A 72,089-nucleotide genomic window follows, 5' to 3' on the forward strand; every position below is an offset into this window, starting at 1 on the left:
CAACGTATTTTTCCTTTAAAATTATACATTTACTCGGATTAAACGTTTGATCTGTCATCTACGTTCTATTACAAATAAAATATTGACATTTGCCATCTCCACATCATTGCATTCAGTTTTTATTCACAATTTGTTTAGTGTCCCAACTTTTTGGGAATCCGGTTTGTATTTATTAATGATCTTGTAGAAGGCTTGCACAGTAAAATATAAATTTTCGCAGATGACACTAAACTGTGTAAAGTAATTAACACTGAAGAGGACAGTATACTACTACAGAGGAATCTGGATAGATTAGAGGCTTGGGCAGAAAAGTGGCAGATGAGGTTTAACACTGACAAATGTAAAGTTATGCACATGGAAAGGAATAATGCAAGTCATCCGTACATACTAAATGGTAAAACACTCGGTAACACTGACATGGAAAAGGATCTAGGAATTTTTATAAACAGCAACCTAAGCAGCAAAAAGTTGTGTTAGGCAGCTGCTGCCAAGGCCAATAAGATAATGGGTTGCATCAAATGGGGCATAGATGCCCGTGATGAGAACATAGTCCTACCACTTTACAAATCGCTAGTCAGACCACTTATGAAGTACTGTATACAGTTCTGGGCTCCTGTGAACAAGGCAGACATAGCAGAGCTGGAGAGGGTCCAGAGGAGGGCAACTAAAGTAACAACTGGAATAGCACAACTACAGTACCCTGAAAGATTATCAAAATTAGGGTTATTCACTTTAGAAAAAAGACGACTGAGGGAAGATCTAATTACTATGTATAAATATATCAGGGGTCAGTACAGAGATCTATCCCATCATCTATTCATTCCCAGGACTGTGACTGTGACGAGGGGACATCCTCTGCGTCTGGAGGAAAGAAGGTTTGTACACAAACATAGAAGAGGATTCTTTACGGTAAGAGCAGTGAGACTATGGAACTCTCTGCCTGAGGAGGTGGTGATGGTGAGTACAATAAAGGAATTCAAGAGGGGCCTGGATGTATTTCTGGAGCGCAATAATATAACAGGCTGTAGCTACTAGAGAGGGGTCGTTGATCCAGGGAGTTATTCTGATTGGAGTCGGGAAGGAATTTTTTATCTAAAGTGAGGAAAATTGGCTTCTACCTCACAGTTTTTTTGTTTTTTTGCCTTCCTCTGGATCAACTTGCAGGATGACAGGCCGAACCGGATGGACAAGTGTCTTTTTTCGGCCTTGTGTACTATGTTACTGTATGAGGGTTTTGTTATAAGAAACTAGCATTACAAGTATGTCCATATGTATTCTTGTTAACCTCATTTCATAAATTCCTGCATACTGGTTACACTTAAATGGACTCAATTTTTTAGCGACAACTGCAAATAAGCCAACAGTGCTGGATTTCCAGTTACAGGTTGCAAGCCACCAAAGAGCACAATCCAAGTGACTGTGACTTTTCTAGATTTGGCTGTGTTTTTACAGCCAACTCACAGCTCTGAAATACAGTAGGTTCATATTTCAAATTGCAGTCAAGTTGCACAAATATTTAGGTCGAGCAACTTTCCTGAGGCCTGGTGTCATAATAGTTATCATTTTCATAAACTGCCAGTAGGTGGCACTGCTTTTTATAGTTTTAGAAGAAAGATAATACATTGCTTTATGCATATGTGAATTGACACCTTAACTTTTTTATTCTTGAATATTATTATCATGAGATAGTAAACACTTTAATTTAGCACCTTTAGTACTGGGCCCATTTTTGTTTTTGCATTTTTATTTTTTTCCACTTTAGAATAGCCATAACTTTTAAAATCTTCGGTTCATATAGTCATATCAGGGCTTATTTTTTTCAAGATAAGTTGCATTTTTTTAAGGGCACCACTTAATTTACCATGTCTGCTAAAATTATTTGTGGATTAAAATTAAAAAACCCCACAATTCAGCCGCATGCACATGACCATGGTGTGTTTTGCAGTTGCGGTCCGCAAATCACTTATCCGCAAAACACGGATGGCGTCTGTGCGCGTTCCGCAATTTGCGGAACGGCACGGACAGCTTTCAATATAAATGCCTATTCTTGTCCGCTTAGCGCGGACAAGAATAGAACATATAATATTTTTTTAGCTGGGTCACGGAACGGAGAAACGGATGCGGACAGCACACGGAGTGCTGTCCGCATCTTTTGCGACCCCATTGAAGTGAATGGGTCCGCTCGGATGCGGACCAAAACAACGGCCGTGTGCATGAGGCCTTCCGCAAAGGTTTTTGAGGTTTGGACATCACGGCGTTCACTTGACATCTTGACTTCTGCGGCTCAATAAGAATATGGTGATAGCAAACTTGTATAGTTTTTTTTACTACTTTATTAAAATAAAAACCTTTAAGAATTTTTTTATTTTATTTGCATCACCATTTTCTGACAGCCATAACTTTTAGATTTCCGTCCTCAGAGCTGTATGAGGGCTTGTTTTTTCTAGGACAAACTGTAGTTTTTATTGGTACCATTTTTTGTTGGTACGTATACTTTTAGATAATTTTTGTTTAATTTTTTGGGGGGGAAAGTTAACAAAAAAACCCCGCAAATTATGCGTTTTTCATTTTTATATGTAAAATTGCGAAAGAGGGTGATTTAAACTTTTAATATTTTTATGTTTAGAAATTTTTTTACTTTTTTTTAACCCACTTTAGGGGGCTAGAACCTGGGATCTTTAGATCCCTTGTCCCATTCATCTTAACCGGGTCCAAAAAAGGCCTGAATGTCCAGGCAACTTTTTGTGATTTTGTGCACGTGGTGGTTTAGTGATTGTAGCTTTTTTAGGCTACTTTCACACTTGCGTTTTTTGCGGATCCGTCTTGTATCTGCACAGACGGATCCGCACGAATAATGCAAACGCTTGTATCCGCACAGACGGATCCGCACGAATAATGCAAACGCTTGTATCCGTTAATAACGGATCCGTTTGAATTATTCCTAAAAAAAAGTCTAAGTCAAAACGGATCCGTCTTGACTTACATTGAAAGTCAAAGGGGGACGGATCCGTTTTCAATTGCACCATATTGTGTCAGTGAAAAACGGATCCGTCCCCATTGACTTACATTGTAAGTCTAGACAGAGCTGCAAGCTGCGTTTTAGTGACCGTCTAAAAAACGAAACGGAGACCGAACGCAGCCAAGGTGATGCATTCTAAATGGATCCTTATCCATTTAGAATGCATTGGGGCTGAACTTATCCGTTTTGGGGCCACTTGTGAGAGCCCTGAAAGAGATCTCACAAGCGGACCCAGAAACGCCAGTGTGAAAGTGGCCTTATTTGTTTGACTACCAAAATAATTTTTTAAAATTTTTTTTACTTGACACTTTTATTAGAATGTTTTTTTTTTTTTTTTTTTAGGTTTCATTTGGAGGAAAACCGCTACTTAAAAAATTATTAAATATAGCTTTTTATTTTTTAAATATAAAAAAATGACACAAAAATGTATTATTGCAATGGGCCCCCTATTTTGTGATGATCGTTTCATATATAACATGTTTGAGAGAACGGGGCGACTATGGTGACGGTTTCTGTTAGTGACTGCATCCACAGGAGCCCCAGTTACAGGGGAAAACAGCCCCCTGTGGGGCCATCACACACAGGCAGAGCTGATCAGGGTCTCCTTAGACCCTGCAGCTCTGCTCCTGCCCCTGCTCCAGACAATGACCGCCAGGACTAAAAGAGCCGCTTCCCGTTCTCCTCCATCATGCGCTTGTACAGCATTCTCCTGCCGGCACAGGAGAAGGTAGAGCAGGCCTGGCACTATAATAAGGCAGACCAAGCGGCTGCCTTAGGGCGCATAGACCCAAGGGGGGCATAAAAGTGAATTTATTTTTAAAATAAATCGCTTTCCCGCTGAGCCAATCACTGGCCTGACACGTGACACAGCTGCGGCCGCTGAGTGGGAAAGGTCCTCAAACTTGTCAGGAGCCCAGAGAGAAGATACCAGGACCACACAGAGGAGAAGGAGCTGCATCAGACGGGACCAGGGCCAGGTGAGAAATGTGACATTGAGGGGTGAAATGTGACATGGAGGGGGTGAAATGTGACATTTCTCCCCCTCCATGTCACATTTCTCCCCCTCCATGTCACATTTCTCCCCCTCACTGTCACATTTCTCCCCCTCCTTTTTACATCACCCCCTTTGTGTCACATTTCTTTCCACCCATGGCACATCATCCCCCCCATGGCACATTTCTCCCCCTCCATGTCACATTTCTCCCCCCTCCATGTCACATCACCCCCTCTGTGTCACATTTCTCATCCCACCCCATGTCACTTTTCTCCCCCTCCATGTCACATCACCCCCATCATGTCACATCACCCCCTTCATGTCACATCACCCCCTTCATGTCACATCACCCCCACCGAGTTCTGGTGTGTGTGTGCGTGGGGGGGTCGCCAAAATGTAGCTTCGCTTGTGTTGGCAAAAATCCTTTCACCGGCCCTGGGCAGAAGCCATTCCTGTCTTCTCCTCAGGGTCTCTGCTGTGTCTGTCATCTGGGACCCGACCTGCTCCTGCTGATCAGCTGGGATTAAAGCGCTGCCTGAACGTGTATATATGTGCTATCTGCACAGGGTATGTACAGATAGGATGTATATACCCAGTGGGCAGTTGTGAAGGTTAATAAATATTCTATTAGGGTAAATGGGATTTTGACACACTCCCTGACATGCAGTTTTCTTAGCTGAGCGGAGCAGGCAGAAGCAGGACCCCGCTCCGCACAACTAATCCTGGCATAGTAGATTGGTACAGGGTACCCATGTGCTATGCCAGCGTTTAGTAATAGTCCAGGGAGCACGGGCAGGAGCAGCAATATGCGCTCCTGCCCGTTACTCCCTGCACTGCTGCAGCCCCATTCATAAAGTGAGTATTCTGTACACCTCTGACAGCTCAGCGGTGTAGGGAGAACAGAGTTTTAGTGCACCAGTGAATGGTGCGCTTTAAGGATGAAAAAGTACGGTAAAATTAGAAAATTAATAAATAAAGTATACTAAAAAAAGATTTGTTTAGGTGGTTAGGGACAACATATTAAAAGTTAGTATAAAAGTTTAGTTACTCTTTAAATGACTGGGTTGGTGTGAACACCGTTCCCCATCATTTGCAGCTGGGTACCTGCTGTATTATACAGCTGGGACCTACCACGTGTGGAGAGGGCTCACCGCAGCAGCCAGTTCCGTAGATTACCTCAGCTGCCGTGATATACTGGAATGTCACAGTGGCTGAAGGGGTTAATAAAGATCATCCAAAATCTGGGATGCAGTAACATATATCTAAATGTGGTATTATGTTTCAGCAAATGAAGATGAAAAATTATAGAATTTCCCAACATACTTATAACATGCTCCGACAACTGTACTGTATCTGTAATGAGTGTAATGTGCAAAGTGTAAAAATTAGGGGAGGGTACTTGCAGGTACAGTAATCCTTAGTGTATAACCTTTACATGTCTTCACTGCAAAGGAGGGTGCCCACACTTGAAATGTTGCATATCCCCTATTTACAATACTCTCAAGGTGAACGTACAGAACAGTCACGTAGAGGATAGTCTCCTAAAGGGACTCCACTTGTGGTTACTGGAGTTGTCACCCAGATGGTATTTTTATCAGAAAGCCAATGCTGGTAAAAGGTTTTCACAGTATTGATTTCCGGTATTGTGCAGCGGAAACCTAATTTTTACTGTGTCCACATCCTCTGGACGCAAATAAACTTAAATACAGCTAAATATATACAATACAGTGGTGAAGCAGAGAGCTGTCAACTCTCTGCTTCATCATTCACCTATAGACCGGTGGTTTGGCATAGACAGGCACGATGGAGTTGCAGTGTCCTGAAACACACTGCTTAAAGGGAGTCTGTCACCAGCATTTCACTTTTTTAACCCTTCCCACAGCTCCCTAGCATGCTTACAGTTAATAAAAACCTTACCTCTGGCATCAATCCTGGGCTTATAGAACCATCAAAAACGATCTTTATAAGATATGCAAATGAGGGCTCGCAAGTGCCCAGGGGCGGCGTTACTCTCTTAGGTGCCCTGCTTGCTCAGCCTTTTCATTGCGCCCCCCCGCCCCTTCCTACCCTCCGCCCGCCCATCCTTTCCCTCTGACCGCCTTTCTACTAACTGGTTATTCTGCCGATATCCCGCGCCTGCGCACTCATTCCTTTGGCCGGCGCATGCGCACTGCGATGCCCATTCCTTTCTACGGCATCACAGTAACTATTGCGCATGCGCCGGCTAACGACGCGAAAGGAGGCGGTCCATCGGCGCATGCGCAATAGTTACTGTGATGCCGTACAAGGAAATGGGCATCGCAGTGCGCATGCGCTGGCCAAAGGAATGAGTGCGCAGGCGCGGGATATCGGCAGATGGAGAGTTATCCAAACTCCATACTTAGTTCCATGTACCAGCCCATAGAAGGGAAAATATTACAGAAGAACCAGGCAACTCTGAGAGGGAATGAGAATATTGACAAAGGAAGGTAATTGTTATTTATCAGACTCCAGACTCCTTTGCATCAGGTGGAGAGATCTCAAGCTACAAGCTGCCCACCATAATTAAAGACAAAAAGGCCATATGTCAGAGTATAGTATTCCTAGAAGAGGATACCGAAGTATAGGATCATACAGTACAGCAGAGATAGTTCATCTCTCCAGCCTGGAGAAATTAGAGAGAGAATGACTGATTGTCATAGAGGACTGTTCCTTATGCAACTTCTGGGAACTAATGTAAATCCCTGTAAAAGCTGCCTTGATGTAAATGACTTTTGCATTCATAGATGACCTGTGGATCTGCTTCAGTAAAGTACTGGAAGTTTGTTAAAAGCTCTATATCATCATCATCATTACTACTACTCTCAACATTTTCACCTAGCGGTGCTGGCGTCACAAACCAGGGGCCCAGCCACCAAAGCACCCATTACCATCCAGGGCACCTCAACCAACATCTGGCTGGTGTTCCCTGCAATAGAGAGTGCCCGGAGGATTTTGTGCTGTCTTCCCATCCACTGCACGCCGGCCCCAAGGGACAAATTAAGAGACAAATTAAGCATGAGTACTACTATGCTTGGCACCTTATCACTAGTAAGTTCACGCACATCACCCCTAGGGTGTCCGGTCGTTGCAGAATGAAATCTTTGCGCCTGCTGCACTGAGCCAAAGACAGACTTACACTGCTCTATTTGTTGTGGGACTATGGGCTAGGTGAGCATTTATATTAGGGGTACAACACCTAGAGAAGCTGCAGTCCACCTGCTGGCAGAATGAATAGATGCTGTGTATCAAGAGGGAGGTGGAACCAAAGTTCAGGAGACATTTGGTGGAGTGTGCAGGAGATTTAGGGGTGGGCAATATAGCCTAAAATCTATATTGCGATATATTCTATATTTCGGGAAGGTTAAACTTTATTTATTTTTTTACTTTTTATTTAATAACTATTAGCCTCCTTAGGGGCTAGAACCCTTGTCCTATTCACCCTAATAGAGCTCTATTAGGGTGAATAGGACTTCACACTCTCCCTGCAGCCCTGTGCATAGTGCACACAGCAGCAGGGAGCCGACTATGGCAGCCAGGGCTTCGGTATCGTCCTGGCTGCCATGGTAACCGATCGGAGCCCCGCGATTACACTGTTGGGGCTCCGATCAGAAGCTGCCACCCTAAAGCCACTGCCAATGATTTAATCTTGGGGGGGCGCAATTAATATAATACTTCGAAGAGGGTCAGTAAAAGGGAGGGGCTGTGGCCACTGCGCCACCAATGACTATAGTTAATATGCCTGAATACAAACGTAGCCTGCATGTGCCGGCCATATGCCATACCCGGCCTCTATTACTGCGCGCCGTGATACGCCGCAATTAACCCCTCAGGGCCTGAGGGGTTAATTGCGGAAGATCACGGTGCGCAGTAATAGAGGCCGGGTATGGGATATGGCCGGCATATGCAGACTACGTTTGTATTCAGTCCCTCCCCTCCTCTCTGTATTCATTGGTGGCGCAGTGGCCACAGTCCCGCCCCTCCTCCTCCTACTCTGTTCTCATTGGTGGTCTCATTGGTGGTCAGCGGCAGCCGCACACAGTGGGGAGGGAGGGACTCCCTCCTTCTTCACTGTGCTGGCTCAGGAGAACATGGTGACTGCCGAGAGCTGCACATGCCATGTTCTACTGCGATCTGCGATATGGTGATATAAACGAAATCTCTATCGTTGGCCAGATTTATATAATTTATATCGCATATCGTCTATATCGCCCACCCCTTCAGGAGAGTTCCTGGTTTGCAGCAGGATGTAGTGTGGTCTGGGCCGAGAGATGGCAGAAACATAGATGTTTGCAGACCTAATTGTGAAAAGCTGTCCCCAAGCATGAACTGTTGAATTCCAACAGAAAGAGCTGTGTTACAGGCTGCAAGATAAAGACACACTGCTGAGCAGAGCATAAGCTGTATGCCAGCCGCAGAACCTGGGATGGCGTTATCTCAGCGCATGCACTGGATTTCAACTCTGAGTGTAAGGCTAATTTCACACTAGCGTTAAAGACATCCGGCAGGCTGTTCCGGAAAGGAATAGCCTGCCGAAAATCTCTAGATCCGGCATTGCCAGATGCTGCTCAATGCCTGCCGGCCCCATTAACTATAATTGGGGCCTGTGGGGATCTGGCCGCAACCCGAGAAATATGACAAGAGTTGCAGCCAGATCTCTGCCATTCCACTTTATATGGGCTGGCGGGCATTCAGGCACCATCCCGTAATGCGAGATCCAGAGACCTCTTTAACACTAGGGTGAAACTATCTTAACTCATCAAGTATAAAGGGCACCTGATATAAGAACTGTTGATCTGTCCACTAAAAATAATTTTTACTGATTTGCATTGCTGTGGTTGGCCTTGATAATGGAATAGTGTTTTTAGAAACTGTTCACAATAGACACATTCTGGTCTCATCTGTCACATTATTTGTTGAATCATAACATTATCATACCATTATCTTTTGTAAAGAACTGTTTGCACCACCCCTGTTTTTGCTGTCATTCCCCTACAGGCTACACGGGGGCATCATACTGTGTTGGAGACACATAAGGGGGCACTATACTATGTTGGAGGCACATAAGGGGGCAATATACTGTGTGACGAGCACATAAATAGGTATTATACTGTGTGTGGGGGCACTAAATGGGTCATTGTACTGTGTGGGAGGCACATAAAGGGGCATAATACTGTGCAACAACAAATAAGGGGCATTATGCTGTATGGGCACATCAAGAGTGGCATCATATTGTTTTTATTTGGCACCTAGAGCAGTATACTGTATAGGGGCACGAAAGAGGGCATCATTCTTGGTTGTCTGGGCACAAAGCGTCATTAAACTGTGTGGAGAAGCACTAAAGGGCATCACACTGTGTGGAGAAGCACTAAAGGGCATCACACAGTGTGGGAGCACTAATGGGGCATCACTTGAACCTTGGCACCTAGGGCCCACCAGTAAAATTTATTTTGGGGGGCCACTATACGGATACATTTAAATATAATAAATAATCTAACAAGTTTTTTATATGAGCACAGGCTGGTTGAGGTGCTGTACATTGAATATATGTATTTAGTGCAGTAAATCTACTGTGTTATGTGCCACTTGTGCCGGGGGTGCGAGACTAGGGGCCCACCTTGCTCAGGGGCCCACCGGGGGATTCCCCTGTACCCCTGTGGGCCAGTCCAAGCCTGCTTGAAGCCACTATTTATGTATGAGGGGGAAGTCTCTTTTAGGCCTCGTGCACACGGCCGTGTTCCACGGCCGAGAGCGGTCCGTGGTATCCCGGCCTGGCATCCTGCTGACAGCAGGAGCGCACGGCGTCATAGATCATACGAGTGTATTACTGTAGTGCAGCGGCGGCATGAAGCGCGCAGCGTCATAGCAACCAATGACGCCGTGCACTCTTGCTCTCAGCAGGATGCCAGGCCGGGATACCACGGACCGCTCTCGGCCGTGAAACACGCCCGTGTACATGAGGCCTTAAAGAGAGGATTGTATAGTTTCTACTGTAGATATTGATGACCTATCCCCAGGATAGATAGGAAAAAAGAAAGTTAACTCTAATAAGAGATTACATCACCTGTGAGTCCAAACCTCCCCAGTAATGTGTCTGAAAATTGCTTCTAAACAGATATAGAAGTGTTCTATTATTTCACATCACTAATTCTGTGTGAAGACAGACCCCAAACCTACACTCCTTTTTGCTCTAACTGGCATCCCTAGTGGCTACTCAATACGGGGTACGTGACTTGAAATTACAGTATCTCTAGTTCTATGGGATACCTGCAATGGGAGGTCTAGCTTTTATTTTGCAGTGATGAGGGTTTTAAAAACACAGTGAACATGTCATGGAAGCTAAGTGAAGACCTGTTCTATTTCATTATGCCTTCATTTCCCATAGCATTGCTTGTTTTGGATGTTTGGGCTGTGATAATTGCTGTAATATGCATTATGTGTACATCTGTGGTAACTGTATTCATACAATATAGGTTAACTAGACCCAGAGAAAATGTAATAAACATGCTTTTGAAGTATTGATAGGCATAATTTTATGGATTTTGTTTGATTGAAATAAGCTTCAAACATCAGTTACTTCTAATGTAAAGAATATACCCATGTCAAAAAAGCGTGTCAATTTTATGAGAAAAATATATTAAGGCCTCTATGCCTCAAAGTTTCTAGTGTACAAAAGATGCAAATTTTGATACGAGCCCCGAATTATGCAAAATATGTGACTTTTTTGCAGTTTACGCCACGCCGATTTTGGTAAATGTCCCTCTCAGAGGCGGCTCTAGACTTTGTGAGGCCTTAGGCGAAACTCAAACATGAGGCCCCCACGAAGATCGTTGGGATGCCCGTGATATCCCGTATGGCACCCCGGCTCAGTCCTCAAGAAATAAGCGGTGTCAACCACCGCACGGAGCAGTGGTGTGGTCAGCACTCCCCCTCCATGTATGTCTATGGAAGACTTGGAGATAGGCAAGTGCTGTATCTGCGGCTCTCCCATAGATACATGGAGGGGGAGTGTTGACCACCGCTCCGGGCACAAGGAGATCCAGAGTACCATAGAGGAGATCGTGGGGGATCCCAACGGCCAGACCCCCCCGATCAGACACTTATCTCCTATTCTTTGAATAGGGGATTTCTTTTCCTATCCCGGAGTACCCCTTTAATATGCAGTGACATCTCAGTAAAGGGTTAATATGCACAGTGACAACACAGTACAGGGCTTCTATTCACAGTGCATATTAACACTTTGCATTAACCCTGGCCCAGTTCTCTAAATTGACCCTCCCCCCACACACCGCATTTTGCTGTACTCGCTATACAGCAGCACATACCTGTCACATCCAGGGCCTCCCAGGTGACGTCTCCTCTGATGTAGATCTTCTCTGTCATTGTCTTCTCTATTCAGTCGGACACTTCTCTCAGCGGCCTCGTCTCTGCAGAGTGTGACACACAGACATCTTAGTTTCCTCACATTTCTATCATCATGCCCCAACCTGGAGTCCCCACAGTGTTATCCTGCTGCTCGCTGTGCCCCCCAATACCCCCAAATACTATCCTGAAGAAATATTAGTGCTCCCATAGTAACGGTACTCCTCATAGTCCCACCAATAGCAATTCCCTTCTAGAATGCCCTCATTAGTAACACTGCCCCCTACAGTGGCCCCATTAAGTAATTTGCCCCCCACACTGCCCCCATTAAGTAAGTTGCCCGCCACACTGCCCCATTAAGTAATTTGCCCCCCACACTGCCCCCATTAAGTAATTTGCCCCCACACTGCCCCCATTAAGTAATTTGCCCCCCACTGCCCCATCATGTAATTTGCCTCCAACACTGCCCCATCATGTAATTTGCCTCCAACACTGCCCCCATAAGTAATTTGCCCCCCACACTGTCTGCCCTCATCATGTAATTTGTCCCCCACACTGTCCCCATTAAGTAATTTGTCCGCCACACTGCCCCATTAAGTAATTTGTCCGCCACACTGCCCCCATTAAGTAATTTGCCTGCCACATTGCCATCATCATGCAATCTGCCCCCCACCCTGCCTCACAAATTTGCCAACACACTAATGCCTCATATAATGTAATTTGCCGCCCACCTTGTACTTGGCAAGGACATCCAGGAACATGGCAGAGATACATCTGGACCTGCTGGATGTTTTAAGTCATCCGGTGGTCTGCAAGTAGTTAAAGTGAAACTTCAGAGCGCAACCGCGTCCTGCTGCGCATAATCCTGCGAGACCTGTGACCTCCCGCAGCGGGTCTCGCGAGATTATGCGCTGCAGGACGGAGGGTTGCGCAGCGCTCTGAAGTGGCCGATCAGTGGACAAGTACCGGGGGGTGGAGAATAGCATTCGGGGCACTGGAGCTCAAGCCCCGAATGTTTTGACTTAAGGATGCTCCCACCCGACACCGCCGCAAGTACAATTTGTACTTGCGGCGGTGTCGGGTGGGAGCCAGAGCGAGGCCCCCACCAGCGCGAGGCCTTAGGCGGCAGCCTAAGTGGCCTAATGGAAGAGCCGCCTCTGGTCCCTCTATGTGATTGCTAACCTACGCAAGAAGAGTGTGTTAGTCATAGATCAGCTTTCTCACGACTCTTGTGGAGCTGAAATCTTTTGATAAATGGCTCCTGGATTGCTTATTGGACACTAAGGCCCCTTTCACACGGGCGAGAATTCCGCGCAGGTGCAATGCGTGAGGTGAGCGCATTGCATCCGTACTGAATCCGGACCCATTAACTTCAATAGGGCTGTGCAGATGAGCGGTGATTTTTTACGCATCACTTGTGCATTGCGTGAAAATCGCAGCATGCTCTATATTCAGCATTTTTCATGCAACGCAGGCCCCATAGAATTGAATGGGGCTGCGTGAAAATTGCAAACATCCGCAAGCAAGTGCAGATGCGGTGCGATTTTCATGCATGGTTGATAGGAGATGATAGGGATGAACAACCCCAGACCATGTTATAATGGAAAATAATAAAATCTATAGAACACCAAGCCCAAACACAAACTTCAGTGAAGATGTCCAGGTTCGGGTCTGGGTACCACATGCAGTTTTTTCTCACGCGCGGGCAAGACGCATTGCACTCGTGCGGAAAAAAATGAACATTGAAACGCAATCGCAGACAAAACTGACTGCAATTGCGTGCCTACTCGCACGGGTTTCCCTCAATGCACCCTTAACGCATCCGGCCCTCACCCGCGACGCCCGTGTGAAAGAGGCCTAAAGCTACAATGTCACAGTGGCTGTTGCTTTTTGCTACACATGGTACTCCAGTGCCTGTTTCCATTTTACATTTCTGAGCTTTCCTGTCAGACTGCTCAGCCTGACAGCATACTGTATCTCACGCACGATTGATACATTATTACCTATTGTAGAAAAGGAACTCTGTTGTACTATAGATAGTAATTATACACTACTGTGTCAGATATGCGACCATAGCGAAGCAGCCTGACAGGAACAGGAAGGAGGATAGGATCATTACAGTAATCATGCGTTCCTGTCAGGCTGCTTAACCATGAAGGCATATCGCACACAGGGTTGCATCATTACATTATGTTGTACAGCAGAGTTCCTGCTGTACAATAGGTAGTAATGGATATATCATGCATGAGATATGTTGTCAGAGGAGCCTAACAGGAAAGCTCAGCAGTGTAAAGTGAAACCAGGCGGCAGCGCCAGAGTGCAGTGTGTAGCAAGACCCCCCCAGGCAGTTCTGCAAGTGGACACAACTCATCCTATTCACATTCCAGAACTAGTTTCTGCAGGCCATCTGCCACCGATTTATTTTTATTTTTTTCCATTTGTATTTCTTCAAATTCAAAAAGCCATACGTTTTTCATTTCTTTGTCGATGTATTTTTTTTTTTTTATGTATTTTACTCACTATATAGTGCTGACATATTTCATACCACTTTACAGACATTATCATCACTTGCTGTCCCCACTGGAGCTCACAATCTATGTTCTCTGTCAGTGGGAAAGAGTGTGGGAAAAAACTGGAGTACCCGGAGGAAACCGTAGTGCTTGTATTTTGCATGATAAGTTGTATTTTTCAGTGGCAATATTTTGGGGTGCATATACTTGACACGGAGGCGGATTGGGAACCTAAAGTGGCCCTGGGAAAAATACCTAAAAGTGCTCCCATATTGTAGGAAGGTCTAAATTGACAGGAGGCAGGGCAACAAAAGTAGGGGGGTCAGGAATACCATAGTGCAAAATACCACAGTGCCGTACAATATATTGCCCCAAAAGCTGTGGTGGCCCATCAATATCGGCCATTTTCTCTCCTCCTCTTCCAGTTGTCTCTGATTAAGATATGGAGCAGAGGGCTTAGGAGGTGAGATGAGGGACATAGTTGAATTCAGAAGGGCATGTCACTGGCCGGGTACATGAGTACCTGATTCTCACAGAGTTAATTACCACTGATAGCTTATTATGTACCCGGCCAGCTGCAGAGATGAGAGCTTGGGTGTTTCCCTGGGCATCGGTCTACCGGAAAAGTAAGGTCTTTGGCCAATCCGCCCCAGACTTGAATACATTTTATTAACTCTATAGAAAGAATGAAAAATACACAATTTCTGTCATTTTTTTATGTTGTAACTTTTGTGCTGTCCACCATCAGGGGTGCACCACCAATGAGACCAGGTGAGGCAATCGCCTCAGGCAGCACCAGGTAGGGGCAAGAGGGGGCCATGGGCAATGAGCGCTTTCATTGTGGCAAAGGGATTAGGTTAAGAAATTGGCATGGGGGGGGGGTTTAGTTCTCACCTCAGGCAGCAGAAATACTAGGTGCACCCCTGTTCACCATGCAGCATAAATAGCGTTACCTGTATTCTGTGGGTGTCAATGCCAGCACTGGGCAAAAAAATGCAGCTACAACATGGACGGTATCTGTATTTTGTGCATCCGCAGTATGCAGGTGGCAAAATACATACAGTCGTGTGCATGAAGCCTCAGGAGACATCAGAGCAGTCAGATGAGAAAGGTGATACTAGTATATGATATGTATGTACAATGCCAACTAGCAGAGAAGATGTCTCTGCCTGTGTAATCCATAATTCACACACTGAGAACAATGTAGAAAAGCTCCTCAGTATAACAAAAAAACCAAAAAACACCTAACAAGAGTTAGGGCTCATTCAGATAACTGATGTTATTGTGTTCCGGTCTGTGAACATGGACGCATTTTATACGCAGCACTCACAGATGGGGTCCACGTCCTGTCCGGTTTTATTCCAGACCCTCTCTCTTGAGTGAATGCATGGTGCATGCTATCATTTTTCCAGTCATAGCATGCACCATCCATTGATGGAGATGCCTTCGGACTTGTGCATTAGGTTTAGATTTTACTGGCAGCATTGTAAGGGCACATTTAGATGAGATTTTTTTAGCCACAAAGTGGTATTGGAAGTACACTTTTTCTAGGTTAAAAATGTAACATAAATGTATTTCACTTGTATAGAATGCATGGCAATAACCACAGCACTCACGGTAACAACAAGTACATTTTCAACTGCATGGTCAAAATCATTTTATGTAGCTACTTTATACTTTCAAGTCAATAGGCAAATTTAGCCGAACGAATATGGGGTGTGAGCACTAAACGTGCTTAGAACAGCATGAACGCTAAACACAGCCACGTATATATGGTAGTTGTACAGTATAAAATATAATTCTCATATTACATTATGCCTGTAATATCTGTATGAACGCTTCAAGCCTTCAATGCTGCTTTCTTGACAAATGACATATCTAGGTTATTATTGGATTTTAGATGCTATAGTTAACTTCTAACATCACATTATAACCATGCTAAATTAGGCTGTGCAAGACGTGCATGCTAAAAGGTTGTCGTTCATGACTCATCACAGTAAGCCCAGGCATTAACTGACTGTCTGTATCTCTAATACTGGTGCCAACCGCAGTCATGTTCCTCCGATTACGTGAGCGATTCCTATGAATGTTGCTTTGCTGGCTGACTTAACACATTGCACAGAACATTCCGCTGAGGGGTCTTTACTAGATGTAGTCAAGTACACACATAGTCATAGCATAATATAATTACAGTACATTGTGAACTGGTCATCAAAGGGGTTATGTTACAAAAGATATTATACATTTTTCAAACCAGTCCTGGATCTGAATACCTCCCCTTTAATTGCATGTAGCCAGTGAGCTACTAAATAAAATCTACAGTATAAAAAATATGATAACATGGAGTAATACGCAAAGATATAAGAATATGTTAGTAGGGATCAATAAGAGATTGGAAAAATGTAATTTTTTCCAAGTAGTGGAAGCGGGTACTTTGGTGCGACAGGAATGTAATAAGATACCTATATTTGTGCTGATGGCTAAAGTTTGGAAGGTGGCAAGAGAACTGTGGTCCCATACTGGTCTCCATGCTGACACCATACTGTGGGGCAATAATAATCTTGTAGAACTAAAGTCAATCGAACAGAAAATTTGGTGGAAACATGGAATATATAAACTAGGCCAGGTATGGGAAGAGGGGCACATAATTTCCTATGAAGAACTTAGAGAAAAATATCAACTGAAAAATATTGAGTTAAGTTTTTTTTAATCTATAACTAAAATAAGCACTGAATAAGACGTTAGGGAAAGGCACACAAATAACTGCTCTACCGCAGCCTTTAGTTAATATCACTAAATTAATACCAGGTAGGAAACTGGTTTAAAAAATATACCAATGTCTGTTACATCAAAAGACCAAGAGAAGAGCAGTTGATAGCTTAACGCATAAATGGCAGGGGGCCTTAAACTTTCAAAGGGAAGATTTATGGGAATTGGCTATACAGGCAGAAAATAAGGTGTCAAGAAACTTCTCCCATAGAATTATCCAATTTAATATATTGTATCGTCGTCTTTACTACTCTCCCAAGATATTAATGAAGTGTTACAGATCTAAAGTTCAAAAATCTGGAGAGATAGGGGCGGACGATATACATATATTATGGTCATGTGTAAAAAGTCAAGAGTATTGGGTAAAGATTAGTGAAAAAATAGAGGAATACCACCAGATTAAAGTGTCTATGCATTTAGAACAATGCATCCTCGGGGTGATGGATGGAGTGGATGTCCCTCAACATAGAGAGATAGCATCTAAACTTTTATTCCAGGCCATGAGATGTATTGTTGGACACTGGGGGGGGGGGGGGGTTGCCCCCACGGTTAAAGAATGGGAGAATCTCACCAGAGTCTCGCTTGCCAGAGAGGAATTTCATTTGGTAGGGATCAAGAAAAAACATAAGGTTCGGGGAGGATGAGTCGGGATTAGGGGGGCCTAGGGAGGGAGGGGAGTTAAATGAAAAAGAGGAGAAAACTATTTTTTCTCTCTGTCAGAAGGAGCAAGTGGCGGGCAGAGGGAGGGGGGAATGGGATATTGCATACAATGTGGGATAAAATTGATTGTTGAAAATGTTGTAATGGTGTAAAAATGTAATAAAGATTTATTTAAAAAAAACTGTTACCATATTAAGAAAATAAATGAAAGCCCTAGAAATTTTTGGGGTTCACTGTGATGCTTGTTTCTGAACATATTCAGTCACAAAAGTGAAGTGGAACTGAGGAGGGAACAGGCTTGTCACGTGGGAAAGACTTCCCATACACATTTCTGTATGCAATGTAAAATCTCAAAGAGGGACAATATGTGCGGCGCGCATCATGGCAGTTTTTTTTTTTCATACTAGACCACGCCTCTAACTCCGCCCAAAGCATAATTACTGACTCAGCAACGACTGCAGCAGAATGTGGAGCCTCTGGAAAAAAAATCTCTTGTGCTTTAATATCCAAATTAGCACTAGAGTTGAGCAGACACCTGGAAGTTCGGGTTCGGCTGAACTTCGCAAAAAAGTTCGAGTTCGGGACCCGAACCCCACTGAAGTCAATGGGGACCCGAACTTTGGAGCACTAAAATGGTTCTAAAAAAGTCATGGAAAGTGCTAGAGGGCTGCAAAAGGCAGCAAAATGTGCTTAAAGGCATGGCAAATGCTCTGCAAACAAATGTGAATAGGGAAATGACTTGAAATAATATAAAATACATTAAAATATATATATATATATATATATATATATATATTGATTTAGGAGGAGGAGGAGCTTGAGGAGACTGTGTAGGTGGAAGCAGCGGTGGAGGAGGTTTTTGTTTAATTTTTTTATTTTAATTTTTAATTTTTTTATTTTGTTCAAATTTGGCTAGACTCCAAAACATTGGGAAATATAAAAAATACAAAGAGAAAGTGCGCTGGAGTACAACAATGGATGTCTATAGACATGTCTATTCTGCACAAGGAACGGACAAGTCCTGTGGGAACCCTGCCTGGTTCATTTTAATGAACATGAGCTTGTCCACATTGGCTGTGGACAGGTGGCTGCGCTTGTCTGTGATAACCCCCTCCTACACTGGCTGCAGGGCAGGCAAGCACCTCCAAGGCGTAAAGGGCAAGCTCAGGCCATGTGCCCAATTTGGAGACCCAGAAGTTGAAGGGGGAAGACCCATCAGTCAGTACATGTAGGCATGTGCACACATACTGCTCCACCATGTTGCATGTTCTTTTATGCACCTACCATGGTGCATCACGGGTAACTGGGAATCAGGGTTCCATGCCGGAGAGGGAGCCGGAGAAAGGGATACCGCATCCAAGGGAGGTCAATGTTTGGGAGATAGACAGATGAAAGCTTCCATGGGACATTGTGGAGATGCTTGGTGACCGAGGTGGTGGCGTTGCTGGCACATCCTCTGTTTGCAGGGTGGCAGGTGCCACTGTCACTCCAGAGGGGGATGAAGAGGCCGAGACTGCAGCAGAAGAGGAGCAGGAGGAGCCAGAGACCTTTCTTGGTTTTTAAAGGTGTCTCTTCCACTGCAGCTCGTACTTTGCACTTAGATGCTTGGTCATGCAGGTTGTGCTCAGGTTTAGAACGTTTATGCCTCGCTTCAGGCTCTGATTGCATAGCGTGCAAACCACTCGTGTCTTGTCGTCAGCACATTGTCTGAAGAACTGCCACGCCAGGGAACTCTTTGGAGTTGGCTTTGGTGTGCTCGGTCCCTTGGTGCAGTGGGCAGTAGCAGGCGTACTGTCTAGGGGACAGCTGCTCCGCTTTTGTACCCTGCTCCCTCTTTTGCTGTGCTGGTGGCTCTGTGTGACCACCGCTACACCAACTACACAGGTCACTCGCATGATCTTGATTCCATGTGGGGTCGAGGACCTCATTGTCCTCCACATCATCTTCCACCCAGTCTTCACCCCTGCCCTCCTTGTCGGTCTGCACACTGCAGAAAGCCACAGCAGTTGGCACCTGTGTTTTGTCATCATCCGAGACGTGCTGCGGTGGTCCTCCCATGTACTCATCCTGAAACATAAGTGGTTGGGCATCGGTGCACTCAATCTCTTCCACTTCTGGGGTAGGGCTATGTGGATGGCCCTGGGAAACCCTGCTAACAGAGTCATCAAAAAGCAGAAGAGACTGCTGCATGACTTGGGGCTCAGACTGCTTGGCTGATTTGCAAGGAGGTGAGGTGAAAGACTGATGGCCATGGGCTGCAGGTGGCAACTCTGATCTTTCAGCAGGAGACTGGGTGGGAGACAATGTGAAGGAACTGGAGGCACTGTCAGCAACCCAATTTACTATCGCCTGTACTTGTTCTGGTCTCACCATCATCTCTCTGCAACAGGAGGTCCTGATGACGGCGATACAGATGAATTTGGAAATGAGGGCTTCCACAATGGAAGCACTAATCTCTCCCTGCCGCTACCACCGCCGCCGGGCCCAGAATATTTTACTACATTCTCGGGGGAAGCAATTGCCCCATTGCCCCCCACCCCTGAATCCGCCAATACCCTGTCTCCTATGCAGAGCAGGGGTTTTTAAATGGCAAAAATGGGTTAATGTCACCTAACAATGTAACAGACAAATTTTTTCAATTATTTCCCTGTCTGCTACGTAGAGCAGGGGTATAAGGCTACTTTCACACTTGCGGCAGGACGAATCCGGCAGGCTGGTCTCCCTGTCGGATCCGTCCTGCCGCTGTTTCGCCTTATCGCTGGACCGCCGCTCCGTCCCCATTGACTATAATGGGGACAGGGGCTGAGCTCCGGCGCAGCAGGGCGGTGCACGGCGAAAGCCGCTGGACTAAAAAGTCGAACATGCAGGACTTTTTAGTCCGGCGGCTTTCGCCGTGCACCGCCGTGCTGCGCCGGAGTTCAGCCCCCGTCCCCATTATAGTCAATGGGGACGGAGCGGCGGTCCAGCGATACGGCGAAACAGCGGAAGGACGGATCCGACAGGGAGACCAGCCTGCCGGATCTGTCCTGCCGCAAGTGTGAAAGTAGCCTAAAACAGCCAAAAAAGGGTTAATGTCACCCAACAATGTAACAGACACATTTTTTTAAATTATTTCCCTGTCTGCTATAAAGAGCCGGAGTATAAAATAGCCAAAAAAGGTTTAATGTTATCCAACAATGTAACAATGGTGTATTGCACATGTGTCCTGGCTGTATAATTGTGTACCTGGCCTATGTTGGTGCAGGAACCCACCCTACGAGCCACTTGTGAATGACTGGCCTGATAATCGTGGAAATGTCACCCCACAATCCTACAGATGGATTTACTGTATTTATTTGCCTGGCTGTCAGATATGCAGCGCTGGCCGCAAAGGTACTTTATGGTAAAAAAAAAATGTGTTTTTTTCACCCACAATGTCCAAGTTGTATTTGCTGATTATATTTCACTATCAGATTAGCAGTGCAGGCTGCAAAGGTACCTTATGGCCCCCAAAAAAGTGTTATTTTGACCCACAATGTTCCAGTTGTATTCACAGATTATATTTCACCATCATATTTGCAGTGCAGGCCGCAAAGGTACTTTATGGAAAAAAAAGAGGGAGTTGGTGTAGCGGTGGTCACACAGAGCCACCAGCACAGCAAAAGAGGGAGCAGCTGTACTAAAATATAAAAGCATTCATGCCGTATGGGGAATGCCATTAAAAAAATAAAAATGGCTGTTTTGCAGTTTTTTTCATCGCTTCACCTCCCAAAAACTTGATTAAAAAGTATTCAAAAAGCCATACGCACCCCAAAATGGTATTAATAAAATCTACAGACCGTCCTTCAAAAAATGAGTCCTCACACACTGCAGACATAAATATAAAAAAACACAAGAAAATCTATAAATGACTAAGAAAATGAAGGTAATAGGTCAGTTTTACTGCATAGGAAACGCCATAAAAAAGAAAACCATAAAACTATGGCGGAATTGTGTTATGGCAGGTCAATTGCTGCTCGTAATAAATACCCAGAAGGGGACGTTTATCTCTGGTGCTAAGGAAAACTGGTTTAGTTGCCCATAGCAACCAATTAGATTCCATCTTTTGTTTTTCAAAGCTCCTTTGGAAAATTAAAGGATCAATCTGTTGTTGTTGCCCATTTTCCTTAGTACTAGTTTGAATAAACGGCCTGGGCAGAAAGAGAACATGTCCAGGAAAAAGAGGACGTATAGTCATGGTGCCATATGAGCAATTACTAAACTGGCATAACATTCAACTTAACAGATAAATAAATAATAAATAAATAACACCAAACTAAACTGTGGTATAAAATTGGCCGTGGTCCTTTATTAAGGGTTACATAAATACAATACTGCTGATAATAATAATAATAACCATCAATAATTAAATAACCAATCAATAAATACTCATTAAATCTTCATTAAATTCCAGAATTGTCCCCCCAGCAAAGCTGGGTGACTAACCCACCAGACATGAGGGTATTAACCCACATGTCCCCCCCTAAAAACCACGGCCTTCTCAATCATGTCCTGCAAACCCGAATTAAATATATCAAGACTAGAGTTGAGCGAACACCTGGATGTTCGGGTTCGAGAAGTTCGGCCGAACATCCCGGAAATGTTCGGGTTCGGGATCCGAACCCGATCCGAACTTCGTCCCGAACCCGAACCCCATTGAAGTCAATGGGGACCCGAACTTTTCGGCACTAAAACGGCTGTAAAACAGCCCAGGAAAGGGCTAGAGGGCTGCAAAAGGCAGCAACATGTAGGTAAATCCCCTGCAAACAAATGTGGATAGGGAAATTAATTAAAATAAAAATTTAATAAATAAAAATTAACCAAAATCAATTGGAGAGAGGTTCCATAGCAGAGAATCTGGCTTCCCGTCACCCACCACTGGAACAGTCCATTCTCAGATATTTAGGCCCCGGCACCCAGGCAGAGGAGAGAGGTCCCGTAACAGACAATCTGGCTTCATGTCAGCAGAGAATCAGTCTTCATGTCATAGCAGAGAATCAGGCTTCACGTCACCCACCACTGTAATAGTCCATTTTCATAAATTTAGGCCCAGCACCCAGGCAGAGGAGAGAGGTCCCGTAACAGACAATCTGGCTTCATGTCAGCAGAGAATCAGTCTTCATATCATAGCAGAGAATCTGGCTTCCCGTTACCCACCACTGGAACAGTCCATTCTCAGATATTTAGGCCCCGGCACCCAGGCAGAGGAGAGAGGTCCCGTAACAGACAATCTGGCTTCATGTCAGCAGAGAATCAGTCTTCATATCATAGCAGAGAATCAGGCTTCACGTCAGCCACCACTGCAACAGTCCATTGTCATAAATTCAGGCCCAGCACCCAGGCAGAGGAGAGAGGTCCCGTAACAGACAATCTGGCTTCATGTCAGCAGAGAATCAGTCTGCATGTCATAGCAGAGAATGAGGCTTCACGTCACCCACCACTGCAACAGTCCATTTTCATAAATTTAGGCCCAGCACCCAGGCAGAGGAGAGAGGTCCCGTAACAGAGGATCTGGCTTCATGTCACCAGAGAATCAGTCTGCATGTCATAGCAGAGAATCAGGCTTCACGTCACCCACCACTGCAACAGTCCATTTTCATAAATTTAGGCCCAGCACCCAGGCAGAGGAGAGAGGTCCCGTAACAGAGGATCTGGCTTCATGTCACCAGAGAATCAGTCTGCATGTCATAGCAGAGAATCAGGCTTCACGTCAGCCACCACTGCAACAGTCCATTGGCATATATTTAGGCCTAGCACACAGGCAGAGGAGAGAGGTCCCGTAACAGACAATCTGGCTTCATGTCAGCAGAGAATCAGTCTTCATATCATAGCAGAGAATCAGGCTTCACGTCAGCCACCAATGCAACAGTCCATTGTCAGATATTTAGGCCCAGCACCCAGGCAGAGGAGAGAGGTCCCGTAACAGAGGATCTGGCTTCATGTCACCAGAGAATCAGTCTGCATGTCATAGCAGAGAATCAGGCTTCACGTCAGCCACCACTGCAACAATCCATTGGCATATATTTAGGCCTAGCACACAGGCAGAGGAGAGAGGTCCCGTAACAGACAATCTGGCTTCATGTCAGCAGAGAATCAGTCTGCATGTCATAGCAGAGAATGAGGCTTCACGTCACCCACCACTGCAACAGTCCATTTCATAAATTTAGGCCCAGCACCCAGGCAGAGGAGAGAGGTCCCGTAACAGAGGATCTGGCTTCATGTCACCAGAGAATCAGTCTGCATGTCATAGCAGAGAATCAGGCTTCACGTCACCCACCACTGCAACAGTCCATTTTCATATATTTAGGCCCAGCACCCAGGCAGAGGAGAGAGGTCCCGTAACAGAGGATCTGGCTTCATGTCACCAGAGAATCAGTCTGCATGTCATAGCAGAGAATCAGGCTTCACGTCAGCCACCACTGCAACAATCCAATGGCATATATTTAGGCCTAGCACACAGGCAGAGGAGAGAGGTCCCGTAACAGACAATCTGGCTTCATGTCAGCAGAGAATCAGTCTTCATATCATAGCAGAGAATCAGGCTTCACGTCAGCCACCAATGCAACAGTCCATTGTCAGATATTTAGGCCCAGCACCCAGGCAGAGGAGAGAGGTCCCGTAACAGAGGATCTGGCTTCATGTCAGCAGAGAATCAGTCTTCATGTCATAGCAGAGAATCAGGCTTCACGTCACCCACCACTGCAACAGTCCATTTTCATAAATTTAGGCCCAGCACCCAGGCAGAGGAGAGAGGTCCCGTAACAGAGGATCTGGCTTCATGTCACCAGAGAATCAGTCTGCATGTCATAGCAGAGAATCAGGCTTCACGTCAGCCACCACTGCAACAATCCATTGGCATATATTTAGGCCTAGCACACAGGCAGAGGAGAGAGGTCCCGTAACAGACAATCTGGCTTCATGTCAGCAGAGAATCAGTCTTCATATCATAGCAGAGAATCAGGCTTCACGTCAGCCACCAATGCAACAGTCCATTGTCAGATATTTAGGCCCAGCACCCAGGCAGAGGAGAGAGGTCCCGTAACAGAGGATCTGGCTTCATGTCAGCAGAGAATCAGTCTTCATGTCATAGCAGAGAATCAGGCTTCACGTCACCCACCACTGCAACAGTCCATTTTCATAAATTTAGGCCCAGCACCCAGGCAGAGGAGAGAGGTCCCGTAACAGAGGATCTGGCTTCATGTCACCAGAGAATCAGTCTGCATGTCATAGCAGAGAATCAGGCTTCACGTCAGCCACCACTGCAACAATCCATTGGCATATATTTAGGCCTAGCACACAGGCAGAGGAGAGAGGTCCCGTAACAGACAATCTGGCTTCATGTCAGCAGAGAATCAGTCTTCATATCATAGCAGAGAATCAGGCTTCACGTCAGCCACCAATGCAACAGTCCATTGTCAGATATTTAGGCCCAGCACCCAGGCAGAGGAGAGAGGTCCCGTAACAGAGGATCTGGCTTCATGTCAGCAGAGAATCAGTCTTCATGTCATAGCAGAGAATCAGGCTTCACGTCACCCACCACTGTAAGAGTCCATTTTCATAAATTTAGGCCCAGCACCCAGGCAGAGGAGAGAGGTCCCGTAACAGACGATCTGGCTTCATGTCAGCAGAGAATCAGTCTGCATGTCATAGCAGAGAATGAGGCTTCACGTCACCCACCACTGCAACAGTCCATTTTCATAAATTTAGGCCCAGCACCCAGGCAGAGGAGAGAGGTCCCGTAACAGAGGATCTGGCTTCATGTCACCAGAGAATCAGTCTGCATGTCATAGCAGAGAATCAGGCTTCACGTCACCCACCACTGCAACAGTCCATTGTCATAAATTCAGGCCCAGCACCCAGGCAGAGGAGAGAGGTCCCGTAACAGACAATCTGGCTTCATGTCACCAGAGAATCAGTCTGCATGTCATAGCAGAGAATGAGGCTTCACGTCAGCCACCACTGCAACAATCCATTGGCATATATTTAGGCCTAGCACACAGGCAGAGGAGAGGTTCATTCAACTTTGGGTAGCCTTGCAATATAATGGTAAAATGAAAATAAAAATAGGATTGAATGAGGAAGTGCCCTGGAGTCCAATAATATATGGTTATGGGGAGGTAGTTAATGTCTAATCTGGACAAGGGACGGACAGGTCCTGTGGGATCCATGCCTGGTTCATTTTTATGAACGTCAGCTTGTCCACATTGGCTGTAGACAGGCGGCTGCGTTTGTCTGTAATGACGCCCCCTGCCGTGCTGAATACACGTTCAGACAAAACGCTGGCTGCCGGGCAGGCCAGCACCTCCAAGGCATAAAAGGCTAGCTCTGGCCACGTGGACAATTTAGAGACCCAGAAGTTGAATGGGGCCGAACCATCAGTCAGTACGTGGAGGGGTGTGCACACGTACTGTTCCACCATGTTAGTGAAATGTTGCCTCCTGCTAACACGTTGCGTATCAGGTGGTGGTGCAGTTAGCTGTGGCGTGTTGACAAAAGTTTTCCACATCTCTGCCATGCTAACCCTGCCCTCAGAGGAGCTGGCCGTGACACAGCTGCCTTGGCGACCTCTTGCTCCTCCTCTGCCTTGGCCTTGGGCTTCCACTTGTTCCCCTGTGACATTTGGGAATGCTCTCAGTAGCGCGTCTACCAACGTGCGCTTGTACTCGCGCATCTTCCTATCACGCTCCAGTGCAGGAAGTAAGGTGGGCACATTGTCTTTGTAGCGTGGATCCAGCAGGGTGGCAACCCAGTAGTCCGCACAGGTTAAAATGTGGGCAACTCTGCTGTCGTTGCGCAGGCACTGCAGCATGTAGTCGCTCATGTGTGCCAGGCTGCCCAGGGGTAAGGACAAGCTGTCCTCTGTGGGAGGCGTATCGTCATCGTCCTGCCTTTCCCCCCAGCCACGCACCAGTGATGGACCCGAGCTGCGTTGGGTGCCACCCCGCTGTGACCATGCTTCATCCTCATCCTCCTCCACCTCCTCCTCATCCTCGTCCTCCTCGTCCTCCAGTAGTGGGCCCTGGCTGGCCACATTTGTACCTGGCCTCTGCTGTTGCCAAAAACCTCCCTCTGAGTCACTTCGAAGAGACTGGCCTGAAAGTGCTAAAAATGACCCCTCTTCCTCCTCCTCCTCCTCCTCCTCCTGGGCCACCTCCTCTTCCATCATCGCCCTAAGTGTTTTCTCAAGGAGACATAGAAGTGGTATTGTAACGCTGATAACGGTGTCATCGCCACTGGCCATGTTGGTGGAGTACTCGAAACAGCGCAACAGGGCACACAGGTCTCGCATGGAGGCCCAGTCATTGGTGGTGAAGTGGTGCTGTTCTGTAGTGCGACTGACCCGTGCGTGCTGCAGCTGAAACTCCACTATGGCCTGCTGCTGCTCGCACAGTCTGTCCAGCATGTGCAAGGTGGAGTTCCACCTGGTGGGCACGTCGCATATGAGGCGGTGAGCGGGAAGGCCGAAGTTACGCTGTAGCGCAGACAGGCGAGCAGCGGCAGGATGTGAACGCCGGAAGCGCGAACAGACGGCCCGCACTTTATGCAGCAGCTCTGACATGTCGGGGTAGTTGTGAATGAACTTCTGCACCACCAAATTCAGCACATGCGCCAAGCAAGGGATGTGCGTCAAATTGGCTAGTCCCAGAGCTGCAACGAGATTTCGCCCATTATCACACACCACCAGGCCGGGCTTGAGGCTCACCGGCAGCAACCACTCGTCGGTCTGTTGTTCAATACCCCGCCACAACTCCTGTGCGGTGTGGGGCCTGTCCCCCAAACATATGAGTTTCAGAATGGCCTGCTGACGTTTACCCCGGGCTGTGCTGAAGTTGGTGGTGAAGGTGTGTGGCTGACTGGATGAGCAGGTGGAAGAAGAGGAGGAGGAAGCCGAGAAGGAGGAGGTGGCAACAGGAGGCAAAGAATGTTGCCCTGCGATCCTTGGCGGCGGAAGGACGTGCGCCAAACAGCTCTCCGCCTGGGGCCCAGCTGCCACTACATTTACCCAGTGTGCAGTTAGGGAGATATAGCGTCCCTGGCCGTGCTTACTGGTCCACGTATCTGTGGTTAGGTGGACCTTGCTACAGATGGCGTTGCGCAGTGCACACTTGATTTTATCGGATACTTGGTTGTGCAGGGAAGGCACGGCTCTCTTGGAGAAGTAGTGCCGGCTGGGAACAACATACTGTGGGACAGCAAGCGACATGAGCTGTTTGAAGCTGTCTGTGTCCACCAGCCTAAATGACAGCATTTCATAGGCCAGTAGTTTAGAAATGCTGGCATTCAGGGCCAGGGATCGAGGGTGGCTAGGTGGGAATTTACGCTTTCTATCAAATGTTTGTGAGATGGAGAGCTGAACGCTGGCGTGTGACATGGTTGAGACGCTTGGTGACGGAGGTGGTGGTGGTGTTGGTGGTACATCCCCTGTTTGCTGGGCGGCAGGTGCCAACGTTCCTCCAGAGGCGGAGGAAGAGGCCGAGGCGGCAGCAGCAGAATAGGCCGAGGCGGCAGCAGCAGAAGAGGTAGCAGGGGGAGCCTGAGTGACTTCCTTGGTTTTAAGGTGTTTACTCCACTGCAGTTCATGCTTTGCATGCAGGTGCCTGGTCATGCAGGTTGTGCTCAGGTTCAGAACGTTAATGCCTCGCTTCAGGCTCTGATGGCACAGCGTGCAAACCACTCGGGTCTTGTCGTCAGCACATTGTTTGAAGAAGTGCCATGCCAGGGAACTCCTTGAAGCTGCCTTTGGGGTGCTCGGTCCCAGATGGCGGCGGTCAGTAGCAGGCGGAGTCTCTTGGCGGCGGGTGTTCTGCTTTTGCCCACTGCTCCCTCTTTTGCTACGCTGTTGGCTCGGTCTCACCACTGCCTCTTCCTCCGAACTGTGAAAGTCAGTGGCACGACCTTCATTCCATGTGGGGTCTAGGACCTCATCGTCCCCTGCATCGTCTTCCACCCAGTCTTGATCCCTGACCTCCTGTTCAGTCTGCACACTGCAGAAAGACGCAGCAGTTGGCACCTGTGTTTCGTCATCATCAGAGACATGCTGAGGTGGTATTCCCATGTCCTCATCATCAGGAAACATAAGTGGTTGTGCGTCAGTGCATTCTATGTCTTTCACCGCTGGGGAAGGGCTAGGTGGATGCCCTTGGGAAACCCTGCCAGCAGAGTCTTCAAACAGCATAAGAGACTGCTGCATAACTTGAGGCTGAGACAGTTTCCCTGGTATGCATGGGGGTGATGTGACAGACTGATGGGGTTGGTTTTCAGGCGCCATCTGTGCGCTTTCTGCAGAAGACTGGGTGGGAGATAATGTGAACGTGCTGGATCCACTGTCGGCCACCCAATTGACTAATGCCTGTACCTGCTCAGGCCTTACCATCCTTAGAACGGCATTGGGCCCCACCATATATCGCTGTAAATTCTGGCGGCTACTGGGACCTGAGGTAGTTGGTACACTAGGACGTGTGGATGTGGCAGAACGGCCACGTCCTCTCCCAGCACCAGAGGGTCCACTAACACCACCACGACCATGTCCACGTCCGCGTCCCTTACTAGATGTTTTTCTCATTGTTATGGTTCACCACAACAACAAATATATTATTTGGCCCAATGTATTGTATTCAAATTCAGCGGGATATAAATTTGAGGCCTAGTATTTAGGCGCTGGGTGACCGGTATGGATTTAGTGACAGAATTAGACTTGGAAATGCACAGAAGCGTGTGTGTGAAGTTATTCTGAATGACCCTATGTGCACCTTCAATATGATCTACCCTTTTAGGGATAGATTTCAAATAGCTCTGATATAGCAGAAACGACTAAATTATGAAATTGCTAAATTGGGAATTGTATTTCAACCCAGAACAAAAAATGTGCTTTGACGGACACTAAATAACTTTCCCAGCCACAACAGGACAGCGGTAACGAGAGATTTAGCGGGATATAAATTTGAGGCCTAGTATTTAGGCGCTGGGTGACAGGTATGGGTTTAGTGACAGAATTAGATTTGGAAATGCACAGTAGCGGGTGTGTGAAGTTATTCTGAATGACCCTATGTGCACCTTGAATATTATATACCCTTTTAGGGATAGATTTCAAATAGCTCTGATATAGCAGAAACCACTAAATTATGAAATTGCTAAATTGGGAATTGTATTTCAACCCAGAACAAAAAATGTGCTTTGACGGACACTAAATATCTTGCCCAGCAACAACAGTACAGCGGTAACGAGAGATTTAGCAGGATATAAATTTGAGGCCTAGTATTTAGGCGCTGGGTGACAGGTATGGGTTTAGTGACAGAATTAGACTTGGAAATACACAGTAGCGGGTGTGTGTGAAGTTATTCTGAATGACCCAATGTGCACCTTGAATATTATATACCCTTTTAGGGATAGATTTCAAATAGCTCTGATATAGCAGAAACCACTAAATTATGAAATTGCTAAATTGGGAATTGTACTTCAACCCAGAACAAAAAATGTGCTTTGACGGACACTAAATAACTTTCCCAGCTACAACAGGACAGCGGTAACGAGAGATTTAGCGGGATATAAATTTGAGGCCTAGTATTTAGGCGCTGGGTGACAGGTATGGGTTTAGTGACAGAATTAGACTTGGAAATACACAGTAGCGGGTGTGTGTGAAGTTATTCTGAATGACCCTATGTGCACCTTCAATATGATCTACCCTTTTAGGGATAGATTTCAAATAGCTCTGATATAGCAGAAACCACTAAATTATGAAATTGCTAAATTGGGAATTGTATTTCAACCCAGAAGAAAAAATGTGCTTTGACGGACACTAAATAACTTTCCCAGCTACAACAGGACAGCGGTAACGAGAGATTTAGCAGGATATAAATTTGAGGCCTAGTATTTAGGCGCTGGGTGACAGGTATGGGTTTAGTGACAGAATTAGACTTGAAAATACACAGTAGCGGGTGTGTGTGAAGTTATTCTGAATGACCCAATGTGCACCTTGAATATTATATACCCTTTTAGGGATAGATTTCAAATAGCTCTGATATAGCAGAAACCACTAAATTATGAAATTGCTAAATTGGGAATTGTACTTCAACCCAGAACAAAAAATGTGCTTTGACGGACACTAAATAACTTTCCCAGCTACAACAGGACAGCGGTAACGAGAGATTTAGCGGGATATAAATTTGAGGCCTAGTATTTAGGCGCTGGGTGACAGGTATGGGTTTAGTGACAGAATTAGACTTGGAAATACACAGTAGCGGGTGTGTGTGAAGTTATTCTGAATGACCCTATGTGCACCTTCAATATGATCTACCCTTTTAGGGATAGATTTCAAATAGCTCTGATATAGCAGAAACCACTAAATTATGAAATTGCTAAATTGGGAATTGTATTTCAACCCAGAAGAAAAAATGTGCTTTGACGGACACTAAATAACTTTCCCAGCTACAACAGGACAGCGGTAACGAGAGATTTAGCAGGATATAAATTTGAGGCCTAGTATTTAGGCGCTGGGTGACAGGTATGGGTTTAGTGACAGAATTAGACTTGAAAATACACAGTAGCGGGTGTGTGTGAAGTTATTCTGAATGACCCAATGTGCACCTTGAATATTATATACCCTTTTAGGGATAGATTTCAAATAGCTCTGATATAGCAGAAACCACTAAATTATGAAATTGCTAAATTGGGAATTGTACTTCAACCCAGAACAAAAAATGTGCTTTGACGGACACTAAATATCTTTCCAAGCAACAACAGTACAGCGGTAACGAGAGATTTAGCAGGATATAAATTTGAGGCCTAGTATTTAGGCGCTGGGTGACAGGTATGGGTTTAGTGACAGAATTAGACTTGGAAATACACAGTAGCGGGTGTGTGTGAAGTTATTCTGAATGACCCAATGTGCACCTTGAATATTATATACCCTTTTAGGGATAGATTTCAAATAGCTCTGATATAGCAGAAACCACTAAATTATGAAATTGCTAAATTGGGAATTGTACTTCAACCCAGAACAAAAAATGTGCTTTGACGGACACTAAATAACTTTCCCAGCTACAACAGGACAGCGGTAACGAGAGATTTAGCGGGATATAAATTTGAGGCCTAGTATTTAGGCGCTGGGTGACAGGTATGGGTTTAGTGACAGAATTAGACTTGGAAATACACAGTAGCGGGTGTGTGTGAAGTTATTCTGAATGACCCTATGTGCACCTTCAATATGATCTACCCTTTTAGGGATAGATTTCAAATAGCTCTGATATAGCAGAAACCACTAAATTATGAAATTGCTAAATTGGGAATTGTATTTCAACCCAGAAGAAAAAATGTGCTTTGACGGACACTAAATAACTTTCCCAGCTACAACAGGACAGCGGTAACGAGAGATTTAGCAGGATATAAATTTGAGGCCTAGTATTTAGGCGCTGGGTGACAGGTATGGGTTTAGTGACAGAATTAGACTTGAAAATACACAGTAGCGGGTGTGTGTGAAGTTATTCTGAATGACCCAATGTGCACCTTGAATATTATATACCCTTTTAGGGATAGATTTCAAATAGCTCTGATATAGCAGAAACCACTAAATTATGAAATTGCTAAATTGGGAATTGTACTTCAACCCAGAACAAAAAATGTGCTTTGACGGACACTAAATAACTTTCCCAGCTACAACAGGACAGCGGTAACGAGAGATTTAGCAGGATATAAATTTGAGGCCTAGTATTTAGGCGCTGGGTGACAGGTATGGGTTTAGTGACAGAATTAGACTTGAAAATACACAGTAGCGGGTGTGTGTGAAGTTATTCTGAATGACCCAATGTGCACCTTGAATATTATATACCCTTTTAGGGATAGATTTCAAATAGCTCTGATATAGCAGAAACCACTAAATTATGAAATTGCTAAATTGGGAATTGTACTTCAACCCAGAACAAAAAATGTGCTTTGACGGACACTAAATAACTTTCCCAGCTACAACAGGACAGCGGTAACGAGAGATTTAGCGGGATATAAATTTGAGGCCTAGTATTTAGGCGCTGGGTGACCGGTATGGATTTAGTGACAGAATTAGACTGGGATATGGCCAAAAAATAACCACACTATTGCTGGTTAAATGCACTTGGTGACGGGCGCAGCTTGCCCCTGATGTAGTATATGGCCAAAAAATGAACAGACTATTGCTGGTTAAATGCACTTGGTGTCACAGCTTGACCAACCACACTACTGAGGGTTAAATGCACTTGGTGACGGGCGCAGCTTGCCCCTGATGTAGTATATGGCCAAAAAATAAACAGACTATTGCTGGTTAAATGCACTTGGTGTGACAGCTTCACCCTGATGTAGGCTTTAGCCAGAAAACAACCACACCATTGAGGGTTAAATGCACTTGGTGACAGGCGCAGCTTGCCCCTGATTTTGTATATGGCCAAAAAATGAACAGACTATTGCTGGTTAAATGCACTTGGTGTGACAGCTTCACCCTGATGTAGGCTTTAGCCAAAAAACAACCACACCATTGAGGGTTAAATGCACTTGGTGACAGGCGCAGCTTGCCCCTGATTTTGTATATGGCCAAAAAATGAACAGACTATTGCTGGTTAAATGCACTTGGTGTGACAGCTTCACCCTGATGTAGGCTTTAGCCAAAAAACAACCACACCATTGAGGGTTAAATGCACTTGGTGACAGGCGCAGCTTGCCCCTGATTTTGTATATGGCCAAAAAATGAACAGACTATTGCTGGTTAAATGCACTTGGTGTGACAGCTTCACCCTGATGTAGGCTTTAGCCAAAAAACAACCACACCATTGAGGGTTAAATGCACTTGGTGACAGGCGCAGCTTGCCCCTGATTTTGTATATGGCCAAAAAATGAACAGACTATTGCTGGTTAAATGCACTTGGTGTGACAGCTTCACCCTGATGTAGGCTTTAGCCAAAAAACAACCACACCATTGAGGGTTAAATGCACTTGGTCGCAGCTTGTGCTGGCGCACCACAAGACACAAAATGGCCGCCGATCACCCTAGAAAAATGTGACTGACAAACGGTCTGGGCAGCCTAAAAACAGTGAGCAATTGAGGATCAGCAGCTCAATGATCCACAGCTGCAGATCGATCAGTTAATCAAGTCCTTTGGAGGAGTTAATCTGCCTAATCTCGCCCTACTGTCGCAGCCGCAACCTCTCCCTACGCTAATCAGAGCAGAGTGACGGGCGGCGCTATGTGACTCCAGCTTAAATAGAGGCTGGGTCACATGGTGCTCTGGCCAATCACAGCCATGCCAATAGTAGGCATGGCTGTGATGGCCTCTTGGGGCAAGTAGTATGACGCTTGTTGATTGGCTGCTTTGCAGCCTTTCAAAAAGCGCCAAGAAAGCGTCACAAAAGCGCGAAGAAAGCGACGAACACCGAACCCGAACCCGGACTTTTACGAAAATGTCCGGGTTCGGGTCCGTGTCACGGACACCCCAAAATTCGGTACGAACCCGAACTATACAGTTCGAGTTCGCTCATCCCTAATCAAGACCTATCTCTGACAAATGAACCAAATCATTCCGATAAAGACCTGCAATAAAACCCTCTAGCTCAGTGTGTCTTAAGGACCAACCCGCTAATTTAGGAAGATATTTCTCTAGGCTCCTATTAATTCTTTTCCTAATTTTTTCAATAAAACCGAATTGCTCACCTTTCCAAATCAACCTTGGGATAATTTCAGAGAAAATCAATGTAACATGCGGAAGTAATGATTTAATATGCTCGAGATCAGATTTCATATGATCCAATAAATCTAACGTTCTAATTCTTCCTAAATCATTACCACCAGCATGGATTATTAGAACATCCGGTCGTGGCAACGACCTTAACTCACCTTTTAAAATCGGAATGATTTGGTACCATTTTAAACCCCTAAAACCTAACCAGAAAATAGAAACAAACAAAGAACCCATATAACTTTTATTAAAATAATTACGCTCCGCAGCCCTTCTTTCTGCCCAGAACACGAAAGAATGACCCAGAATCCATACGATCACTTGTTCTGTACCTGAAAAAGATTTAATAAAATTAAAGTACCAGATTAGGTCTAACATACAACTTATATCTATTAGAATCCCAGTGACCAATTTTTTTAATTATCGCCTCATTTAATCCCAGGCTAGCGGCAACTGTTGCGGCCCCAATTCGGAAAGAATGAGACGAATAATTCTCATTAGATAACTCCAATAATGCTAAACATTTTTTAAGAATTGCATTAAATTGATATATTGTCAACACTGAACCATCCTCATGAATTAAAAAAGCACCGCCTCTCTGAGGCCTAGCATCAAAAAATTCTCTAACTGTTTCAACTGGGCATAACGGTGACTCTGCTAACCTTGCTAACTTAATCTCTCTCCCTTTCGCCAGCTGATCCGTTTTTGATTTTTTGATGAAAATTACGACTGAATTATTATATAAATTAATATCCTCAACCTCTAATGGTGACAAAGACTTCCTATTTGCCGCAGCTTGTTCTCCTATCCGAAATGCCCCAAAAAATGATAACACAAATGATACTTTAAAAAGCATAGCTTCAAATTTTGAATAAGTACACTTCTTCAATACTGATACTAGAGAACCAAGCAATTCAAATGTGATTGGTCGTCTAACATCGACACTATTTAGGGACCTCCTGACCCCTTTCAAAAATTGTTTAACCACAAATTGATTCGAAAATGACTGACAACCTGCTAATTTAAAAAAGAACAAAACACCTGCAACTGTCAAATGCAACACAGAGTAACCAAAACCTTCTTCTAATAAGGAACAAAGAAATTGAAAAAATACATCTAAATCAAACAAAAAACATGAAACATTCCTAACTGAGCAAAATTGATACCACCTCTTCCAAGCCAAAGAGTATCCTTCCCATGTCCGAGGCGCTAATGACTTCTGAATGAACTTGCTGATTAAATCCGGATAAGCTCCCAAACCCGCTCCGGGCACGGAATTCCCACCTTCTCTGCTTGCGGCACTAGATGAAAAAATCTTTCCCACTGAGCGCGGGAAAGTGAATCAGCTATCTTATTTTCTTTACTAGGAATATATTTAGCTTTCAGCCAAACGTTCAACTCTAAACAAATATGAACTAACACACGCAACAATCTAATAACAACCTCTGAATGAGACGACAAACAATTAATTGCAAATAACACCCCTTTATTATCCGAAAATATTAGTACTCTCTTATTCTTAAAAACATCACCCCAAATAACTAGCGCCACCACAATAGGAAATAACTCTAACAACACCAAATTCTTATTCAAACCTAACTCAACCCACCAATCCGGCCATGGTTCAGCAGACCACTGACCATTTAAAAAAGCACCATAACCCCATGACCCTGAAGCATCAGTAAACAAACCTATAGATCCTGCCTCCTGAAATTCTGCTTGCCAAGCACAACAACCATTAAAATGGGTTAAGAAATCCTCCCATACTCCCAGATCATCCCTGAGAACCCTTGTAATCCTAATATGCGCGTAAGGAGATTTCAAACCTTTAGTTGACATATATAATCTTCTGGAAAAAACATGACCTACTGGGATGACCCTAGACGCAAAAGCTAAAACTCCCAACAAACTCTGCACTTCCTTCAACTGCGCCTTTTTTACTGAAACGATTTTCTTGATCAATAATAACGCCTTTTCCACCTTCTCCATAGGAAGCCTAACTTCCATATTCACAGAATCGATTAAAATACCTAAAAATTCAATCACTTGACAAGGCCCAACTAACTTCTCCTGTGCTAATGGGATATTAAAATACTGACAGATCCGGAAAAAGCCATCTAATAAACGTGAACACTCATTGAAAGAACCTACAAACAGAAAATCATCTAAATAATGTAACACATTAACAGAACCCAACTCTTTAATAACAACCCAATTCAAAAAGGAAGAAAACGATTCAAAATAAAAACACGACCAAGAAAATCCCATTGGCAAACATTTATCAAAGAAAAATTGCCCGTTGAACTGAAAACCTAAAGAATTAAAGCCTACAGGATCTATTGGTAACAAACGAAACGCTGCCTTAATATCTGCTTTCGCCATAAAACACCCTTTCCCTGCCGAACGGACTAGAGAAACTGCGTCATCAAAGGATGTATAAGTTACTGACGCAATCTCTTTATCCAACGAATCATTGAGAGACTCTTTGGCAGGGTATGACAAATGATGAATTAATCTAAATTCATTAGGATTCTTCTTTGGAACAATCCCCAAAGGAGATACCCTAAAATTAGGAAAAGGTGGAGAAATAAAAGGACCCGCTATCCTACCTTCCTTTAACTCTTTAACAATCTTACTTTCTACAACATCTAAGTGCTTATTAACTGATGGCAAATTATCATACACTAAACAACCTTGACCTGTAAATTTCGGAATGTAAAAACCATTACTAAAACCTTTAAGAATTAACTCCGCCTTCAGACGGTCTGGAAACAAATCTAACCATGGCTGCATTCTTACCCAATTCACTGGCGTCTGAGCTTTTTGAAAAATCTCTATTGGATTGAGTCTGTAAAACGGCTTGGTTTGATCTTTTAAAGCACCGAAAAAGGGGGTGCGCACCTGAACAAAATGAGCACTCATGCCGGTATCTGCAATTGCTCAGCCATCTACACGCCGACTCATTATAGGCGAAACAAAAACCTTTCTTGCTAACCGTACCAGACGCCACAGAATTAATTGGTCTAGTTTGAAAACCGCTTTTCTGCGGTAACATCAAACTAAGCCACAGTCCCACATCCTTTGAGCCCCACTCCATACCATTATGTACTGCTAATTTCTGCCGAAAAGTTTCATCATATGTAAACCAAGCGAGGCCACCGAAATTACGGTAAGCCTCCAGGATAGAATCCATATGCTGAAACAAACCAATACTGCTCTGAGGATGCTTTGCACAATATACTGAAGCATATATAAAGAAGGACTGCAACCAATTATTAAAAGATCTTGGCGCAACCCTTCTTCTATCCTCATCTTTTTCAAAACCTTTTTTCTCAACCTTAAAGGACTCTTTGGCGGAAGGGAGTAACGATAAAATATCGATATAATCCCTTCTCCAAATTTTTTCTTTTACAGATTGGGATAAATGAAACCCCAAAGGAGACCCGTCACACGTTAAGGCCTCCTTCAAGCAAGTTTCACTTATACCCGCACCACCATCTACAACTACTGCATTTACTGATTTATTAACACTTATATTATCAGCACCTGCATCAGCTGGAATATCCCTCCACACTGCTGCAGGCTGATCTACTGACACAGGCACACTAGCTGTAGCCCACTCAGAAAATAATTTAGCTAAACTATTCAATAACCTATTCTCATTTGTCCCTATGTTGGTAGGCAAAGCAAAGCTCTGCCTACATATCTCCTCACCAGTCTCCGGAACCGGATCCATGCTGTGCGCGCTGGAGGCCGGCTGCGGCGCTCGACTCAAAACCCCAGGCTGCGATACCGCACACCTGGGGGAGGAGCGCACACTGCCACCTTTCTTGTTCTTTACTTCGGACGGTGAGTACGCCCTCCTCGGCCTCTTGGTCCTCCTTGACACCCGGACTTCAGCGCTGTGGGTAGCGCTTCTTGATGACCTCACCGTCGCATCTTCCGTGACGTCACTACGCCGAGCGATGTCACTTACTCCCGCCCCTTCATCTTCAGCTGACAGGCCGTCAGCCAAGCACCGCTGAAGCCACGCCTCTCCTCCTCTTGACTCGGCGCGCTGTATCAGCCTCTTCAGCAGTTCCTCCATTAAACCGGTGAGTCTTCTCCGCTGTCTTTAATCTTCAGCCACCCAGGCCAGTACACTTTTCCTCCGCCTGAAGTCGCCGAACCTCCGGAACTCAGCGCCGCTATAGCCTTCGCCGCCGCGCTGCTTCGCTGCTCACTCGTCGCTCTTTACAGCCACCGCTCCTCACAGCCGCCGCTCTTCACAGCCGCCGCTTCCTCACAGCCGCCGCTCAGCTTCTGCCTAGTAATGCCGGCACAGCTTAATAGCTCTTTTGCAGCTTATGCCGGCAATTCACCAGGGCTTCCGACGACGTCCTCTTCTTACAGGCTCCGCGGCGACAAGCCCCGGACCTGCTGCGCTCCTCATTAAATAGTTGAATTTCCCGCCCTAAATCTCCATCCACCAATCAGCAAGTGGCAGAAAACAGGTACCCCTACAACAGGTAGGCAACCAGGTACCAATCAGAATCCTCCAATAAATTCACCTCAGAATGCTGAAAAAGAATACATATTAACACAGAGAAAAGGGCGGGAAAAAGGGGAGAAAATGAGGGATTAAGCAACCACTACCCCCAATATGCTCAATGCCACCATGGTGGGCATTCCGTATACCCTTCATGCCCACTATCATTATAAGAAATACCCAATTATTGCTTTCCTGGTTATGCAGTACGCAGCCCTGCAGGGTGAGCGAATGGTGAGGTCACAGGGGTAGTTACTAACCGAGGGTGTTTTTGGTACTCACAGTTTTTTATATACCCTGGGCAGGCGTACAGCAGTGATGGAGAGGCTGGCACATGAATCCTCTGAGGCACTCTCTATGTATAGGGACCAAGCCGGGTGGTAGGTGAGGTGCCCTGGGTGTTGCAGGTTTAATGTGCCGGTGGCAAGATCCCTTTAAGTTCGTGACGCCAGTGCCGGTAACGGTGGCACACCAATTTGTTGTAGGAATAATTGAGGAACACAAGTTGCAGTGAACCAGAACTTCCTTTTACTGAACAGTTCAACTATTTACAGTCTTTAGTCAGTTCCACATGTAATAGGTTGTAACAGGCAGGCTTTATATAAACGGCAGGCAAAGTCCTTGCAAAATACTCAGAGGGAATAACACTTACAGATCAGGCTGTACTTTCCCCAGTTCCTGTCTGACTTTCTCCAAGGCCTGTATGCCCTCTTGCTGGCTTTATCCTTGGGTAGGGAAACCTTCCTCTGGTATATGTTTCCTTGCTGTAGAATATCCTTCTGCCCTTCAGCTCTCTGTTTGGCTGGAATAAACTTGGCTCTGCACTGTACTTTTAAAGGGACTTCAGGAGGCAAACTCTTCCCCTGAATGCAAACTAGAATGCCGGACTATCTAGCTGCATGTTAGAAGCTGCACTTCAGCTAACCTCTAGCTAAAGTGTCCACTGGCTTCTAACTAAAACACTCATTCACTCTTTCCTGTCTGGGCCTCACTATATATACTAGGGGGTTCCCTAGCTCCCTCTAGTGCCTAGGAGGAGGAACTACCCCTAACAGGCCTGGTGCAGGAGACAACAGGAAAAGTACACATCAAAACACCATACAAAATACAATGACCCTGTTCCACAAAAGGTGGGGAACAATGTGGCCCAATTGACCCTTGTGTAGTGCCCACATTTACCTAGTGGGACACTACAGTTATGATGTCAGGGAATCCACTGGCCAAGATTTACTTAGACAGGGTATCTAGACCTGCACCAGATATATCTCAGGGGCTCAGGCTGGATGATAAATCTGGTGCAGGGATAGACACCTTTCTTTGATTTGTGGTGTAATTTTGGTATATCTTAGGCCCCCCTGTCGAACAATGGCATGTCAGAGAAAAGTATAGGAACCCTAGATGTGTCAAATTGTGTCACTTTTTTAGACCGATTTTTTGCCGCAGAAACATTAGTAAATCTGTGCCACTGTTTATAGGCATTCTGGGGGTCATTTATTATCAGATATACGCCAATCTGCTCACGCCAGGTACAAAAAAGGTGGCGGATTATCATTTTCTACGCTTAGGCCTAGAAAATGGTCTAAATTCACGCCAGCTGGCATACATTTAGACAGGTGGTGGATATGCCAAAGTTATGTAGAGGCCAGCGCACAGTGTGCTGTCCGCGTTTTTTGTGACCCTATTAAAATTTACGGATAGAATGCGGACTAAACATACAGTTGTGTGCATGAGGCATCTGTGTATCCATTCCACAGCCCCGCAAAAAAGATAGAACATGTCCTATTTGCATGGGACATTTCTGCAGGAGTAAAAAAAAGAAATATTGTTGGCATGCACATGGCCGGGATCCATGTTTTGCGGATCTGCCATTTGCGAACCACAAAGCAGATATAGTCGTGTGCAGGAAGCTTTACAATCTGTCATCCTCTGACGTCCTCCTCTCTTTCCTATGTGTATCTCCACAAAGGAGCAGTATTTCCTGGTTGGGCTGTTTTAGGGCTGATTCACATGACCGTATGAATGAGTCCGCATCTGCTTCGCAATTTTGCGGAACGGGTGCGGACCCATTTATTTCAATGGGGCGGCCCTGCAAAAATATGGTTATAAAAAAGAAAAATGGCTGCACACCATTATACATACAAACAATAGAGCTAAGAAATGGGGATCATTCTAAATAAAAGTGGTACAATACCGACTATAAATGAGTCAATGGAAGCTCTTAGCGCACATATTTGATCAAACGTGTGTTGGGCCCATCTACCAGGCGTCAAGGTGGCTTCCGCAGATGGGTCCCTAACACTAGTATACCGCCTCTCTTTGGACTTACCTAGGGCAGTGTAGGAACCAGCTACATACGTACTCTGCTCAGAACCCCCGGTAGTAAAATATAGTGCATGTCCTATTCTTGTCCGTAATTGCAGACAAGAATAGGCTTTTTCTATGAGAGTGACGTCCATGTGCAGTCCGCAAATTGCAGAATGCACACGGGCCAGTATCCATGTTTGCAGATCCGTAATTTGCGGACCACAAAGCACTACGGTCGTGTGAATGCACCCTTATAGTGGATATGACTATCACATACCTCCCAACTGTCTGGGTTCAGATGGCTGAGGTATGTCCCGCTCTCAGCTGTCTCTGAGTCCATAGGAGGGAGGGAGTGATGTTATTTATATGGGACCAAGCTCGCACTGGCCCACAGGGGTACAGGTGAATCCCCCGGTGGGCCCCTAATCAAGGTGGTCCCCTAGTCTCCCACCCCCTGCACAAGTGGCACATAAAGTAGACTTACTGCACTACATACATATATTCAATGTACAGCACCTCAACCAGCTTATGTTCATATAAAAAAACTTGATAGATTATTAAAGAAACTCCCCAGTTTATTATTATAGACACGATCAGAGCTGAGATGACTTCTAGGTATGGAGGAAAGCTAGCCAGTATCATCTCCTCCCCAGGACCTACCTTCTCGAAGTTGCTGCATCAACCCCCCATATTCAATCATCTGGTAGCATCTTGATGCTATGTGAGCAGGTAATATATGAATGTATCTGTACGGTGGGTCCCCAAAATACATTTTACTGGTGGGCCCTAAGCAACCCAATCCGACACTGCATGGGACTGTATTTTAAAGGTGGCTGAAGGAGGGAGTGATGTTATGTACATGGGACTGTCATACCTCCCAACCGTCCCGGATCCAGTGGAACAGTCCCAAATTTTGATGGCAGTCTCGCGGTCCCAGAACAACTGAGGCATGTCCTGCTTTCAGCTGTCTCTGCATCCAAATAGCTTAGAGACAGCTGACTGTGCAGTGACCAGAAATGGGGTACGCTGACGCCACTTATGCAGTGGGCCAGGATACGGGTGGATAATATATTTGACGCCAGGGCCCTTACAAGGTGATATAACGCACGTCCCAGATTAGGAATGCTAGAGAGGTGCAATGGCTTATAATGTCTATAGGGTGGTGATAATTGTGTCAACGGTGTCTCCTACCTGGGTACGGCTGGACTCCTGGCTCTTGGCTCGCTTGCAATAAATTTGAGTGTAGTGATAGTAGGAGTAATAGAGGAATTTTGCAGTAGAGATGATATCCAGACCTTTAGATGAAGTTCAAACGTTTTTTTACTAAAGATAACTTGTATCCAAGCAGTATACAGCTTTGGTCTCTGGTCCCAGCAGGTTTTAGCAATCATTGTCAGAAATAAATGCTTCTGCTTGATATGTGGGGAGCTTGCTGGATAGGATGTCTGCTTGGTAGCTCTGTAAGTGTGGCAGGAATTAATCTTCTGCACTTCTCTGTAACTTCTGCTTTGTGGGGACAGACTAGCTGAGGAGGAATGGCTTCTCCTAGGTCTCTGGACTTTACTCACAGATAGTTTCTCAGAGGATGCTTTCTTCCTGGAACTCTGGAGGTCGTCTGCTTTCTTCATCCAGCTGAGGCTGAAGGTTCTCAGACTGGGTATGTGATCAATGTCTCAGCCGAGACAAGATTCTTGCTTTCCTCCCTATGCAGGGGATCTCCTACACACACACCCTACCCCTATCAGGGGGTGGGCTACACTAACTCTAACTTCCTCCTTCTCCCATGCTGCAGGATGTGTGAACAGTCTACACCTCCACAGAAGGGGAGCTAGTAGGACTAGTACCTAGTCAATGCATTGCTACCACCTGCTGGTAAACCTGGAAAATGATAGTAACAATTGTATTTAACATAGGTTTGTATTTAACATAGGTTTGACAATGTAAACCTTTGGGGTGTTACAACTGTAATGATGAAGCAGGAGCTGTCTGCTTTCAGCTCCACCATTCAGCTCAGCTGCCAGCGCTCCCCAGAAGCGACACAATGTACTGTCACACATCCCTCTGCTGGGAAGCGCAGATCATTGGAGGAACTAGTTGGAACTAGTTGAATATTAACATTTTTTGTTGTTGTTTTTTACTTCCTCTGAAGGGAGCACATATCTGGCATAACTACTGTGAGGGGTGCACATATGTGGGCATGACTACTGTGAGGGGACACATATCTGGCTATAACTACTGTGAGGGTGCACATATCTGGCCATAACTACTGTGAGGAGCACATATCTGGCATAAATACTGTGAAGGGGACACATATCTGGCATAACTACTGTGAGGGGACACATATCTGGCTATAACTACTGTGAGGGGGCACATATCTGGCCATAACTACTGTTAGTGACATAACTACTGTGAAGGGGGCACAACGTGGGCATTACTACTGTGTGCTGGCACAAAGGTGGAATAATTACTATGTGGGGGCAATAAGGGGATTCGGTGTGTATAGTTATTCTTTGGGCAGAATTGGAGGCGAGGCCTAGTAAGAAAAATTTTCTGTGTTGCACCGCACATGTTATCCCTCTGTATTTTTCAAAAGTTGGGAGGTTTGCTATCTTGATTTGCTGTGTCAGAGAGAGGACTGCCTGCAAAGCATTATGGGTAGGTGTGCCAAGCCGCCACCCAAGGTGATGTCTTCTCATCGGTAAAGTTTTGAGCAATATAGGTCGGATGAATACCGAAAGTTTTCGATTCACTTCAATCCAAAGCAATTGGGAAATTCATAACAAATTTGCTGATCTCTATAGTCAACAAAAAACTCCACAGCAAAATCATGCATTGAAGGACCCTACGGGTATGTTCACATGAAAGATTTTTTAATGCAAATTTTAGCGTGGATTTGTGGCAAAAATCTGTGCCAAAAACGCATGCAGGTCTTTCTCCTTGATTTCAAATGGGAATACACATGCTAATTTTGTCTATGCTTTTTTCTCTGCCTGCAGTTTTTCGAATTGCACCATGGAAAAAAAGACGTTTCCTGTCCATTCTTGACGCGGCTTCCACATGGAAATTTAAAATGGGCAGGAATGAAAATCCACTCCAAAACTGCAGCAAAAAGCGTATAGAAAATACTCTGTGTGAACCTACACACATGACTGATTAGCTGCAGATTTGCCATTGTGGATTTTCATGCAGCAAATCTGCAGAATTGTACGGTACCAGCAAAGTGGATGAGGATCTCAGAATTCTCATCCACATACTGCGAAAAAAACTCAGCAGAAAAACTGCAGTATGGCGGATTTAAATTTCTCCTGCGGATTCCACTCTTTCTAGTGGAGAGGGTGAAATCTGCGGGTTTTCTACTGCAAAAACATGTGGTTTTGTCATGTTTTTTCATTTATTATATTATAATAATATACCAACTGGAAAAAAAAAAAAGGCCAGGTAGCGCCCGCGGGTATTGAACCCCTGAGGATTTCAGAATAAATTCTGCAAGAAATTCACGAAGTAACCGCTGAGCTATAGGCTGACCCGGGCACTAAGCTGTCTCTAATTATATATCAGCTGTCTTCTAGGCAGGCTGTCAGTAATCAGCTGAAAAAGCTGCTGGTCTTGTCCACTGAGCTAGGGGAAGAAGAGGGCGTGGCCGTCCTCTGCTCTAGTACTTATCATGACGGCATGCAGGGCTAACGTTCACTATGGAGGCTGTCTCCTGCTTCACTGTTCATTCACCAAACATACATAATTTTAGATTTTTTTTTATTCTATTTTCTGAACATGATTATGGGGCAGCCATCTTGCCTGAGCTGCTCTTAACAGCATTGAGAAAGCATAAAGGGGTTATCCTGGAATAAATATTGATGACCGATCATTAGGGGTCCGACTCCAGGCCACTCATCAATATCCGATCGGCAGGGGTCCGACTCCAGGCCACTCCGCCGATCAGCTGGTAGAAGAAGCTAGTGCTCCTTGAGCATCACAGCATCTTCCTAGGCCATGTCACTTCACTGTACATGGGTCACATGGCCTAGTTGCAGCTGAGCCTCATTGAAGTGAATGGGACTGAGGTGTTAATACAAAGCTCAGCTGCTTATCACGCTTTGGAGGAAAACACTACACCGAGCATAAGAGGGAAGGGGGGGGGGGGGGAACAGGGAATCAGGCCTGAGAACTAGGGAAGGAAGATGGACACCTCATACTAAAACCCTAACCAAAATCCTGATTGACTACCAGTATGAACAGACCCCAGAGGGTCATACATAGGAATACCTAGAGTCCTATCTAGCCCTATAGGACCCTGGTACTAATGACAGATGCGAGACTACCTGTTCCTCCAAAAAGAAGGACGAACAGGAGTCTCCTTCAGGCCTAATACTAACAATAGGGAGATGCAACACACAGAACCCAAACAAAATACAAAAAGTGAAAGGAAAGACTTAACATTAAAGGAATAATGGAAGCACCAGGAACTCTGCCGAGATCCACACACCAGCTATCCACAACTGAAACTGAAACTATAAACCACACAGCATTGTGGGAGAAGCAACAATAAATAAGGAAGGTTAAATGACAACATTAGCAAAACCTGAGGTAAGGGGTGTGGCCATTACCAGAAACAACACAGACACCTATTGATCCACAAGGAAAACCTGTCAGATCAAACCACGAATTGCACAATGAAAAAAAAGAAGTTTCCTGTCCATTCTTGATGTGGCTTCCACATGGAAATTGAAAATGGGCAGGAATGAAAATCCACTCCAAAACTGCTGCAAAAAGCGTATTAAAAAATTTATCGGAAAAAAAAATTATGTAGATGCTTTATCAGGCGGATTCTCAGAATTCTCATCCACATACTGCGAGAAAAAAAACGCAGCAGAAAAACTGCAGTATGGCAGATTTTAATTTCTCCTGCGGATTCCACTCTTTCTAGTGGAGAGGATGAAATCTGCTGGTTTTCCACTGCAAAAACATGTGGTTTTGTCATTTTTTTTGTGCTTTTGTGTATTAATGGGAAAAAAACTATTTAAAATACATCTGTAGGGTTAAAAAACTCTATGTAGCTCTAGCCTAACAAAAACTATACACATATAATAACATACCAACTGGAAGAAAAAAAAAAAAAAAAAGGCCAGATAGCGCCCGCGGGTATTGAACCCCTGAGGATTTCAGAATGAATTCTGCAAGAAAGTCGAGAAGTAACCGCTGAGCTATAGGCTGACCCAAGAACTGAGCTGTCTCTAATTATATATCAGCTGTTTTCTAGGGAGGCTGTCAGTTACTCAGCCTAAGGGCTCATTCAGACGGCCGTATGCTGTCCGCAAAAATACTGAATGCTATCCGTTTTTTGCGGACCCATAGACTTCAATAGGGCCATGTCCTGATTTTCACGGACAAGTATAGGACATGTTTCATTTATTTTGCGGAACCTTGGAATAGAAAAGGGCCCCATAGAAGTGAATAGGTCAGCATCTAATCCGCAAAAAAACGGATCCGCATTTTTGCGGATAGCATACGGCCGTCTGAATGAGCCCTAAGGGTTAGAAAAAAATGCCTTCTGTAAAAAAGAAGCAAGCTCCAAAAAAATCACCTAGCTGTGGATTTGAACCAGTAATAGGATCAGTAATCAGCTGAAATAGCTGCTGGTCTTGTCCACTGAGCTACGGGAAGAAGAGGGCGTGGCCTTCCTCTGCTCTAGTACTTATCATGACGGCATGCAGGGCTAGTGTTCACTGTGGAGGCTGTCTCCTGCTTCACTGTTCATTTACCAAACATGCATCAGTGGTTCACACTTATAACTGCACTAAACTTCATTGAACAAGACAATAGTCAAATATGTTTCTTCATCCATTTAACTGTTACTATATTAAGAAAATAAATGAAAGCCCTAGAAATTTTTGGGGTTCACTGTGTTAAAAACCTAGAGTTAAAAAATTCTATGTAGCTCTAGCCTAACAAAAACTATACACATATAACAACATACCAACTGGAAGAAAAAAAAAAAAAAAAAAAAAAAGGCCAGATAGCGCCTGTGGGTAATGAACCCCTGAGGATTTCAGAATCAATTCTGCTAGAAAGTCGAGAAGTAACCGCTGAGCTATAGGCTGACCCGGGAAGAGAGCTGTCTCTAATTATATATCAGCTGTTTGCTAGGGAGGCTGTCAGTTACTCAGCCTAAGGGTTAGAAAAAAATGCTTTCTGTAAAAAAGAAGCAAGCTCCAAAAAAAATCACGTAGCTGTGGATTTGAACCAGTAATAGGATCAGTAATCAGCTGAAACAGCTGCTGTTCTTGTCCACTGAGCTACAGGTAGAAGAGGGCGTGGCCTTCCTCTGCTCTAGTACTTATCATGACGGCATGCAGGGCTAGTGTTCACTGTGGAGGCTGTTTCCTGCTTCACTGTTCATTTACCAAACATGCATCAGTGGTTCACACTTATAACTGCACTAAACTTCATTGAACAAGACAATAATCAAATATGTTTCTTCATCCATTTAACTGTTACTATATTAAGAAAATAAATGAAAGCCCTAGAAATTTTTGGGGTTCACTGTGACTCTCATTTCTGAACATAGTCAGTCACAAAAGTGAAGTGGAAGCGTCAATTTTGACGTAAATTTTTTTCCCTTAGTCCTAACAGCAGCACAAGTGGGGGTTTGCCCCTGTGAAGCTGGTCAGGACAGGCAGAATTTTTATTGAACAAAAAATCTCTGCCAAGTATCATTAATTAATTAATTGATGCCACCCCTATACAACCCGCCCCCTGCCTGGACGGGGTTGCTTTCTTAACAAGTAATTCATACAACCAAAAGGGTGGGAAATTTGTGTGCTGCTGTTAGGACTAAGGGAAAACAAATTTACGTCAAAATTGACGCTTCCCTTTCGTCCTAACCAGCAGCACAAGTGGGGAAGTAGCAAGGACTTTACACAAATCTGGGAGGGCAAAATATTATGTGTGAACATATATACCAACAAATAATTTCTCTCAGTCTAAGGGAGCGCAGCACTTTGAACGGAGTATCCAAAGGCAGCTCCTTCAGCTCGCCTTGAATCTATACGGTAGTGAGAGATAAAGGTGTTCTGGGAACTCCAAGAGGCGGCAGCGCAAATCTGGTCTAAAGGAATTAATTTCCTTTCAGCATACGACGTAGATACTGCCCTGGTCGAATGGGCAGATATAAATGACGGCGGTGACAGATTTTGTGATAGAAAGGTCAAACGGATAGTGTCCTTGATCCACCTACTCAAAGTAGGCTTGGAGGCTTTAAGCCCTCTGTTTTTCCCTGAGTAGGCTAGAAGGAGATTCTCAGATCTTCTGAAGTCCAGTGTTCTGTGCAAATATATCTTTAGAACCCTTAGAATGTCCAGGGTGAGTAACTTTTCCTCCTCTGGAGACGTTGGAGCAGGGGAAAACTTCGGTAATGTTATTGTCTGGTTAAGATTTGCGAATGAAGGCAGCTTCGGCAAAAAGGATGGCAGGAACCTCAACAGGACCCTGTCCTGGAGGAAAGTTAGGTATGGCTCTGCCGCTCCTAGAGCTTGAAGTTCCCCAATTCTTTTAGCCGAGGTAATGGCTAATAGAAAGGTGACTTTGAGAGATTGGAATCTCAAGTCTACCTCGTCTAATGGCTCAAAGGGGGGAACACACAACCCCTTTAGCACTATTGCTAGATCCCACTCAGGGATCGGTCTCAGGATGCTAGGTTTAAGTCTCTGAGCTCCTTTAAGGAACCTCCTGATTAGGGGGTCTTGAGAAATCGGCCTACCAATACATGCCGACAAAGCAGAGACGTGAGCTCTGAGTGTAGATGGGCTTAGACCCTTGTCTAGACCATCTTGAAGAAACTGTAGGATCGCAGAGAGAGGAGGATCTGAGGGAACTACCTCTCTCTCAGTACACCATAGAATGAAAATTTTGTATATCCTGGAGTATTTCTTGTTTGTGGACTCCGCCCGGGAGTGCGAGATTGTTCTCAAGACCTCCGCAGATAACCCTCTAGCATCTAGAAGGGACCTGTCAATCTCCAGGCTGTCAGACTGAGCCTCCTCAGATCTAGACAGGGACCTGTGTCCTGATACACTAGGTCCTGTATTAGGGGAAGTCTCCAATATGTGCCCTGACTCATCTGCATGAGCTGGGTGAACCAAGACCTCTTTGGCCAGAATGGTATGATGGCTATCACTGAGGTCTGGTCTTGCTTGATCTTCATCAATACCCTTGGTATCATGGAAATTGGAGGGAACACATAAGCCAGCCTGAACCTCCAAGTTATGGACAGAGCGTCTATCGCTACAGGGTTGTCCTCTTTGTAAAGGGAGCAGAACCTGTTCACTTTGGCGTTCAAACGAGTTGCCATCAGATCGATCTCTGGAGTACCCCAACGCTGGACAATCCTGGAAAAGATGTTCTCGTTCAATGACCATTCCCCTGGAACGGGAAGGCCCCGACTTAGGCGATCTGCCACTACATTGAGGTCTCCTCTGATATGAACCGCCATTAGGTGGGATAGGTTTGTCTCTGCCCAAGCGAGAATTAGTCCCACCTCCCTCAGGAGAGTCTGGGATCTCGTACCTCCCTGTCTGTTTAGATAAGCCACTACTGTTGTGTTGTCTGTCCGGACTCTCACCGCCTGACTGCGAATGAGAGGAGCAAAATGATTGAGGGCTAGTCTGACCGCTCTCAACTCCCTCAAATTGGAAGAGCGAAGTCTCTCCTGAGGACTCCAGGTACCTTGTACTGGATAGTCATCCATATGGGCTCCACAACCTAGAAGGGAGGCGTCTGTGGTCCACGTAATCCTACGCGGTTGGATCAAGGATCTCCCATCTGTTAGGTTCCTCCACCACCTGAGTGAAGAACAGGCTTTTACAGACAGGGAGTGCATCCGATCCAAGTCCTTTGGCTTGCGACTCCATACAGTTAACACTTCTTCCTGAAGTGGACGTAGATGCCTTAGGGCCCATGGAACTGCCTCTGCAGATGCTGACATGTGGCCTAACATCCTCATGAGAACCCTGATAGACACCCGTCTGGGTGGAAGTAGAAACTCTGCTGCTTTTATTACTCTGTCTTTCCTCTGTGGTGAGAGGGACAGGATCATCTGTTGTGAGTCGATCACAAACCCTAGGAATGTTCTCGTGGTGGATGGGATCAACTGTGACTTGTCCCAGTTTATAAGCCAACCTAGAGTCTGCAGAGTGTGGAGAGCTTGCTGGAGGTGAGTCTGCAAGACGACTGCGGAGGCGGCTTTTAGCAGCCAGTCGTCTAAATAGGGGACGACTTCTAACCCTAGAAGCCTTAAATGCGCTACAACAGGAGCCGCCACCTTTGTAAAGGTGTGCGGGGCAGAGGAGATGCCGAAGGGCAACACAGCAAATTGGTAGTGCTTCACTACACCGCCTATGGTCACCGCAACTCTGAGGTATATTTTTTGTGCGCTGGATGGATGGGAACATGAAGGTAAGCATCCTTCAGATCTATCGTCACCATCATATCTCCTGGGTTCAGGATGTTTAGAACTGAACGAATGGTTTCCATCCGGAAACGCTTCTTTCTGATAAAATTGTTTAAATAGCGTAGGTCGATGATCATACGCCAATCCCCTGATGGCTTTGGGACCAGAAATATGGGAGAATAAACTCCCCGACCTTGCTCGCGCGGAGGAAGTTCCTCCAGTGCCCCCTTTTGTACGTACTGTCGTACTGATTCTTCCAGGATTAACTGCCTGGTGGGAGTCAAAACCCTCGTCAGGATAAACCTCTACTGAGGTAGGGAAATAAAGTCGATCTTGTACCCTGATGTTATGACTTCTAACACCCATGGGTCTGGAATTTTTTGATTCCAAAAGACTCAAAATAAACTTAAACGACCTCCAACTGGAGGAATTAACTGAGGGTTTTTGCGGCTGGAACAGTGGGTGGGGACGTCGGGCTGTTGAGAGTCATGGTTCAGCCCTGCGGTTTCCACGACCGCGGCCTCTACCTCTTTTGTTTCCTTCAGGACGCCTCTGGTCCTGTCTCCCCTCTGGAACCTTGCTGGTCTACCTCTTCCTCGACCCTGAAAGGACTGTTGAGGAAGGGACTTCCCTTTTTTATCAGCGAGGTCCTTCATTAAGCGATCCAGCTCAGAACCGAATAGTCTACCCGGCTCATAGGGAAGGGAGCAGAGGTTGAATTTCGACGTGTTGTCTGCTGCCCATGGCTTCAGCCACAAGGGGCGTCTACTGGCCGAGGAAAGTGCCATAGATTTGGCAGCTAACTTTAGCTGCTGCTGGGATGCATCAGCCAAAAAATCTATCCCTAACAAAAGGGTCTTGAACTGGTCCAGTATATCATCTCTGGCAACCCCAGAATCCAGCTCAGACTGAATTCTAAGAGTGCGGGTACGGATGAAATTCGAGACTTCACTGCTGGCGATAGCCACAGAGGCAGAGGCAGCAGCCGCAGTGTAGTTGCGTCTAAGTGAACATTCAGCTTGTCTGTCTAGGGGGTCTGTTAAATTACTTCCATCATCAGAGCGAACCAGAGTTCTCCTAGAAAGCTTAGATATTGCCATATCTACTTTAGGAGGTGGAAACCAACTCTGGGAGTCTTCCTCCTGTAGGGGAAACATTAACTTAAATCTTTTGGTCAGGACCGGACCTTTTTCCGGGTGTTTCCATTCCAAAGCCATCATTTTTTTCAAAGAATCGTCCACTTTGAAGGCCCTTGGCCTCCTAGAGCTGGATTGTGGAGCTTCCCCATGCTCAACATCCTGGTCCCTTGACCTGATGGAGCGAAGTAACCTCTGAGTTTTTTCGGCCGGGAAGAAAAATGGAGCGTCCTCATCATCAGAGGAAGAATTCTCTTCTAAGGAGACAACTTCTTCTAACATGGTGACTTTCCCTGGAGAGGCCTCTCTAGGTCTCTTATTCGAAAACGCGCCTTTTATCTGCGCGACGGAGGTGTCCATGAATTCTTTCATCCAGGAGAACATCTCCACCATAGTAGGTTCTGGATTCGCAGGTCTGGTCGGCAACCTGGACAGCGGTGGAACTCATATCCATCAGGCAAGGGGGAGCTACAATTAGAACAAGCCAGATGTTTCTGCTTATGTGTAGACTTCCCTAGAAATAGTATTAATAATACAGTTAATATAGGTGTATTTTACCTTAGGAAAAAATTGACCTCCACCTTACCAAGAGAGGGCATAGAGGGATCTGGATTGGTCGACATGCTGGAGACACAGAAGACACCACTCAAAGCACAGGTCAGTTGCATACAAAACTGAATGCAACTCTGAGCTCTAGCACCTGGAGGTTTAAATAGGGCAGTAGGCCATGCCCCCCGCCCCCCCCCCCCCCCGCTCCCGCCTCCTCCGCCCCAGCCCTTGGAGGTACTAATAACCTGTTTGATTTTAATCAAACTAAGGGAACCTGCATGCACTACTGAGGAAAAGAGCCCCAGTGGAGTCAGCCTTCTTGTTTTATTATTTTTCAGGAGCGCACGATCGGCGTCTGAAACCGGAAGTGATCCATGGCGCACTTCCGGTTTTACGAGTATGGCAGAGAGATGCAGTGTATGCACGCAGAACTAGCCTGCGGCGCTGACGACAGTGCAGGGTAAGGCTATGAGCATCGGAGGGGGAAGGAAAAAAAGGGGGGGGGGAAAGGGGAGAGAAAAGATCTCTAAAGCGGATGCTCCTCATATCCCGGCCGGATCCATCGTCTGCAGCAGCAGGCAGCGGACCTGTAAAAACAAACAAAAATGTAAAACACATTAACATACTCAACCCTACCAGGGGAGAAACTCCTAAAGGAGTTTAGCCTGTCCATTTCCAGTCCACAGGACAGAAAAAAAGCAACCCCGTCAGGCAGGGGGCGGGTTATATAGGGGTGGCATCAATTAATTAATTAATGATACTTGGCAGAGATTTTTTGTTCAATAAAAATTCCGCCTGTCCTGACCAGCTTCACAGGGGCAAATCCCCACTGCTGGTTAGGACGAAAGGGAACAGAAGAGGCAACAGGCTCATCACGTGGGAAAAACTTCCCATACCCATTGCTGTATGCAATGTAAAATCTCAAAGAGGGACAATATGTGCGGTGCGCATTTCATACTAGACCACGCCTCTAACTCCGCCCAAAGCATAATTACTGACTCGGTCACGACTGCAGAAGTTGGGGATCGGTTAGGTGATAAGTTTCTTTTTTTTTACAGCATGTGGAGCCTCTGGGACAATTTTTTCTCTTGCACTTCAATGTCTATTTAAATATTGGCACATAAATCATCATATTATAGATATTTTAAGGTCTAAATTGCACAAAATAATGACGTTATGATCTAATATACAGGTAGAAACCATACAGATAGTTTAGTAAGGAGCAATTTAATAAATTGATCAATGCACTTTTATGCATTAATGTCAACAAGAGGGACATTTAAGGATCAAAAAGAGACACAGGGACCTGGGTCAAAAAGAGGGATTGTCCCTCCAAAAGAGGAACACTTGGGAGGCATGTATATGAGTCTCTGGAGATACAGATAATGTGAACGGCGTTCAGCTCACTAGTTCCTAACACCCAATGTGTGCATGTTGTTTCTCTAGGGGGACGATTTTCCACATGCTTTTAGAGGTGAGAAAAGTGCATTTCCCAAAAATTCTGGCCAAAGAGCTTATCAGAAATGGCTTGCAGTCAGCCTCACAGCCACTTGGGGGGGGGGGGGGAGGATGATATTGACATTTGTATTAAAGAGAGCATCTGTCACCATGTACAGAGTATAGCTTCATCACAGTTTCCTGATTCAAACGTTATCCCCTTACAGATCAGTGTCCCCATTTTTGAGAAATTAAGGCTTTGTATTATTATGAAAATGAGCTTTTTGGTGCAACAGGCATGGCCGGCCTGGGCAAGTTCCGGGGCACACTGATCCTTGGGGCCAAAAAAAGGGTAGGGCTGGGGTCCTGGCTCTTCCCATCCCGATCCCTGAGGAGTAGATACACATTCTGCAGGATGCGGTGATGTCACCGCTCAAAGGGAGCCTGTTTGATAGTAGAAGAGGGGGGGCATGTTGAATATTTGCATAGAGGTGTGGTTATGCTATGTAACCAAGCCCAACACATTGGAGCTGCTATCTGTCATGGTGGGTAGGATACAAGATACAATAAACACACAGAAAACCTCAAAACAAGCATCTAGGCCAAAAGCTGGGGATAAAGGTCACCTCCTGACAATTCCCTACCAGCTCTCCCTGGACTTCTGTGCCCACGTTAAGAACCTAAAGGTGGGAATCAACGTGCCCCCGTGCCTAAGGCTGAAGATTCCCTAAAGTCCCTGAGATGGTGGAAAGGGGGAAAGAGGCAGCCTGCTTCCTCAGGTCCTGGAGGAGGCAGGTGTCTCGCTAACAGCCTAGACAGAACACAAAAAGGAAACCAAAACCAACTTATTTTGGTAGCAGAGAAGAGACAGCAAATCCACCTTTCCATAGAGCAAGACAGAAGCTATAACCCGCACAAGACACTGGGAAGGGGTGTAATTTAAACTCACACAAACGACCCCACCCAGTGCACCTGAAGGGAGGCGGATACAGCTCCACTCCAAACCTAAAACAAACAAAAAACTACACATGTGCTGCTAACCTGGCAGACCTCCGCACATAACCTGAGCAGGGCATGACAGTACCCCCCCTTCAACGTGTGACCTCCGGACACCCCGGCCCAACTTTATCCGGGTGAGCCCCATGAAAGGCCCTCACCAATTGGCTGGCACTAACATCCACAGCCGGAACCCACATCCTCTCCTCAGGGCCGTATCCCCTCCAGTGTACTAGGTACTGAAGGGAACCCCGAAGAACACGTGAGTCGAGAACCCTAGAGATATCAAACTCTCAATTGCTATCAACCAGAGCAGGAGGAGGAGGAAATGGCGATGGTTCCACCGGTTTCACATATTTCTTCAGAAAAGACCTGTGGAACACATAATGGATCCTCCAGATCTGCGGAAGATCAAGATGAAACGCCACTGGATTGACAACCGCAGATATTTTGCAAGGTCCAATAAATCTTGGACCCAGTTTCCAAGATGGTACTCTCAGTTTAATATTTTTAGTAGATAACCACACCAGATCACCCACACACAGGTCCGGACCAGGCACACGTCTCCTGTCAGCCATTCGCTTATACCTCTCATCCATCTTCTCCAAATTAACTTGGCTCCTCCTCCAGATAGAAGACAAGGCAGAAGAAAATCTCCTCCTCTGGCATCCCAGAGGAACCAGTCCCAGAAAAGGTACCAAACTGAGAATAAAAACCGTAGGCGCCAAAAAATGGTGACTTACCCGTGGACTCCTGCTTACGGTTATTCAAAGCAAACTATGCTAGAGATAAGAATGAGGACCAGTCCTCCTGGTTCTCAGCCACAAAACACCTCAAGTAGGTCTCCAGGTTTTGGTTAGTACGCTCTGTCTGCCCATTCGACTATGGATCAAAAGCCGAAGAGACCGAAAGTTGAACACCAAGACGAGAGCAGAATGCCCTCCAAAACCTGGAAACAAACTGCGTGCCCCTATCAAAAACCACATCCGAGGGAATACCATGTAATTTCATGATGTTATCAACAAAAACCTGGGCAAGAGTCTTAGCATTGGGCAAACTAGCTAACGATACAAAGTGAGCCATTTTACTAAAATGGTCCACAACCACCAAAATCACAGTTTTCCCGGAGGAACTCGGCAGATCAGTAATAAAATCCATAGACAAGTGCGTCCAAGGACGAGATAGAATAGACAAAGGAAGAAGTGCACAGGTCTCACAAGCTACTACGTAATCTTCAACACTAGAGTTGAGCGAACACCTGGATGTTCGGGTTCGAGAAGTTCGGCCGAACATCCCGGAAATGTTCGGGTTCGGGATCCGAACCCGATCCGAACTTCGTCCCGAACCCGAACCCCATTGAAGTCAATGGGGACCCGAACTTTTCGGCACTAAAACGGCTGTAAAACAGCCCAGGAAAGGGCTAGAGGGCTGCAAAAGGCAGCAACATGTAGGTAAATCCCCTGCAAACAAATGTGGATAGGGAAATTAATTAAAATAAAAATTAAATAAATAAAAATTAACCAAAATCAATTGGAGAGAGGTTCCATAGCAGAGAATCTGGCTTCCCGTCACCCACCACTGGAACAGTCCATTCTCAGATATTTAGGCCCCGGCACCCAGGCAGAGGAGAGAGGTCCCGTAACAGACAATCTGGCTTCATGTCAGCAGAGAATCAGTCTTCATGTCATAGCAGAGAATCAGGCTTCACGTCACCCACCACTGTAAGAGTCCATTTTCATAAATTTAGGCCCAGCACCCAGGCAGAGGAGAGAGGTCCCGTAACAGAGGATCTGGCTTCATGTCAGCAGAGAATCAGTCTGCATGTCATAGCAGAGAATCAGGCTTCACGTCAGCCACCACTGCAACAGTCCATTGTCATAAATTTAGGCCCAGCACCCAGGCAGAGGAGAGAGGTCCCGTAACAGAGGATCTGGCTTCATGTCAGCAGAGAATCAGTCTGCATGTCATAGCAGAGAATCAGGCTTCACGTCAGCCACCACTGCAACAGTCCATTGTCATAAATTTAGGCCCAGCACCCAGGCAGAGGAGAGAGGTCCCGTAACAGACAATCTGGCTTCATGTCAGCAGAGAATTAGTCTGCATGTCATAGCAGAGAATGAGGCTTCACGTCAGCCACCACTGCAACAGTCCATTGGCATATATTTAGGCCTAGCACACAGGCAGAGGAGAGAGGTCCCGTAACAGACAATCTGGCTTCATGTCAGCAGAGAATCAGTCTGCATGTCATAGCAGAGAATGAGGCTTCACGTCACCCACCACTGCAACAGTCCATTGGCATATATTTAGGCCTAGCACACAGGCAGAGCAGAGAGGTCCCGTAACAGACAATCTGGCTTCATGACAGCAGAGAATGTGCTGAAGTTATTCTGAATGACCCTATGTGCACCTTGAATATTATATACCCTTTTAGGGATAGATTTCAAATAGCTCTGATATAGCAGAAACCACTAAATTATGAAATTGCTAAATTGGGAATTGTATTTCAACCCAGAACAAGAAATGTGCTTGAACGGACACTAAATAACTCGCCCAGCTACAGCACTAGGGACAGATTTAGCGGGATATAAATTTGAGGCCTAGTATTTAGGCGCTGGGTGACAGGTATGGGTTTAGTGCCAGAATTAGACTTGGAAATACACAGTAGCGGGTGTGTGTGAAGTTATTCTGAATGACCCAATGTGCACCTTGAATATTATATACCCTTTTAGGGATAGATTTCAAATAGCTCTGATATAGCAGAAACCACTAAATTATGAAATTGCTAAATTGGGAATTGTATTTCAACCCAGAACAAGAAATGTGCTTGAACGGACACTAAATAACTCGCCCAGCTACAGCACTAAGGACAGATTTAGCGGGATATAAATTTGAGGCCTAGTATTTAGGCGCTGGGTGACAGGTATGGGTTTAGTGCCAGAATTAGACTTGGAAATACACAGTAGCGGGTGTGTGTGAAGTTATTCTGAATGACCCAATGTGCACCTTGAATATTATATACCCTTTTAGGGATAGATTTCAAATAGCTCTGATATAGCAGAAACCACTAAATTATGAAATTGCTAAATTGGGAATTGTACTTCAACCCAGAACAAAAAATGTGCTTTGAGGGACACTAAATAACTTTCCCAGCTACAACAGGACAGCGGTAACGAGAGATTTAGCAGGATATAAATTTGAGGCCTAGTATTTAGGCGCTGGGTGACAGGTATGGGTTTAGTGACAGAATTAGACTTGAAAATACACAGTAGCGGGTGTGTGTGAAGTTATTCTGAATGACCCAATGTGCACCTTGAATATTATATACCCTTTTAGGGATAGATTTCAAATAGCTCTGATATAGCAGAAACCACTAAATTATGAAATTGCTAAATTGGGAATTGTACTTCAACCCAGAACAAAAAATGTGCTTTGACGGACACTAAATAACTTTCCCAGCTACAACAGGACAGCGGTAACGAGAGATTTAGCGGGATATAAATTTGAGGCCTAGTATTTAGGCGCTGGGTGACCGGTATGGATTTAGTGACAGAATTAGACTGGGATATGGCCAAAAAATAACCACACTATTGCTGGTTAAATGCACTTGGTGACGGGCGCAGCTTGCCCCTGATGTAGTATATGGCCAAAAAATGAACAGACTATTGCTGGTTAAATGCACTTGGTGTCACAGCTTGACCAACCACACTACTGAGGGTTAAATGCACTTGGTGACGGGCGCAGCTTGCCCCTGATGTAGTATATGGCCAAAAAATAAACAGACTATTGCTGGTTAAATGCACTTGGTGTGACAGCTTCACCCTGATGTAGGCTTTAGCCAGAAAACAACCACACCATTGAGGGTTAAATGCACTTGGTGACAGGCGCAGCTTGCCCCTGATTTTGTATATGGCCAAAAAATGAACAGACTATTGCTGGTTAAATGCACTTGGTGTGACAGCTTCACCCTGATGTAGGCTTTAGCCAAAAAACAACCACACCATTGAGGGTTAAATGCACTTGGTCGCAGCTTGTGCTGGCGCACCACAAGACACAAAATGGCCGCCGATCACCCCAGAAAAATGTGACTGACAAACGGTCTGGGCAGCCTAAAAACAGTGAGCAATTGAGGATCAGCAGCTCAATGATCCACAGCTGCAGATCGATCAGTTAATCAAGTCCTTTGGAGGAGTTAATCTGCCTAATCTCGCCCTACTGTCGCAGCCGCAACCTCTCCCTACGCTAATCAGAGCAGAGTGACGGGCGGCGCTATGTGACTCCAGCTTAAATAGAGGCTGGGTCACATGATGCTCTGGCCAATCACAGCCATGCCAATAGTAGGCATGGCTGTGATGGCCTCTTGGGGCAAGTAGTATGACGCTTGTTGATTGGCTGCTTTGCAGCCTTTCAAAAAGCGCCAAGAAAGCGTCACAAAAGCGCCAAGAAAGCGACGAACACCGAACCCGAACCCGGACTTTTACGAAAATGTCCGGGTTCGGGTCCGTGTCACGGACACCCCAAAATTCGGTACGAACCCGAACTATACAGTTCGAGTTCGCTCATCCCTATTCAACACTCTTATGCAACCGGGGCCACCAGAACCTCTGAGAAATAAGATCAAAGGTGGACTTGCCACCAGGATGTCCAGCCAGGACAGTATTGTGATGTTCCTTAAATACCTTGTATCGCAGTCCAGCAGAAGAAAACAACCTCCCTGGGGGACAAGAATCAGGAGCCCCCTCCTGTGCTCCCAACACCTCCATCTTCAACTCAAGGTACAGAGCGGAGACCACCACTCCATCAGCCAAAATCGGAGCAGGATCCTCCAAATCACTTCCCCCAGGAAAACTACAAGACAATGCATCAGCCTTGACATTTTTAACCCCCGGGCAAAAAGTAACCACAAAATTTAACCTAGTAAAGAACAGTGACCATCTAGCCTGTCTATGATTCAGACGCTTGGTGGATTGCAGGTAAGCCAAATTCTTATGATCAGTACATACCGTAACGGGATGAGACGCCCCCTCCAACCAGTGACGCCATTCCTCAAAGGCCAATTTGATGGCCAGCAATTCCCTATCTCCTACATCATAATTCCTCTCGGCGACCGAGAGCTTCTTGGAAAAAAAAGCACACGGACACCATTTGCCAAGAGATGAACCCTGCGACAACACTGCTCCAACCCCCACCTCGGCTGCATCCACCTCCACCATGAATGGCTGAGACACTTCGGGCTGCATCAGAATGGGAGCAGGCGTAAAACATTCCTTAATAGCCGAAAAGGCCCGCAATGCCTCATCCGACCAGACAGAGAAGTCAACGCCATTCCTAGTCATATCGGTCAACGGTTTTACAATGGTAGAGTAGTTCAAGATAAATTTTCTATAATAATTGGTAAACCCCAAAAACGCATCAAAGCTTTCTGATTCTCTGGTCGGTTCCATTCCAGAACCGCCCGGACCTTTTCGGGGTCCATACGAAAACCAGAGTCAGAAAGCAGATATCCCAGAAACTGAAGCTCCTGAACAGAAAACACACATTTCTCCAATTTAGCATATAATTTATTCTCCCGAAAGATCGACAAAATCTGTGTCACGTGATCCTGATGAGTCTTAAGATCAGGAGAGTAAATTAGTATGTCATCCAAGTAAATTACAATGAACCTTCCCACCAAATGATGGAAAATGTCATTGACAAATCGCTGAAACACCGCTGGCACGTTAGTTAACCTAAAAGGCATAACCAGATTCTCGAAATGACCCTCGTGAGTGTTGAAGTCCATTTTCCATGCCTTGATTCTCAACAGATTGTAGGCCCCTCTTAAATCTAACTTGGAGAACACTTTGGCTCCAACAATTTGATCAAAAAGATCAGAAATCAAAGGAAGGGGATACGGATCACGGACCGTAATGCGGTTCAATTCCCAGATATCCGAACAAGGTCTAAGCGAACCATCCTTTTTCTTTACAAAGAATAAACCAACTGCGACCGGAGACTTAGATGGCCTAATATGACCCTTTGCCAAAATCTCGGCAATATACTTCCGCATGACCTCTCTTTCGGGTTGAGAAAGATTGTATAGCCGAGACTTTGGCAACTTAGCCCCTGGGATGAGATTAACCGGACAATCATATTCACGATGAGGAGGCAACTCCTGAGCCCCACCCTCCGAAAAGACATCCGCAAAATCTGAGAGATACTGAGGTAGACACCTCTGAGATAGATGCACTAAGACAATTGTCCGAACAAAATTCACTCCAACCAATGATCTGCCTTGCGTGCCAATCTATAGTAAGGTTATGTTTTATCAACCACGGTAAAACTAAGACCATAGGAGTGGGAAAGTCCTTCATTACAAAACAAGAAATTATCTCAACATGCGAATCACCCACCCTTAACTGAATACCATGAGCAATATGAGTGAGACTTCTTTGAGAAAGAGGGGAAGAATCAATTGCGAACACCGGAATCTCTCTTTCTAAAGTGCAAGTACTTAAAGAGGACCTTTCATTATAATAAAAAAATCAAAACTAAGTATACAGACATGGAGAGCGGCGCCCAGGGATCTCCCTGCCCTTACTATTATCCCTGGACGCCGCTCCGTTCTCCCGATATAGGCTCCGGTAGCTTCCGATTTTCGACTCCACTGGGAGGAGCCTGCCGGCGTCTCCTTCTCCCAGGCTGGAGTGCTGGCCAATCGCAGCGCTCAGCTCATAGCCTGAGAGTTAAAAAACCTCTCAGGCTATGAGCTGAGCACTGCGATTGGCCAGCGCTACAGCTTGGGGGAAGGAGACGCCGGCAGGCTCCTCCCAGTTGAGCCGAAAATCTGAAGCTACCGGTGCCTATACCGGCAGAACGGAGCGGCGCCCAGGGATAATAATAAGTGCAGGGAGATCCCTGGGCGCCACTCTCCATGTCTGTATGCTTAGTTTAGATTTTTTTATTGTAGTGAAAGGTCCTCTTTAAGCCCAGATTTTGAAAAAAAAAGAAAATCAATAAGGTTTACCCCAGCACCACAGTCAATGAATACTTCAAAATTGAATTTTCCTGAGTCTAGCGCCACCATAGCTGGAAGGAGAAAACAAATATTGCAGGGAGATTGCATACCTGCTTTCTCCGACACCCCATTCACACTACCAAGAGTCAGGGATGTTTTTTTTTTTCTTTATGTAAACCTCTTTGTGGTTCTCTATCATCAACTTGCGGTTTAACAAAAGGACAAGCAAACAAAATGACCACTTTCTTACAATCAGTACTTTTTATTAATTTTTTAAAAACATACATGATTATCAATAAAAAACGGCTACACAGTCAGCGCTTTACATAGCCACATTGGCAGCGCCAACTTAGCCGGAACCAATACAACAGTAAATACACGACAAACAAATGATAAACTGAAAGACATACAGTGCAGTCATTAGACAGTGTCTGTGCAGGTATCATCCTGCACAACAGGCCGTCATTCTACATAAAGAACCATGTTAATCAAGAGATGGTACTGCAAGCGGGGAAGACCTCCAAAGGCTCCATTCCCTCTCGAACCTTATTGATGCATATCCAGCTCCTGCTACAGCTTTTTCATGTATATAAGTGGAATTTAGCTTACGGATAACCTCCATTAAACTAGGGACGTTCCGTGATTTCAAATTTTGGGTTATAGCCAATTTGGTTGAAAGAAAAAGGTGTCCCAGTACCACCCTCACATCATAAGGTATCCTATCCAGATCAATCCTTAAAAGGGCCAATGAGGGGGAAGGCAGGAGCTGGAGACCCAACAGGTCCGAAGCAAGAGAGAATATAGCGTTCCATATATCTTGTAGCATAGGACAGGAGCATAAAATATGGTATAGCGTACCTCTCTGCCCACATCCCCTCATAAATATGAGGAACCAGGAAAAATATGGCTTAAGCGGTCAGGGATATAATGCCACCTTAATGTGGTTTTCATCAAGGACTCATAATGCAAAGCGCATCTAATGTTTTTAGAAATAAAGGAAAAGGCCAAGGACCACTGCTCATCAGAGAACGTTAGCCCAAGGTCTTTTTCCCAGGTAAGCAATGGAGTCGTTTTAACAAAGGATCCTTTATCCCTGAACATCATATACAAAGGCCGCAGTCGTGTGCCTTGTGGCGGGGCAAGTGACCAAAATTTAAAGATTGAACGGGGAGTTAGCAATAAAAAAAGTCTAATGCACAGGTATTTATAAAAATCTGTGTGTGGAATCAAAAATCGTCTATGGAGGTACTCAAAGGAGCAAAGGGTATCGGAGGTAAACAACTTGGAGAGGAGGTCTAATCCACTCAACGCCCAGGACGAAACCGAGATATTTGGAATAAGATAGTTAAGTACCGTTTTAGGGGTAGAGGGTGGAAAGGATCCGGAGTCCTGCGGATACATTTTTTGAAATTGGGACCAATTCTCCAATGCCATAGATACTATTGTCGGGGCAGGTGGTCGGTTAAATGTCGGGTGGAGAGCTGCCAATAAGAGAGTTTTAAAGCTACTAACAGGGGATAGCGTTATTTCCATATGTACCCACTGTTTAGCATAGTTATCCACCCACCATTCCCTTAGTTGGGATATCTGCAAGGCCAAAAAAGTACTCGTAAATATTCGGAAGACCAAGCCCACCACGAGCCTTAGCTCTCTGCATTATTGTAGTTGCTATTCTGGGTCTGCGTCGTTTCCAGATCAGCGCATTAATTAGCTGAGTACACTTCTTAAAAAAGCTAATTGGAGGAGTAATAGGCAGTGTCTTAAATATATATAGAAGTTTAGGGAGGGTAAACATCTGAAAGGATGCAATACGACCTACCCAAGACATCTCATATTTAGCTAAATTAGCAAGGTCCTTCTCTAAAACCCCTAGGAGTGGGACATAGTTTGCAGCGTATAGCTTTTTAAATGACGCTGTCAACTTTATCCCCAGATAATCAATCTGGCTATCTTGCCAGTCTAAGTCAAAGGTATCCTTAAGCGTCTTCATCTGGGTAGGAGAGATATTTATTGGAAGGGCCTGAGATTTAACGGCATTTAGTTTATAAAAGGAAAGATCTCCAAATCGAGATATGATGTCTATAGCAGCTGTAAGAGATGCTTGGGGATTTGACGACGTCAAAATGATGTCGTCCGCATATTAGCTAACTTTGTGTTCTATATCCCCTATACTAATTCCTTCTATCTCCGGACACTGACGTAGGGCTTGGGCTAGCGGCTCTATGGTCAAAATAAATATCAAAGGAGACAAGGGGCAACCCTGGTGGGTACCATTAGTTATATCAAAAGAATCCGAAAGCGCCCCATTAACCCACACTCTAGCACTTGGTTGGGTATAAAGTGCTCTGATAGCCGCCAGGATGGCTCCAGAAAATCCCATATTTGATAAGATCGAGAAGGCGAACTGCCAATTGATGCGGTCGAACGCCTTCTCGGCATCCAAAGTGACCAAAAGAGCAGGGATTTTCAATCTCTGGACATAATCCAAAATATTTAATGTCCGCCTAGCATTATCCTGTAATTGCCTACCTCTCACAAATCCCACTTGGTCTACATGTTGTGATATAAGGAGTTGTGATATAAGGAGCTAGGCGATTCGCCAAAATTTTTGCATATATTTTTGCATCAGTATTTAACAGCGAGATCGGACGGTAGTTCCTTACATCATCCGAGGGGGGATCAGTTTTCGGTATGGTGACTATCATTGCTTCCAACATCTCTTTCGAAGGGCAACTGGTATTCACCATTTGTAGAAAATTTTGACATAAATAGGGTGAGAGTTCCTTTTGAAATACCCTATAATATGCATTTGAGAACCCATCTGGTCCTGGAGCTTTATTATTGGGTAACTTCGCAATAACCTCAAGGATTTCTTGCTCTGTCACAGGAGAATTTAGTTTTCCTAGTTGGGCCTCAGTGAGACTTGGAAGGTAAATGGAGGCTAAAAACTGAGCTATAGCTGCCGATGTTGAGGAAGGTTTATCCAACGGTGATTCTAGGTTATAGAGGGCTCCATAGAAACTTTGGAAGGAGTTTGCAATTCCTTGTGGATCTACGATCCTTTTATCCGCCGATTTCGACGTAATAAAAGGAATCTTAGCTTTGACAGTTCTCTCCTTTAATCTACGGGCCAACAATTTCCCTGACTTATTGTCCTGTGCATAATACGATGCGCGAATCATTTTTAAATCTTTCTCATATTTATAAAGAATGTACTCTTTTACTTGGAGGCCCAGGTTTTGCAATTGGATTCCTATAATGGCAGAGGGGTTAATTTTATTGCTAGATTCTAAAGACTTGATCTGTGTAATCAAAGCGGTTATCTGCTCCTCTCTGTCCTTCTTTGCTCTACATCCAGCTTTAATGAACAAACCTCGCATAAATGCCTTATGAGCATTCCAGAGAGAGAAGGGATTAGACACAGATCCATCGTTAGTGCAAAAAAATTCTTTTAAACCCTCTTGCAGAATTAGTTTATATTTGGAATGCACCAGTAGGAATGTGTTATTACGCCATGGAGAGTAAGGGGGTCATTTGATGGTTTCGCCAATTGTCAGGGTAATAGGCGCATGGTCAGACCATGTGATCAGTTTTATGGTGGAATACATGGCCTTACATAGCAAGTGTCGGTCAACTAAAAATAAATCAATCCTATAATAGGTTTGATGAGCATTGGAAAATAAAGAATAGTCTTTTTCTCTATCATGGTGAAACCTCCAAACATCATAAAGCTCTTCTCTCAGTAAGAGGGAGTTGAGGCTCTGAGGGTGAGTTCCAGCTTTAGATGACGAATCCATAACTGGATCTAAGATAGAATTAAAATCTCCCCCCCAGAGGATCAAACCCCTCCTAACAGCGTTCACCTTGGTCATTAACTTGCTTATAAAATGTAACTGATGCTTATTCGGAGCATATACAAATACCATAGTGTAGATCACATTATTTATAGACGCTATTATAATAATATATCGACCGTTATGATCTATGATAGATTCAGACAGCTGAAACACAACCGAGTCTTTGATTGCCACCATCACTCCCCTCTGTTTTTTCGTATGGTGGGAGTGGAAAATATGAGGAAAGTGAACATTTTTAAGTCTATAGGCATCCTCTTTCAACAGATGTGTCTCAGTTGCACAGATAACATCCCCCTTCAAGGCTTTTGCTTCCCTCCACAGCATGGACCTCTTGAACGGACTGTTAAGGCTCTTCGTATTTACTGCTACAATTTTAAGAACCATAAGAAAAAAAGAAAAAGAAGATCCATGCTATGGAGGGCCCGCTCCCCAATAGGGGCCAAGCATTCCCAGCAATATCTCTCCGTAACCTTAAAGCCTGTTGACAACCTATCTTATCAGTGCACTGCCTAACAAAACATACATAGCAAACAAATCTGCATAAAAAAGCAAAAAAATATGAAAAAATTAGCCTAGGACAAACAGTAAGTCGGCATGTAACCCCGATAATCATTAGGTGGGACATATACTTCGGCTCTTGGCCGGGAAGGACTGCTCAGCGCTACCGTAGCAAACACTGCCCCAATGGCTCCTGTAACCTTTGTCAGCGATGGGACTTCCTCCTCTGAGTCGCTAGTTGCCAGCCAGAGTCCAGGGGGGTAGGCGAACTTTGGCCTTGATCCGGGACTTCCATCTTAATATTCCAAGAGTCTAGCAGCTGCTTCCCGGATTCTAGGGAGGTTATAACATGAACAGCCCCCTGGTGATGGATCAGGACTTTAGTCGGGAACCCCCATCTATAAGGGATGTTGTTACATTGCAAAACATTAGTAAACGCACTGAGTAAACTGAGTAGACCTTAATCTGACAATACGGAGAAGGCAGAGTGCCTAATTTCCTAGACGCCGCCAAAAGTGCTTCCTTAATATGAAAAAAATTGTCCCGCACCGGAACATCTCTGGGTGACGAACTAGGGAGATGCTTTGGTCTCATCACCCTATGCGCTCTATCCAAAGTGAGATCATATGGAGAGAGCTCTGGAATCAGGGCTTTCATTAGGCTCTGTAGGTAAGGGGTCAGATCTTTCAGTGCAATTTCCTCAGGGACCCCCCGGAATTTGAGATTGTTCCGACGTGATCTGTCCTCTAGATCGACCACCTTTTCCTTAAGCCGATCTATTTATTTTAACAAATCATTATGGGCATCTTTAAGCTGGTTATAGGAGACGGCATAGTCCCTCATTTTAGATTCAATGCGATCCACCCTATTCTCCACTTCTGCCACCGCTGTCTGGAGGTTAGGTCTTTATGGATGGACTCGCTAAAGAGGACTAGCATGTCCTTCAATAAGTTACTCGATGCAGGCTGATCGTTAGTAGGGATAGTGAATAGTTAGGATAGTGTGGTCGCTCACCTCAATCGTCGGAGTCTCCCCACCTTGTTGTAATCCCGGCCGCGTCTGTCCCGCTGCAGGCGAGTTCAAAGATGGAGTTGGAGGAGTAGCGCACCGCTGTAGGCTCTCCGCCCGAGGACCGCGGGTTTCTCCAGGCCTCTCACATCCGGTCAGAGGACCTGCTAATGCAGGAGTGTGTCCGACGAAGCGTTCGGTGAGTTTACCGCCATGTCACATCGGGGGCTGTTCTGGGCCTCTTCAATCTCAGGGCCTTGCTGGCGGGGTAACGGAGACGTTAGAGTGTCTCCAGGAGAGCTTCCTTTCCCCAGATAAGAGTCCAGCTTCCCCTGTTTATTCATGGACCTCGTACCTCTAGTCATTCTCCGGACCGACCACAACCTCTTAGCCGTAACAAAGGCTTAGTTACGGAGTCTATTATCCCGCTGTCGCTGGAGTAGCGCTGGAGCTCTCACCTCACGCAGCCATCTTACTCGGCCGGCAAACCACGCCCCAAAATGACCACTTTCTCCACAGTAATAACATTGCTTATGCAACCTCCTAAAGTTCCTATTACCAGAACGGAAAGCCACCTGACCCAGCTGCATGGGTTCCTCCCCGACCCCAGAATTACATGTCATATTACCCTGGGGAACCAATGAGACGAAACCACTCCCAGAAGGGATCCCTCGTGCGGATAGAACCTTACACCTCTCTCTTATGCGTCTATCTAACTGTACAGCTAAAGACATAGCATTCTCCAACGTGTCCGGATACTCATGAAAAGCGAGGGCATCTTTCAATCTCTCAGACAACCCCTGACAAAACTGACTACGTAGCGTGGGGTCATTCCACTCAGACTCTGTAGCCCATCTCCTAAACTCAACGCAGTACGCCTCAGCAGTATGTTCACCTTGTAATAAATTACGCAACTTAGATTCCGCCATCGAGACCCGATCTGGGTCATCATAAATGAATCCCAAGGCTTTAAAAAAATTAATCCACCAACCGGAGGGCCAGAGAACCGGTTGACAGAGAAAAGGCCCAGGACTGCGCGTCCCCTTTAAGCAGGGATATGATTAGCCCTACTCTCTGACTCTCATCACCAGATGAAGACGGCCTCAGCTAAAAGTACAGTTTGCATGATTCTCTAAAGCGGATAAAGTCATCCACACCCCTGAAAATCTATCAGGGAGAGCGACTCTAGGCTCCCCACAAATTTGACTTCCTCCTATAGCACCTGATGCCAGAGCATTCTGACACCGTGCCACAGAATTACGCAGATCAGCAACAGTGATGGCCAGTTCGCATTGTTCGCCTGCGAACACATGCGGTCTGCCATCTTTTCTCACAAGTCCGATGCACAGGTAAGCCCTTACCTCTGCCTGCGCCGCGAGCCGGTCTGAAACAAATGCGGTCACAGGGAGCAGGCAGTTCCGAGAACAGCCGTTGGAGGCCTTCATCGGGCTGTACTTGGAACTGCCTGCTCCAGCTGACCGCATTTGTTTCAGACCTGGCTCGTGGCACAGGCACAGGTAAGGGCTTACCTGTGCGTTGCCAAACTTGTGAGAAAAGATGGCAGCCCGCATGTGTTCGTGGGCGAACAATGCAAACTGGCCATCACTGATCAGCAACCTCTAGGGATAATCCCTGCATGCGATCAACTAACACATCAATTGACTCCATCTCAAAGCAGCTGAGAAATGGCAGTCTAGGTATTGGTGGGTTATAATATCACAGTGGGTAGGATACAAGATACAATAAACACACAGAATACCTCAAAACAAGCGTCTAGGCCAAAAGCTGGGGATAAAGGTCACCTCCTGACAATTCCCTACCAGCTCTCCCTTGACTTCTGTGCCCATGTTAAGACCCTAAAGGTGGGAATCAACGTGCCCCCGTTACTAAGGCTGAAGATTCCCTAAAGTTCCTGAGATGGTGGAAAGGGGGAAAGAGGCAGTCTGCTTACTCAGGTCCTGGAGGAGGCATGTTTCTTGCTAACAGCCTAGACAGAACACAAAAAGGAAACCAAAACCAACTTATTTTGGTAGCAGAGCAGAGACAAATCCACCTTTCCACAGAGCAATACAGAAGCTATAACCCACACAGGACACTGGGAAGGGGCGTAATTTAAACTCACACAAACTACCCCACCCAGTTCACATGAAGGATACAGCTCCACTCCAAACCCAAAACAAACAAAAAACTACACACGTGCTGCTAACCTGGCAGACCTCCACACATAACCTAAGCAGGGCATGGCACTATCAAGGGGGAGGAGAATCTTAGTGGCCGGCGCTCTTTTGTGTAGAGCATGAGGAGAGGAACTGGGCATCTGGAGCTCTGCTCCCCTGTGTTCTGGAACTATAAGAGCAGCAGGTAGGTGCTGGATCCCACTGGACACTCTGCATGGAGTCTGATCCACCCTGCTGGACTGGACTGTGACCCTGAGAACCCCTCTGCTGGACAGTGAATGGTCTATATCACTTCCAGATCTGGAGATTTCAGGTTGCAATGAAGTTGATAGGGAGATGAGCTGTGGCTTCCCTGCACTTCAGCAATGATAGATATGTTAGGGGGCCATTAGGGGGGGGGGGGGGTTATACTGTGTGAGGGCCCCTAACACAGTATAATGACCTCCAGTGTCCCCCTTTCAGTATAATGATCCCAATGGCCCTCCATACAGTATAATGACCTCCCCAGAGCCCCCATACAGTATAATGACCCCCCAGAGCCCCCCATACAGTATAATGTCCCCCTGTGCCCCCTATTCTGTATAATGATCCCCAGTGCCCCCTCCATACAGACCCCCACTGCAGTTTAATTTGTAAAATACAAAATACCACAGGGGGGCCCACTGTGTCTCTATCGCCCAAGGGCCCACATAAACCTGGAGCCGGCCCTGGCAACAGGGTGTCACCATTGCACTTTGTCATGCTAACAGCTCCCTTACCTATTGCCCCCCAGAGTCAGAGGGCCAAGCAGTGGCGAAGCAATCTTGCCTCGCCCAGCATTTTTGCCCATGCACCAGCAGTACACATAGTGCTGCCTTCACACTTGGCAAGCATCAGGGCTGTTCTGCATTTGCGCCATTTCCTGAAGCGCCAGCACATGGGCGAAAATGCAGGGACAGACAAGATTTGATGGCCACTGCCTTTCTCTGTCTCTCAGAGCTGGGGGGTGGAGGTGAAGCTAAGCGCAATAGTGAAGGGAGCTGTTGGTGCAACAGTGATGACCTTGTTGAACCAAACAGCATAAGTTTGCATGAACGGTTTCATTTCTTAGCAACTTAGTTGCTGATCTGCAAGGGGACAACAATATCTGTTTAGGAGACCGTGATGAAGCTAACAGTTCATTTGGTAAGAATTGACCACAGCAACTGAGTGGTCTTTCTCCTAGAGTGCTGTGCTTCTAAGGCCTGAACAGCTCCCCTGCGCTGTTACTGGGGGAGTTGTTCATTTGCGGTGGTAACCTTGAGCCTGCTAGAGGCTCTGATGCCTGCCACAGCAACGTTCCTATTAAGACCTGACTGTGTCATGGCTCCATAGGAGTACACAAAATCTTTTTCCATAGGCTGCGATGGTAAGTCATTGCAGTCTATGGGAGAAGCAATCTGACGATTGCATGTTTAAATCTAGGGGAACTTAAACGCTACCCGACCGCCTAACGCAGGATTGCGTCCTGCGGGCGGTCGGGTTATTCCTCCTGGACGCATCCATGCGTCATCTCGCGAGACGTGAGATGACGCACCAAGCCGGCCCGCACATGTGCAGTGCAGGCCGGGAATCGTCGCAGGAGAAGTTCGTCACCAGTCTGCCAGCCAATGTTCATCGCTGGCAGGCTGGTGACATTTGAAAAATCGAATCACAAGCCATATAACACTATATTCATAAATATAGTGTGTTAAATGGCTTCTGTGCTCTCTGTTGGGTCCTTTTCGTCGGTTGGTCCCAGCAGAGAGCACAGATAAACTGTAAGTGCACAAAACACTACACATTTAGCCCCAGATCACCCCCCATCACCCCAATTAACCCCTTGATCACCCCTGTCAATTACCTAGTGAAAGGGAAAAAAGTGATCAGTGTAAACTGTCACATTTTTTTTTCACCAGTATTGACGGTTAGGTTTAAGGTTAGTTTAGGCCCCTTTCGTAAGTAGTTAGCTTTGGTTAGTGCCCAGCCCACCGCACCGCAGTCACTGATTAGCGTATCTCTAATCAGCATTGGTACTTTTATAGTATCTGTAAGTGATCAGAACTGATCACAGTCAGATCTATAAATATAGTTCGCCCTCCACCCAAAAACGCAGTGTTTACCCGATCAGGCCTGATCGGTCACTCACACGTGCGTTCACCCACACCCGCCCCGCAATCACTATCACTGCGCAATCACTGCACAAGCGCTGCGGCGATAAAAAAAATCAGTTTTGATATTTTTTATCAATCGCAGCGGCTTCCTGTACTTCGCTAGCCTCCCATTTGTAAGACAGGCTTGCTTTTTTTATTGGGTAGTCTCAGGGAATACCCCCTAAATTTAGTTGACCAAATGGCAAGTAAGGGGTATTCTTCTGAAGAGGCCTACAGGCTTCTGACCCAGTCGGATGAGGAATGGGAACCCTCATCTGACGAATCCAGAGGGTCAGAATACGAACCTGTAGAAAGCAGTGGCAGTCTGACCCAAAGTTCGGACGATGAGGTGGAGGTCCCTGATACCACCAGGCATACCCAGCCCCGAGTTGCTAGACCACAGGCTGCGCAGGATCCGCTTCAAGGGCAGCAGAGTGGGGCTGGCGCTGTCGGATTACGTGGTGAGGCATACACCAGCAGCGCAGCCCATCCTGGACCTAGTACCAGCACAGCCGTAGAACATGGTGAAGTGGCGAGCACCAGAAGGCCAGTTGAACCTGTTACGGGGGCATGTGCATTAGTTCCCCTGTCGCAGCCACCGCACAGACAGGCCTGTAGAGCCCCTAGAGTCCCTGAGGTGCTGGCAAACCCTGATTGGCAGCCCCCAACTTCAGCCGCACCAGTAGTTCCCCCTTTCACCGCCCAGTCCGGAGTTCGGGTTAAGACAGCTCAGATCGGATCGGCACTGGGGTTTTTTGAGCTGTTCTTGACTGCGGAGCTCTTGGACTTAGTCGTGGCAGAAACAAACCGGTATGCGACTCAATTTATAGCTGCCAACCCGGGATGCTTTTATGCCCAGTCTTTCCGGTGGAAACCTGACCAAGTTTCTGAATTTAAAACTTTTCTGGGCCTTCTCCTCAACATGGGCCTGACAAAAAAAGCATGAATTGTGGTCATATTGGTCCA

Source organism: Bufo gargarizans, chromosome 1 (genome assembly GCF_014858855.1).
Source record: "Bufo gargarizans isolate SCDJY-AF-19 chromosome 1, ASM1485885v1, whole genome shotgun sequence".
Taxonomy (NCBI): Eukaryota; Metazoa; Chordata; class Amphibia; order Anura; family Bufonidae; genus Bufo; species Bufo gargarizans.